General features: G+C 49.0%; 2 protein-coding genes and 1 pseudogene across 3 annotated transcripts; 1 reads left to right on the top strand and 2 right to left on the bottom strand.

The window, feature by feature from the left end:
- The first annotated feature begins 1,674 nt into the window (after positions 1 to 1,674).
- LOC136531727 (actin-97-like) lies at positions 1,675 to 4,726 on the top strand. 2 transcript variants are annotated; one of them, XM_066524381.1, is made up of 5 exons: positions 1,675 to 1,817; positions 2,797 to 2,866; positions 2,956 to 3,349; positions 3,678 to 4,291; positions 4,408 to 4,726. In XM_066524381.1, exons 2-5 carry the CDS (start codon positions 2,807 to 2,809, stop codon positions 4,471 to 4,473), a joined length of 1,134 nt encoding a protein of 377 aa, XP_066380478.1. In that variant the 5' UTR covers positions 1,675 to 1,817; positions 2,797 to 2,806; the 3' UTR covers positions 4,474 to 4,726. The 2 variants fall into 2 exon arrangements, with proteins under 2 accessions (XP_066380478.1, XP_066380477.1); XM_066524380.1 differs by having other exon boundaries at positions 2,794 to 2,866.
- Positions 4,727 to 22,170: 17,444 nt separating this feature from the next.
- Positions 22,171 to 38,411, bottom strand: LOC136531726 (uncharacterized; the record flags this gene model as incomplete). Its single annotated transcript, XM_066524379.1, has 6 exons — positions 22,171 to 22,743; positions 23,239 to 23,293; positions 23,403 to 23,706; positions 24,123 to 24,219; positions 37,779 to 37,865; positions 38,331 to 38,411. Coding segments are annotated over 6 exons (702 nt in total), but the record flags the coding sequence as incomplete, so codon positions are not given.
- LOC136531728 (uncharacterized) lies at positions 32,960 to 34,009 on the bottom strand (annotated as a pseudogene).
- Positions 38,412 to 60,000: the final 21,589 nt, after the last annotated feature.

Below are 60,000 nucleotides of genomic sequence, written 5' to 3'. Positions count from 1 at the left end.
TCCGTCCACTGTTTTGTTTTTATATGAAATTTCGATGACACAAGGAGGGGCTGCCCCTAGGCCCGTATTTACTATATATTAATTATAAAAAAATTAAGAAATACAGAGTTGGTGTTATAAAAGGCTTTTGTAGCCGGTGTTTTATCATGAGAGGAGAAATATGATCTTTTTGCTTGATGGATAAACAAAGAAAGTTGATATCAAGTCCTGTTTTAGTGGCCAGAGCTATAGCTAGCACAACATTTATCATGCTCAAGACCTCTCACGGATATCCATAGTGTGAAGGATCGAAAACTGACGACAAGAGGGGGGGGGGGGGGGGGGGGGGGGGAGGGGGTGTGTGTGAATGGAAGCCGTAAAATTTTTGGCCGCCGTCCCAAAATTACCGCTAAACCCTCAGAGCAACAACCGTGATGCCCACGATCCAAAAGAGTGGGTGGATGTTCCCTACGAAGACAGCGGGACAGCACGAAGCCAACGCAAAAGACAGAACACGAATCGGAGCTTAAACGCGCAAACCGCAGATGAAATAGCGAGCTAGGAAAATAGAGACCGGAAATCCAACCACAGCAGAAAACACCAAAAATCACTAAAGAGACCAGCTAAAAGAGCAAGCAACAATTAGGCACTGTAGCTTGAAAGTGACAACTCAAGAATTTGTAAAAACAAATCACGAACAGGCAATGCACTTGCTGCTGCTCATTGGTCAAGATGGAGTTGCCTGACTGCTGTGCGGACCCAAGGGAAGAGGGAGATGCGACGCGGGCAGGGAAGGAAGTCGGACCGAGCCTGGAGCGGCGGACTGCTTCCTGTTCCTGGAGTTCCACTCAGACACGTCGTCCTTCGCGCAGCCACAGCACATAGACAGTGTTTGGTTCACGCCGCCGCACTTTTTTCTACGCGCTTTTCCGTGGCGAGTGGGGCGGAGATTTTCTTCGCCACAGACTGCGGCGCGGCGGCAGGTGCTGGCCGGTAACCAAGCAGCCCCGTCAAACACCAAGAACCGAGCGGACGCAGAGAGGTGTAAAAGTCCGTTTTTCCGGCTAGAAACTCTAAAATTGGACAAAACACCTTTCTCAACTTTTAAACTCTTTGTGGTTTTGAAAGCAGTTTTCTTTTTTCTTTTTATTATTTCGGTTGAATCTTTGAAAAAACCATAGTAAATCATAGAAAAAATCATAAAATAAAAAATCTAATTTTATTGAACTCCACGTGAGTAAATCTAAACGTGAACATATAATATGGTGGCACACTTCTCATGGTGGCACGACACTTAAGAGGTACGGATAGTAGGTGTTGGTGAGAGGGACGGAAGACAGTGACGATGATGGATGAGTGATTAGGACTGAGAGCAGTGAGCGACACAAAAGTTAGAAAACACATGGGCGGGAAGGAAAAAAGGAGATCCGGTGATCCAATGTAGACGAAAAAAACATATGACGTGGCTCAAAACAACCGGATAAATAAAAAAGATTATATGTGGGACTCGCCTTATAAATTCTGAAAACCACTCTGAACCTCCTTCGGTTCTGAGAGTCAAAATAAAATCACGTGAGGAATTACGGAGTGGCGCAGGACAGTAGCCCAAGCCCATCAGAGCCGAAACAAAAATGGGCCGGGCCTTAAAGGGGTGCGGTTTTGAAGTCAGCGATTAGTCAAGGACGAGGCTTGCGCTTTCTTCTCCCCTTCATCATTCAATTCACACCACACACCCCGAACTCTCTCTCTCGTCGCGACGACTGCTGGAGACCGCCGCCGCCGCCCTTCGCCAGGTGCCCAGGTCTCCACATCCTTCGCCAGCGACGAGAGGTCACCAGGTTCGCCTGCCCCTTCCTCTCCCTCTCCCTCTCCCTACCCGCTGGGCGAAACCGATCTCCCAAACCCTAGCTGAGGCTTCCCATTTGTGTGTGTACTTGCATCCGGATCTGGTCTAGTTACAAGTGTAGCATGCTTGCATCCGGATCTGATCTAGTTACAACCGTAGCGTACTTGCAGCATTCGGATCTGATCTAGTTACGAGCGTAGTACAGTTGCATTCGGATCTGGCGTTAAAAGAGTTTGCTAGTCTTTTACGAAAGCTAACTGGATGCTTGAACCTGGGGTGCCAGTTGAAGTTGTTGTTGGTCTGATTCCAGTGAAGAGCAGTTGGTCTTTCGACCGGGAAGTAGATCACCACACATGTTGCCTTACTGGAATATCATGTTGCAAATTTCAGACGCTATAAGTCATGAAAAATATCTTTTAATGGAAATGGGGATGGCCTTCGCGTGGAAAAAAAAAATCATGAAAAATTGCTGTCTTTGTCTGACCTTTTTTCTGTACAAGAATTGGATTTAGGGGCCGTTTGGATCCTTGGAATTGAATTCATTCTAATAATTACAATTTAGGCATAGATTAATTAAGCTAATATAGTTGTATATGGAATATATTTGTATATTTATTGTTAGGCATTCAAGGGACATACTTATATGTTGCATTTCTATTGTAGGGAAGTGAGTTGAAGAGTGTGCTATAAGTTGGAGAATAGAATATAGCATAATGATCTATAGAATCCATTTCCATCTCCCACCCTATGAATTTGAGATAGGCTTATTTGTGAGCTTGGGAAAGTTATGGAATGTCAAATTCCAAGCCAAATAGCCTTAATCCATTATGTAGATTTCAATTCCTCCAAAATGAAGGGATCCAAATGGCCCCTTAGTGTTTTCAGTTAGCATGCGTGTTCGAATCCAGTGTTCCATTCAATCAAATATTAAAAAAGATAATCACTGATCTTTGTATGCCATGCTGCAGCAGTTCTGTAGAAATGGCTGATGGTGAGGACATCCAGCCTCTTGTCTGCGACAATGGCACGGGAATGGTCAAGGTCAGTCCTTCTCCCCCTTAGCTTGTCCAACCTTTATCTCCTTTCTTTCCAATTACGCCACTAATTATGTCTGTCTATCTATCTTCCAGGCTGGTTTTGCTGGTGATGATGCACCAAGGGCTGTTTTCCCTAGCATCGTGGGCCGTCCTCGTCACACTGGTGTCATGGTAGGGATGGGACAGAAGGACGCATATGTTGGTGATGAGGCACAGTCCAAGAGAGGTATTCTCACACTCAAGTACCCGATTGAGCACGGTATTGTCAGCAACTGGGATGACATGGAGAAAATATGGCATCACACTTTCTACAATGAGCTCCGTGTTGCCCCCGAGGAGCACCCTGTGCTGCTCACTGAAGCTCCTCTGAACCCAAAGGCCAACAGGGAGAAGATGACCCAGATTATGTTCGAGACTTTCAATGTTCCTGCCATGTATGTTGCCATTCAAGCCGTGCTCTCCCTCTATGCTAGTGGGCGTACTACTGGTATGACCTGCTTCTCCCTTTACTTCGGTGTTGATTCAGTTTCCTAGTAATATCTCTCTATGGTTCCATTATGCTGTTATCAAATGTTTATCTGAGGTTACTGTCAAGGTCATATCAAGCCACCGGGTTTCTTTATCTTCTATCTTGCTTATGTGATTTCGACCCAGATATGCCGCATATGTGGTTACCACCTCAGTCTGTACGGTGATATGAATTCCGGGAAAAATAAGTATCTCAACTAATATACCAAGAATAAATAATGGAGGTGAAAATTAATTGTTTACACTCTGGCTGAAGTTTCCTCTCTTTTTTCTGTGTCAATCTACAGGTATTGTTCTTGACTCTGGTGATGGTGTGAGCCACACTGTGCCCATTTACGAAGGATATGCCCTTCCTCATGCCATTCTTCGTTTGGATCTTGCTGGTCGGGACCTCACGGACTCCCTCATGAAAATTCTGACCGAGAGGGGTTACTCCTTCACAACCTCTGCCGAGCGAGAAATTGTAAGGGACATCAAGGAGAAGCTTGCATATATAGCCCTTGACTATGAACAAGAGTTGGAAACTGCCAAGAACAGCTCCTCAGTTGAGAAGAGCTATGAGCTTCCTGATGGTCAAGTAATAACCATCGGTGCAGAGAGATTCAGGTGCCCTGAGGTCCTCTTCCAGCCATCCATGATTGGTATGGAGGCTGCTGGAATCCATGAGACAACATACAATTCAATCATGAAGTGCGATGTGGATATCAGGAAGGACCTCTATGGCAACATTGTGCTCAGTGGAGGTTCAACTATGTTCCCGGGTATCGCTGATCGTATGAGCAAGGAGATCACTTCCCTTGCACCAAGCAGCATGAAGATCAAGGTTGTTGCACCACCTGAGAGGAAGTACAGTGTCTGGATAGGAGGGTCGATCCTAGCCTCGCTAAGCACTTTCCAACAGGTATGTATTGTTTATATTACTTTCAGCTTGTGCACTTTCTTTACTTTAACTCATAATAATATGGCTGAAATGAAAACACTTCTGAATTCTGTTATGATGTGGCATTGATGTACCAGATGTGGATATCGAAGGAGGAGTATGATGAGTCTGGCCCAGCAATTGTTCACCGGAAGTGCTTCTAAGTTTCACCAGTTCCTTGTTACCTAGTCTCAAGTTATGTCCCCTTCATTTCTCGAGATATGTGTGGCAGATTTGCATGCTACGTTTATTTGCATCGGACTTGAGTCTTCTTCTCTGGGATAGACCCTTCTTTGTGTGTTGTGGCTTCATGCGCTGTTTGTGAGATTAGTTGTCAAACGTGCTTGGTTTGATTGGTTGTACCTGTAAGAGCTGATAGTTATATAAATTGCTTGGACTGTGCTGGTGCTATCAATAGTCTTGTATGTATCTGAATTCTGAAAGCATTGTTATCTGAGCATGTTGTTTACTTTTCTCTTACAGCGATGGTATCAACATGAAGCCAAAACTCGAAACTCAAGTTTCTTCTAGCTAGTTGTTTCTGTGTTCCCATGTAAATAGTTCTCGTAAGAAAATCATCAAAAATTTCCTTGCATTCGCATGTTCCCATGTAAATAGTTTGGTGCCAGCCATGTTAACCTGTCAAGTCCCATTGACAAATGCCTTGTTGGCAAGACTTCAAATATAAAGAAAGATGTACAGCACGGTGCAGATACTGAACAATGAACAAACTGGATGTCCGTGTTTTCGCACCAACGACGAGTAAATTTGTATTTACGCGTCTGGTTCGAATGGTGTGCTCGGATGACATAAGGGTTTATATCGGTTCGGGTGGAACGTCTCTATGTTCAGTTTGCTGCTGCTCGTGTTACCGGCACTTGGTTTGCAGTAGAGGTTATAAACAGGCGAGAGGGGGAAAGGATCCCAAGTCTCTGGTGAAAGGAGTGAACGGGTGTTGAGAGTTCGATTGCCGCTCAGTCATGTGCTCGTGTCGTGCTCTTGTATTTTTATCTCGTGGTTCGTCCCCCCTTTCATGAGGCACCCTGCTTTTTCTTTTAAAGGCGAAGGGAAAGCGCGGGTTACAGCAGAGGAAAAAAAGAAGAACAAGAGAGAGAAGAAGGCTTCCAGTATTATCGGGTCCTTCTCCTTCATGCGGGTCCCGCCGATCCTGTAGATGTCAATAGGGACGGCTCCACGTCACGACCCTGTTCGTCACTGACGCCATGTGCGGGCATTATCCGCCGGTCATGGCATTCCACTCCGTCTTGACGGATGTCGTGGTGAACTGACGCGCCTGTCAGCGTCCGTACGCGGATTAGGCAGAACAGTACCGGCACGCCCGACACTGTTCTTGATGTGAATCGCTAGGTATGGCCCGTCATGGCCACGGGTTACATCGAGGCATGCCAGCCTCTTTCCTGGTGTTAGATTTTTGACCCAGGCCCATACGCTTGGACCTGGAGTGGTTGGCGGCGGTATGGGTCCCCATCGGACGAGACGAAACCCGCGTCCTTGGGGTCGGGCGAGACGGAGCCCGCGACCTTGGGGTCGGGCGAGACGGAGCCTGCATACGATGGGTCGGGCGAGATGGAGCACGAACCCAAGGGGGCGGGCGAGACAGAGCCCACAGCCTGGGGGTCGAGCGAGACGGAGCACGCACCCGAGGGGTCGGGCGAGATGGAGCCCGCGTCCTCAGGGTCGGGCGAGACGGAATCCGCACCCGATGGTCGGGCGAGACGGAGTCCGTACCCGAGGGTCGGACGAGACGGAACCCACGACCTTGGACTAGATGGAGCCCGTGGCCTTGGGGTCGCTCGAGACCTCTTAATACGTCTCGAGCCATCCGGGGAGTCAACGTGGGCGCTAACCTCCTTTCTTTGGGTGTCCCTAATAACGATACCCGACAGTAGCCCCCAAGCCTATGGAGGAGTAGAATACTCCTTTGGAGGCTTTTCCGGACGGGAGCACTCTTAAGGGCCTTGGCCTTCTTTTTTAGCCCGCGGCGTGTCCTAGTAGGACGATGATTCACTTTTGTCACGATCGGTCTTCTTAGGGCATGTAACCATAGTGTTCGGGAGCTCAGAAAGGTTGTTCTTGATTTTGGTCCCTTAGGATCCGATCGGTCTGCCGTCGTACTGCGACCGCGCGTTCGGTCCCCTTGCGAGTCCAACTTCCCTCGAACCCCCGTGCGTGGCAGGGGTCCGGTCGAGGGTCGGCTCGTCTTTGTGATCGTCATTCCTCAAGCGTTTTTTTCGATAAAACAGAGGGGCTGAGCCATGGACTGGGAACCGACCAAGACTCGAACGTGGGCCGGGATGCCGTGGCGCTTGTGCGCCCAGGTACTGGCCACTAGTGGGCCCATCCCTTTACACCCCTCATTCTAAGGGAGCCCCGGAGCGGCTGTGAACCCGTTGGAGGGCCAGCCTTTGAACTTATGGGCCTAAATGGGCCGTAGGAGCATTTTCAGCTCTGTATCCCTCCTTACCTGCGACGGTTCTTGGCCCATCGATCGGGCAAACCGTCATCCGGTGTGTTCTTTGAGGGCGCGGCCAGAGATAGCGTGAGCACGATCTTTGGAGGGAGGTGACATGACGCGACGCAGCGGGCGCGTGAATCTAGGCGAACGATTCACCTTCTTGCCCTGCTCTGTCGTATAAATATCGGCCTCCCCCTTCATGTTTTTGCACACCAAAACCACAGCCTTACCTTCTTCGTTTCTCCGCCGCCACTGTTCAGATCTACCGTGCTTGCTAATATGACGTCGGAGCCCTAGATCTATGGCTTTCGCTTCTCCGCCGCCGCCTTTGCTTTTCCACAGCTGCCTCCATCCTCCATGGATTTGTGGTACCGCTCCGATGTTACCCATGCACGCATGGAGGGACTCATCAAGCGTGGTCTTCTCCGTAGGAGGACCCATGCGGCAGAGTGGCTCATGCCGGCTGTGAGGATGCAGCGGCGCCACCCGACGTCTATGTCCTCTCCTTCGCGCCCTTCCATGAGCGTGGACTCGCGGTTCCTCCCCACCCGTTCTTCTGGGGTTTGCTGCACCACTAACAGATCGAGCTGCAACACTTGAACCCCAATGGGATCTAGCACATCACGGCCTTCATCGTGATGTGCGAGGGGTACCTGGGGATCGAGCCCAACTTCGAGCTGTGGAGGTATTTCTTCTCCATCTCCTTGATCAAGAAGGAGAGAGGGCGGGAGACCTTGGTGCCGATGGGATACGCAGGCATCCATTGATCAAGAAGAAGGAGAGAGGGCGGGAGACCCTGGTGCCGATGGGATGTGCGGGCATCCACCTCTAGGGGCAGTGGGCGGGCGACTACATGCCCTGCCAGCTCTCTAGATCCAACAAGGGATGGCACTTGCATTGGTTCTACCTAAAGGATGACCCTGCTACACCGTTGACTGTCTTCTCCGGGCATCTGATCGAAGAGGTTCCGCCGTCATGGCCATGGGGGCCACCCGTTAAGGAGAAGAAGAGGATGCGCGACCTCCTCGAGGCCATCACGTTCTTGAAGACCCACGGCCTCCGCGGGTCCGGCATCATCAGGGGGTATCACACGAGGAGAGTGGCGCCCCTGATGGTGCGCGCCCTCCCGCTATACGGGATGACGCCCAACGCGTAGCTCATCGGGACGACGCTTGCCCTGGGGCTGCTCCGCGACAGCGAGGTCGCGCAGCGCATCATGGTGGCCACGGGGAAGGCTGACGCCGTGTTCCTGATCCTATGGCATCCTATGATACGGCTGGAAGCGGGCTTCATCGAGCTATCGATGAAGTTAGTCTTCCAGGACTTTGTCGCGCCGCTGCCAAAGCACGTGGCTGTGAGGGCGACGAACCGTGCCATGGATGAACAAAGGAAGAAGAAGGACGACGAGGAGAAGAAACGACGGTTGAAGCAGTGAGCGAAGCTACAACGAGAGAAGCGACGTCAAGGTTCATCTTTAGAAGAGGGGGAAGATGACAGCTCCATGTTGCCCATCCCATGGGATGATCTAGCCACCGGGGATAAGGACCCACCTTCATCGTAGGCGAGGCCCTTCCTGTGGCATGCCACGGGGCAGGAGGTGAAGGACGCGCCCTCGGAGCTGGCGGAATCAAACCGCCCTACCTCGTCTAAACCTTCGACGGTGGCCTCGGAGCTAGTGGAATCAGGCCGCCTTGCCTTGTTTGGGCCTTCAACAGCAGCTTAGGAGCTAGTGGAAACGGGTCGCTCCGCTCCATCCGAGCCCTCGGTGGCGCCTTCAGAGTTGGTGGGAGGTGGCCGTTCTAATTTGTCTGAGCCCTTCGAGCCGAGGGAGGGCTCGAAGCGGCAACGTGCCGATGAGGAGCAGCCGGGGTCGGGCAAGCCAGTCCCAAAATGTCCTCGTATGATGGCATCAGGGTGAGTCAAGAGTTTTTTTGTCCTTTTGTCTTGATAGATTTTTGCCGCAAATTGACCGCCATGTCCCTCACAGCGTTGGAGGACGTGGGACTCTCCTGTGGCTCGCTCTGAAAAAGATCCTCCTTCGGCAAACATGCTAGGAGTCGACTAGCGCCACGCCAATGGCGAGCGTGAGTGGCGTTGGGGTGGCCGCGACATCAACCGGGGAGGCACAACCGATGGCTGCGTCCATAGGAGAGCAGGTGGAGGAGGGCACATCTAGGATGCCCGTGGCGGGCGTGGTGCGGTCGGTTGTGTCCTCAACGTCGTAGGCAGAGGCAGCACGGCCGGAGCCATCGTTCGTGCAGGTGATCATGTCCATGGTGGGGCAAACAGAAGGGGCGCACCCGAGGCATCCTTCGTAGATGTGGCAATAGGGCTAGCCTTCGTGTCCATGTCACCCACTCCCTCTATCGCTAAAGGAGCCGCTCTAGAGGAGTTGTCGATACAAGAGAGGTTGGCGTCGCTTGAGGTCGGTGCGGGGACGTCCCGGACTCTAGTCCGGGTGGTTGCCCTCGATGAAGCAACAGAGGAGAGGGAATAGGGGAGCATCCACATGGAGGTTGGGGACGCGGTTCGCGCCCTAACCACCATGCTAAGCTCGATGCACGACATTATCATCCCGGTTGGCCAGGTATGATATGACCATGCTTCCGACCCTCATGTTCTCTTTCCTCACCTCTAAGTCTTGTCTTCTTCATAGATCCTTATGGCCTACAGCCAGGAGAGGTCCCAGTTCCTTGCTGAGAAGACACAGCGGAGTAAGGGGCTGGCTGCACAGCTCGTTGCCGCCTGTCAGGAGGTGGCTGAGCTTGCCCCAGCCACTCAGGACATGGCTGAGCTTGCCCTAGCCACTCAGGATGTGGCCAACCTCTGAGTTAGGGAGAAGGACACTTGTGACGATGCCCGTAAGGCCGAGGAGAAGCTCACGGCCCTGATTGAGAGGGCACGCATGGACATCATGGAGACTAAGCAGCTACGAAAGGAGCGGGACAATTTGCTCCGGGCCATAGAGGAGCTCCGCACGGGGATTGACCTAGCTCGCTAGGAGCATGTTGATGCTCAGCAGCAGATCGACCACCTCGAGGATGAGCTTTAGATGGAGAGGGAGCTAAAGGTTATGGCCGAGGGCATGTCCACCAAGCTCGCCGTAGAGGTCGGTCAGTGCCAAGAAGAGGTCTGACACCTGGAGGCTGAGGTGACCCAGCAACGCGATGACGTGCGCAAGCTTTGGGTGGACGTGGACGGTAAGTCTCCAGTTTCCCTTGTTGTCTTTCTCCCTAAAATCCATGGTAAGCCTTTTGACACAGTCGGTATGTGACTTGGGTAGGTCTCGATGATAAGCTCGGGGCAGAGGTGGTGAAGAGCCATGGCCTGGAGAAGGAGCTCAGCGAGGTGAAGGACACCCTCTAGAAGGAGAGCGATGAACATTACAACCTGCGCGTCGCCATCTAGCTGGTCTGCGATGAGCTGGCCTCGGAGCAGGAGAGAAGCTCACTCGTAGTTCGCGCCACCCAGATCATGGATCGGGCACGTGATATGGCAAGGGGCGTGCTTTGCTATGGCATTCACCGATTGTTCACGATCGCCCATTCTCATTACGAGAACATCGATCTGGCGACGATGAACCAAGACTTCGTGCCCGTCTATACTGATGTCGAGCTGGACGACATCGAGAAGGAGCTGGCCCCTGGTGCATGACCTTTCTGCCAAGATAGAAGATGAGACCACCCCTCACTCTAAGGGCGCCCCGGAGCGGTTGTGAACCCATTGGAGGGCTAGCCTTCGAACTCTTGGGCCTGAATGGGCCGTAGGAGCATTTTCAGCTCCGTATACCACCTTACCTATGGCGGTTCTCGTGCCAAGCTAGACGGCATCGAGAAGGAGGTGGCCCCTCTAGCACAGGACTTACCTACGGAGATAAGGACGAGATCACCCTCCAAGAAATTAGTTAGGCAGATAAGCCAGGCGGCGAACTCGTAATAAGTGGACAAGCTTTTAAATTTTGTTATGGCTAAACAGATTTTTAGCCCTTCTCCCCTTTTTGTATAAAAAGGTTAATGTGTTCTGACCCTTTTTGTCATTAAGGCTGTAAAGCTTGGGGTGCGAGTGAACAAACTCTGATCACACTGGTGAGCAAAAATGTCGTAGCCGCTAGGGCGTAGGTTTCTTGCACTCCAACCAGTTTTACTCCGCGTTCATTTCCGTAACCCTTGCTTCTAGATCTTAACATGAAAGAGTGTCGAGCACAGAGAATGTTTGCTAGGTGGATATACCCTTAAATGCGTTTTGACTCTTTCCATAGTTAAGGCTAAAAAGCTTGGAGTGTGGGGAAAAAACTCTGATCACGCTGGTGAGCAAAAACGTCGTAGCCACTGGGGGGTAGGTTTCTTACGGTCCGACCAGTTTTACTCAACGTTTGTTTCTACAAGCCCTCGCTTCTAGGTCTTAACATGAGAAAGGGTCGAGCATAGAGAATGTCTACAGGATAGATATGCTCTTATCATCCCCCGAGTGAGGCTCGACCCCCTATCGTTGCTGGGGTCGGATGTCACTAAAGATCAAGGAGTTGATAGCAAAACTGATAAGAGAAAGCATGCATAAATTAAGGGTAAAAGTGATGTAGCTGTTTGAATGTTCTAGGCATTGATGAAGACTTCGTCATCTATGGTCCTAAGCCCCTTGTCATTGCTGGGGTCGGGTGTCACTAAAAATCGAGGAGTCGATGGCAAAACCGATAAGAGAAAGCATGCGTAGATTTAAGGGTAAAAGCGACGTAGCTGTTTAATATTCCAAGCGTTGTGGAAGACTTCACCGTCGATGGTCCTGAGCTTATAGGTGCCTGGTCAGAGCACCTCCGCGATGACGTACCATCCCTCCCATGGCAGACAGAGCTTGTGGCGGTTCTTATTGCTCTGGACATGGCGAAGTACTAGGTCCCCGACGTTGAAGGCCCGACCCCACACTCGACGATTGTGGTATCGACACAACGCTTGCTGGTACTTGGTCGAGCAGAGGAGGGCAACGTCACGTGCTTCATCTAGCTGGTCCATGGCATCCTCGAGGGACGCCTCGTCTCCCTATTCATCATACGCCCTGACTCTCGACGCTCCATAATCGAGGTCGGTCGGGAGGATAGCCTCGAAACCGTAGACCATGAAGAATGGCATGTAGCTGGTGGCCCAGCTGGGGGTCGTCCTCAGGCTCCAGAGCACCATGGGAAGCTCCGTGACCCATCGTCTACCAAACTTGTTCAACCGGTTGAAGATCCTAGGCTTGAGGCCTTGTAGGACCATGCTGTTCACACACTTGACCTGCCCGTTCGTGCGGGGGTGTGCCACGGCGGTCCGATCGATGTGGATGTGGTATTCATCACAGAATTAAAGGAACTTTGTCCTAGTGAACTACGTGTCGTTGTCTGTTATAATGGAGTTTGGGACTCCAAAGCGATGGATGATATCAAGGAAGAATAGCACGTCTTGCTCGGACTTGATCGCGGAGATCGGTCGAGCCTCTATTCACTTTGTAAACTTGTCTACGGTGACAAACAAGTGCGTGTAGCCCCCGGGCGCCCTCTTGAGATGTCCGACCAGATCGAGCCCCCAGACCGTGAACGGCCACATGATGGGGATCGTCTGGAGTGCTTGGGCCAGCAGGTGGGTCTGCCGAGCGTAGTATTGACACCCTTCATAGGTGCGCACAATCTGTTCAGCATCGGCTACTGCGGTCGGCCAGTAGAAGCCTTGTCAAAACATGTTTTCGACTAGGGTCCTAGGCGCAGCATGGTGCTCACAGACCCTATTGTGGATATCACCCAGCAACTTCTTTCCTTGTTCGATGGGGATGCAGCGCTGTAGGATCCTGGTGTGGATTCGCCTGTAGAGCTCGCCCTCAATAACTATAAAGGACTTGGCACTGACGCGCGAGCCATCGAGCCTCCGTTTTGTCCTGTCGACAGCACCTCACTGGAGGAGGTAGTCGAGGTAAGTGCATCCTCTAGTCAATCCAAAGGGTCAGGCTCTAGTCGCTGGATCCTCTGTCAAGCTCCATGACTTTAGGGGTCGAATGGAGCCACCGGCTGGTTAGCCCCCAAGCCCAGGGCAGGCGGCCCATCACCAGTCTATTCTAGATCCTCATAGTGGATTCCCTAAAGGTGACAGGGAAGATCGATCTACCCAAGTGGCACTGACCTGCTTTCTAGGTACTGATGCCATGGAAAGGCGCCCAGGTCGGCCGAATGCGCGATCGGATCGATGCCCATGGCAGTCGAGCATTTCAGCACTACATGATGTTGAGGACCGCTGCCTACATCCATCAGCACCTTGGTGAGCCACTTCGTGCTGATGATCGAGTCAACCACGAGCGGATATCTTCTCGGCAGCGGGATGCTTTCCGGGTGGTTGGTCCGATCAAAGGTTATGGCTGACTCCGACCATCGGAGGAAGGTAGGCGCGGCCGGCTTGGCCGTATAGACCTCACGACGCACAAGCTTCTAGCAGCGCTTGGAGTCATAGGCCACCGACCCTCCGAAGATCATGAGGCAGCCATCCAGCATCGAAAATCCACCATCCTTCCCCTTGGCATTGTCTGTGGCCTGCTTGGGCTCCTTCCTATGCTCTGCCTTGTTGGAGCCTTCAGACAAGAACCACTTCAAGAGAACGTAGTCGTTGTATAGGTGCTTGTTGGGGAAAGCATCGTTCGGGCATGGCCCTTCGAGCAACTTCTCGAAGTGGTCTGGGGTACCCTCGGTGGGCTTCTGACCCCCCTTGCGATCGACGGTGGCCATGAGCGAGCCCTCGCGCCACTACTTGTTCTTCTTCTTGTTGGGACGGTTGGAGGTGCCTTCATCGTCGTTGTAAGGAAAATGGACCCTTGGCCCATTTACTTTGGATTTTGGTGTTTGATGACCAACACAACCAAATTGGACTAATGAATTTGCAAGTGTTTATTTTGTAGTTCAATAGGGTGCAAGACATGACTTGGACGAAGGCGACGTGATGATCCGATGATCAACATCTTAAGAAAGACCTTAGGAGCACAAGAAAAGACCCAAGATATCAAGCAAAGTCCAAGCATGAAGACAGGAACCAAGCCGTACGCAAGATCGCGAAGAAACGAGCTCGCAGAGGCGACCGGACGCTGGACCGGACGCTGGAAGCACGACCGGACGCTGGACCGGTGGCTCGGCAGATAGGCGACCGGACGCGAGGACCGGACGCTGGCGGCAACCGACCGGACGCAGAAACGCAGCGTCCGATCGAGTACAGAGAGGTTCCAGGCGCGTGAAACTGCGACCAGACGCGTCCGGTGGCAGGCGACCGGACGCGTCCGGTGGCAGGCGACCGGACGCTGGCAGCGTCCGATCGGTGGTTCGCGGCTGCAACGGTCGGGACAAACCGGACGCGTCCGGTCAGGACGATTCAGCGTCCGGTCAGTAGCAGATTTGCGGGAGTTCGACCCCAACGGCTACTTTCTCAGTGGGGCTTATAAATACAACCCCCAACCGGCCATTTGGTAAGTATGGAGCTGAGGAAACATACCAAGGGTGTTGATACACCATTTTAGTGATCTCCACTTGTATAGTGCTTAGTGTTTCATCAGGTGATTAGCGTAAGTGCTTTGCGAAGTGCTTAGGTTGATTAGACCACCGCTTATGCGCTTGCTCTAGGTATATGCCTAGTATTTAGTGAGGTTTGCATACCTCTTGCCACCCCGTGCTTGCGAGCACAAGAGTTGTACATCGGAGGGGCTTGAAGTCTTGCGAGATCGCACCAACCGCGTTTGTGGTGCGGCCGCCACCGTGTACCGAAGGGAACAAGGCCCGCGGCGTTTCGGCCAAAAGCTTGATAGTGAAGACGGCGGGGAGCATCCGGGAGAGGCTTGCCGGAAGGCACATCGGAGACCCACTTGCGCGTGGGGAAGGCCCGAGGCTATCCACGGAGTTACCCGACCGGGAGCTTGGCCCTTGCGAGGGATTCCTTGTGAGGGGCTCCAACGAGGACTAGGGGGAAGCTTGCGCGCTTCTCGATACCTCGGTAAAAATATCGGAGTCGTCGACGGGAGTTTGCATATCTCTACCTTGCTCTTTAAGCTTCCGCATTTACATTGATCATATTATTATCATTTACGGTAGAGATAGCAACACACTAGCAAAACCATAGTTGCACATCTAGATAGATTATCCTTTGCATAGGTTTTGCTAGAGGTAGAAAAAGAGGCAATAGCTTAGAGTTAGATTTTTAAGTTGCCTAATTCACCCCCCCCTCTTAGGCGTCCACGTGTCCTTCAAGTGGTATCAGAGCCGGTTGGCTCATATTTGGACATTTGGCTTAACCGCCGTTGAGCCGACGCTATTGTAGAGTGGTTGGGATGGATACCGCTAGGCCTCCATAATTTGATGGCACTAACTTCCTTTACTATAAAGTAAGAATGGCTTGCCACCTTGAGGCGGTTGATTTAGGTGTATGGAGAGTCACTCGTGACGGGATGAAACCCATTAAGAATCCCGAAAAGCCCACAAAGAGTGACGAAAAAGAAATGCATTTTAATGCTAGAGCTAAGAATTGCTTGTTTGAATCTTTTAGCATGGATGTGTTTAACCAAGTGTTCACATTAAATACGGCACATGAAATTTGGTTAAAACTCCAAGAGCTCCATGATGGTACAAGTAATGTTCGTGAACAAAAACATTGTCTAGCTAAGTAAAATTATGATTCCTTTGCTATGAATGATGATGAGCTTGTTCGTGATATGTATTCTCGATTGAATCTAATTATCAATGAGCTCCATTCAATAGGATTATTAAAGCTAGATGATGCCGACATCGTGAGGAAGATCATCTCTGTTCTACCACAAAAGAAATATGCAAGCATCATCACCATCCTTCACAACATGGAGAACTTGAGCACCATGACCCCGGGCATTGTCATTGGCAAGCTAGTGGCATTTGAAATGTCACGTAAGATGGGGCAAGAAGAAGCTTCTTCATCAAGCAAAGGCAAAGCTCTCGCTTGTAGCGAGAAGAAAAAGATGAAGAGCAAGAAAGTTGAGTCAAGCTCAAGCTCAAGCTCCTCAAGTGAAGAAGAAGAAGATGAGGATGATGATGATGATGAATATTCAAGTGATGATGATCAATCTTCCTCCTTCACCTCCGATCTTGATGAAGAATCAATCAAATTAATCAACAAGGTAGAGAAGATGATCCAAAGGCTCAATGTCAAGGGTGTGCCCATCCAAATTCAAGATCTCATTTTCACCAATCAAAGAAATGAGCAAAGAAAGAAGGGATGCTATGGATGCGGCGAGTTGGGGCACTTTCTTGAAGTTTGTCCAAACAAGCCCACACCCAAGACAAAGAAGAAGGCATGCAAGAACAAAGCCCTCACAACAATAAGGTCATGGGATGATTCTTCAAGTGAAGAAGAAAACCATCACAAGAGGCGAGGTCACAAGCACTCATCATCAAGCTCTTCTCGTGTGTGCCTTATGGCACGAGGTAACGAAAGCTCATCCTCTAGTGAGAGTGATAGTGATGATGATTTGCCTTCTTACAATACAATTGTGCAACAAAATCTTAAATATGCTAAAGTTTGCACTAGTCAACAAAAGAAGCTCAAAAATTTAAAAGAAGAGCTAGGTAGTTCACAAGAAGCATACAAGAATTTGCTTGAACAATATGAAAACTTTGCAAATCTCAATGTTGAACTATCCACTAAAATTGAGCAACTTGAGGCTAGTGCAACAACAAGTGCATGTACAATTAATGATAAGCAACTTGAAAAGAAAAATGAAAAATTAAAAGAAAAGTTAGCTAGCTCACAAAATGATTATCAAAGTTTGCTTGCTAAAATGGAAATCATGTGCAAACATTGTGATGAGCTAACTAATAAAGTTGCTAATCTTGAAGCCGTCAAAAATACCCCCACCAAGGCATCTAAAAAGAAAAGTTCTATCATTAAAAAGGATGCCTCTACTTCTTGCAATGATTTATGTTTAGACTCACCTTTGTGCAACTAAGTTTGTGTTGAGAAAGTTATTGTAGATACATGCACACAAGAGGTTGCAAAAGAGAATGAGCAACTCAAGCAAGAAGTAGCTCGCCTCACCAAGGACTTGACTCAAGTGAAAGGCAAGGCAAAGCAAACCCAACTTCATCAAGATAACACCATTAAGGGAGTGAAGAAGCTTGATGAAGGACAAACCGTGGTTTGCTACGTGTGCCACAAAGAAGGCCACAAGTCCTATGAGTGCAAGGTGAAGAATGGGGGAGGAGCAAAGAAGAAGGAGAAAAAGCAAACAAGCAAGCTCTCCAACACCTACACCAACAAGGTGGACAAGAAGGTCTCCACACCTTATCTCTTGAAGAAGAAGAAAAATGACAAGGTAGTGGCCATCAAGGTGAACAAGCAAGCTAACAATGGAGTCAAACGCTTTTGGGTGCCAAAGGAAATCATTTCAAACATGAAGAGCACCAAGAAGGTTTGGATCCCGAAAGGGAAGTGAGAAGTCCGTCGGACTTCGGGGAATTTGGAGACTTGGCAAAGTATGGGTGCATTTCATGGGGTGCATCATGTTGGACAAAGTTATTGCCAAGTGGGTTAGTGAATACTATGGACCCAAATTCCCCTTCCCATGTTAGGTAACTAGATTCAATTTACTTCAATTGATATTAGATTTAAAATTTTCCTACAATTGGTATCTTTTAGCATCTAGTTACTCTTCATGCCTATGTTTGCATTTGAATTCTTATATCTTTTGTCATGCATACACTAGGTATATCATATGGTAGGCTTGCTCGGTTTCATTCTTAACCCTTGGAGCAAACCTACATGGTTCACAATTGTTTAAAAGCACGGCACATAGCTTGTTTTACTATTGTTCATCTAATATGTGCCAAAGTCCAAATTGTAGATAATCTCTCCTGAATATCTATTTTGAAAATGATTCTCACATTCATGAGATGTCATCTTTCAAGTGGTATTTTTTTTATTCCAAAATCAATGTGCATGATTTCTACAAAGTATTCTACATTTGTGTGCACATATTTAGGGGGAGTAATTCTACAACTTGGATGCATTGAGACTAACACTTTTACAAATGGTATTAATTTTTCAAACCTATCACATGTGTAGTAGTCTCATTGTAAGGAAACTGGAGTCCCCGGAGTTAAGCATCATTCTTCAATTAGCATCATCATGTTGATTTCATTTCATATTTATATGCTTTCTCCATGCATTATATAGATTAAACTCTCTTGTGCAACAAATTGCTAATTATGCATATGCTTTGCTTTCTACCATATGTATGCATATATTTAGGGGGAGCTTAGTCTATATAATGCGAGAGTCAAATTTTGTGATCCATTTCACTCTATACACAAAGGATCATGAAATTTGACCCTCCCTTGTGCTACTAATGTCTTCCTTTTTAGTGTTTGATGCCAAAGGGGGAGAATTTGAAGGACCAAAGGCAAGCATCAAGTTGATGTCTACAAGTGGTAAGGGAGGAAAGTGGATTATGGATTAGTCTAAGTAATGGTAAAATTGGTAGGAATCCATAATGCCACATGGGGACATTTGCAAGGGCAAGATAACCTTTCATTTAGTCTCAATTGGTATCTTTAAGTATCAAATAAACTTGCCCTTTGCATTGCATCCTAGCAAGTAGGTAGTTTTTAACTTCCAAATTCTAATTAATTGCTTGCTTTGGTCGTGTTGGCATCAATCACCAAAAAGGGGGAGATTGTAAGGAAAATGGACCCTTGGCCCATTTACTTTGGATTTTGGTGTTTGATGACCAACACAACCAAATTGGACTAATGAATTTGCAAGTGTTTATTTTGTAGTTCAATAGGGTGCAAGACATGACTTGGACGAAGGCGACGTGATGATCCGATGATCAACATCTTAAGAAAGACCTTAGGAGCACAAGAAAAGACCCAAGATATCAAGCAAAGTCCAAGCATGAAGACAGGAACCAAGCCGTACGCAAGATCGCGAAGAAACGAGCTCGCAGAGGCGACCGGACGCTGGACCGGACGCTGGAAGCACGACCGGACGCTGGACCGGTGGCTCGGCAGATAGGCGACCGGACGCGAGGACCGGACGCTGGCGGCAACCGACCGGACGCAGAAACGCAGCGTCCGATCGAGTACAGAGAGGTTCCAGGCGCGCGAAACTGCGACCAGACGCGTCCGGTGGCAGGCGACCGGACGCTGGCAGCGTCCGATCGATGGTTCGTGGCTGCAACGGTCGGGACGACCGGACGCGTCCGGTCAGGACGATTCAGCGTCCGGTCAGTAGCAGATTTGCGGGAGTTCGACCCCAACGGCTACTTTCTCAGTGGGGCTTATAAATACAACCCCCAACCGGCCATTTGGTAAGTGTGGAGCTGAGGAAACATACCAAGGGTGTTGATACACCATTTTAGTGATCTCCACTTGCATAGTGCTTAGTGTTTCATCAGGTGATTAGCGTAAGTGCTTTGCGAAGTGCTTAGGTTGATTAGACCACCGCTTATGCGCTTGCTCTAGGTATATGCCTAGTGTTTAGTGAGGTTTGCATACCTCTTGCCACCCCGTGCTTGCGAGCACAAGAGTTGTACATCGGAGGGGCTTGAAGTCTTGCGAGATCGCACCAACCGCGTTTGTGGTGCGGCCGCCACCGTGTACCGAAGGGAACAAGGCCCGCGGCGTTTCGGCCGAAAGCTTGATAGTGAAGACGGCGGGGAGCATCCGGGAGAGGCTTGCCGGAAGGCACATCGGAGACCCACTTGCGCGTGGGGAAGGCCCGAGGCTATCCACGGAGTTACCCGACCGGGAGCTTGGCCCTTGCGAGGGATTCCTTGTGAGGGGCTCCAACGAGGACTAGGGGGAAGCTTGCGCGCTTCTCGATACCTCGGTAAAAATACCAGAGTCGTCGACGGGAGTTTGCATATCTCTACCTTGCTCTTTAAGCTTCCGCATTTACATTGATCATATTATTATCATTTACGGTAGAGATAGCAACACACTAGCAAAACCGTAGTTGCACATCTAGATAGATTATCCTTTGCATAGGTTTTGCTAGAGGTAGAAAAAGAGGCAATAGCTTAGAGTTAGATTTTTAAGTTGCCTAATTCACCCCCCCTCTTAGGCGTCCACGTGTCCTTCAGTCGTCCTCATCCTGCTTTGCCTTGCCTTTGAGGCGGTCAAAAATCACCCCGACTGCCTCCTCGCCTGAGGCGTGGTTGTTGGCGATGTCGAGGAGCTTCTTGGTGGTTCGCGGGCCATTATGTCCTAGCTTGTGAACCCGTGACTCGCAGGTGGTCCTAGATAGGAAAGCTCCTATGACATCGGCATCGGCGACGTTGGGCAGCTTGTTGCACTGCTGGGAGAAGCACCGGATGTAACCACGAAGAGTTTCCCTAGACTTCTATCAGCAGTTTTTGAGATCCCATGGGTTCCCAGGATGCGCATATCAACAGACGTCGTGGTGAATTGACGCGCCTGTTCTTGATGTGAATCGCTAGGTCATGGCGTTCCACTTCGTACGAGGATTAGGCAGAACAGTACCGGCACGCTCGACACTGTTCTTGATGTGAATCGCTAGGTATGGCCCGTCATGGCCATAGGTTACATCGAGGCGTGCCAGCTTCTTTCCTGGTGTTAGAGTTTTGATCCAGGCCCATACGCTTGGACCTGGAGTGGTTGGCGGCGGTATGGGTCCCCGTCGGACGAGACAAAACCCGCGTCCTTGGGATTGGGCAAGACGGAGCACAAACCCAAGGGGTCGGGCGAGACGAAGCCCACAGCCCTAGGGTCGGGCGAGACGGAGCTCGCACCCGAGGGGTCGAGCGAGATGGAGCCCGCAGCCTGGGTGTCGGGCGAGACAGAACACGCACCCGAGGGGTCGGGCGAGACGGAGCCCACGTCCTCGGGGTCGGGCGAGACGAAATCCGCAGCCAAGGGTCGGGCGAGACGGAGCCTGTGACCTTGGGCGAGACGGAGCACATAGCCTTGGGGTCGCTCGAGACCTTTTAATATGTCTCAAGCCATCTAGGGGAGTCAACGTGGGCGTTAACCTCCTTACTTTGGGTATCCCTAATAACGATACCCGACACTAGAGATTATACAGCAATGGTAGCCTGGTTTGGATCCAACAGTTCTAAAGGTAGACAGTGACGTCTAAGAGGGGGGGTGAATTAGGCAACTTAAAATTCTAACTCTAAACTATGGCCTCTTTTTCTAACCCTAGCAAAACCTATGTAAAAGATAAACTATCTAAGTGTGCAACTACGGTTTTGCTAGTGTGCTGCTATCTCTACCGCAAAAGGAGTAATACAATCAATATAAATGCGGAAGCTAAAGAGCAAGGTAGAGATATGCAAACTTCCATTGACGACTTCGATATTTTTACCGAGGTATCGAGAAGCGCGCAAGCTTCCCCCTAATCCTCGTTGGATCCCCTCGCAAGGAATCCCTCGCAAGGGCCAAGCTCATGGTCGGGTAACTCTGTGGATAGACTCGGACCTTCCCCACGCCCAAGTGGGTCTCCGACGTGCCTTCTGACAAGCCTCTCCCGGATGCTCCCCGCCGTCTTCACTATCAAGCTTCCGGCCAAAACGCCGTGGGCCTTGTTCCCTCCGGTACATGGTGGCGACCACACCACAAACGTGGTTGGTGTGATCTCGCAAGACTATAAGCCCCTTCGATGTACAACAATGGTGCGCGCAAGCACTGAGTGGTAAGAGGTATGCAAACCTCACTAAACACTAGGCCTAAACCTAGAGCAAACGCATAAGCGATGGTCTAATCAACCTAAGCACTTCACAAAGCACCTATGCTAATCACCTAATGAAACACCAAGCACTATGCAAGTAAAGATCACTAAAATAGTATATCAACACCCTTGGTATGTTTTCTCAGCTCCACACTCTCATTTGGTCGGTTGTGGGTTGTATTTATAAGCCTCACTGAGAAAGTAGCCGTTGAGGACGAAATCCTGCTTTTCTGCTACTGACCGAACGCTGATCACGTCCTGACCGGACGCGTCCGGTCGTCTCGACCGTTGGAGACGCGAACTACTGATCGGACGCTGCCAGCATCCGGTCACATGCCACCGGACGCGTCCGGTCACATTTTCGCCACTCTGGAATCTCTATACTAGACCGGACTTTGTTGTCCTACGTCCGGTCGATTTTGCCGCCAGCGTCCGTTCGTTGTTGCTGACGCCTGTTTGCCGAGCCTCTTGATCGGAGCGTCCGGTCACTTTCCTCCAGCGTCTGGTCCAGCGTCTGGTCACTTCTGTGAGCTCGTTTCTTCGCGATCTTGCGTACGGCGTGGTGCCTATCTTCATGCTTGGACTTTGCTTGATATCTTGGGTCTTCTATGATCTTGCTTATGGTGTTGATCATCGGATCATCACGTTGCCTTCGTCCAAGTCACGTCTTGCATCCTATTGAACTACAAAACAATCACTTGCAAATTTATTAGTCCAATTTGGTTGTGTTGATCATCAAACACTAAAATCCAAAGTAAATGGGCCAAGGGTCCATTTTCCTTACAAGTTCATTCATCACAAAACAAATTTTACAGAAGTTGCCTCTACCCCCATTTTATATCAAATGAAGTATTTGCTGACAGTGCAAGAGTTTTGAGATTTTCGCAAGTCTCGAGGATGCATTTTGCAGTGTCAAATTTGACAAAAAAAATCATCATACAAATGAGCCTGGAATTTGTTCTCATAAGATTTGGCAGGACTGACCTAAACTATGCTTTTTGGTACAGATTATGCTTTTTATATTTCGTTATTATCAACATGAAGCTAAAACTCTAAAGTTTACTTTTTCTACTAGTTTCTGTGTCCTGAAGACCAGCAGCTCCACGCATCATTAGAAGTCATAAGAAAATCATCAAAAATTTCCTTGCATTCGCATGTCCCCATGGTAGTTAGCCACTTGACTTGAAGGCACAGGTCAATGCGTTGTACGCTTCCACGCATCGTCTGAATTTTTCTTCTGCTTCAGCCTGGAGAATACAGATGTGTTCAGAATTAACATCTTTGATATGGTTAAATAAATCAACAAAACAGAACCAAGCTATTGATTTTGGCTATTTTTACGTTCAATCCACAGTTTCAACAAATCAATTCATTCTATTTGGTATGTTGTGCATTTTGATTTGGCAATGTTAGAATACGAAGGTGCGGGAGCCTATTTGGACTATCCCGCTAGCGCCCTATTGGGCCTTGCGCCCACATGGCTAGGATTGATATGATTGATCTATTATAGGCAAGGATCACCATTGATTGGTTCTGTTTCTATAAGCCAAACCCTACGCCATCCTTGCCTATATAAGTGTACCTTGACACCCTCCATCAATCAATTATATTAACCCCACTTGTTTACAGGCAATGCATGCAAAACAGCTCCTTGAAGATAGCTATTGAAATAGCCACTAAACTTCAGCACCAATCACCAGAATCACACAATGCAAGGATAACACACATACTATGGCACCAACCTGTGAAGGCCCTTGATGTTTGTCGGGGTGCCACTTGAGAGCAGATGCACGAAAACTGCAGAAACACCATGTTGAGAAAGAACCAATTAGCAACCTTGTGACAATGTCACAATGAAGCCCTGCAAGTGCAATGTGTTGTTGTAGGAAATGTTTAGATGACTCACGCAGCCTTAATATGATCCAGCTTTAAGGGGCCTAAAACTGGCAACCCGAGAGAGATCCTATAGCTTCGCAGATCATCATGGTCCGACTCCTCTTCCTCGTCTACATCACTTTCGTTCCAGAATTTTTCCTTTGATTTGTAAGACTGAGATTCCTCCCTCCATTGAAAACCACTAGGATTACTACCAAGGCCATCATTCTCCCCAGGCCAGTACCATGTAAAAGATTTCTTACCACCATAGGTACCATATGGTGTGTCTGTGCATTCATCATCATCATCATCATAGCTTTTCCAGTTCTGCCCACCTAGGTTAATCATCAATGCGCACTTCTTGTCATCCAAATATACAGAAAATAATTTGGAGGTAACAGCAGATCATGAAATGTAAACTTATCCATAATAATAAAAGGTACACAACAAATATGCTAGGGATGGCCATCCGGATGTATTAATGTCACTATGACATATAGAATCCACATTTTAAGTAAATAGTGGAGAAAAAAATCATTAGAAGCCAATGTTCACATGGAAATGTTAATGCAGAAAAATGAAACCAGTGCATATGTAAAAGGTTGGCGGAGCACTCATGTTTTTATATTTTAGTATCCAATCGTCAGTCTAGTATTCTAGATGATTGAAAACATATAATAGTGTTGTACAAAAGAGCACAGGCATTTAAAATTCAAAAATCATTCAAGGTAAACGATTTGAAAGAGCTTACGCTTATTTTTTCCATAGGGATTTTTTCCTGGAGTAGAGCGCTGGACCTTTGATCTGCTACTACCTTTCTGCTTTCTCATTTGTTTGCTACTGATTTCCTGTAGAGAACATCGATGCGTATTTGATGTCATCCATTTTCACAGGGGAGAATATTATCGGTGTTTTGGAACCGGGGGTCCCTCAACCAACGAGTGAATTTGTGCTGCGTGCCCCTAATCCCGGATGGTGATGCAAAGAGACACAAGGTTTATACTGGTTCGGGCAATCGAGGCCCTACGTCCAGTCTGAGAGATCGATCTTGTATTCCTTGCACCTGAGTGCTCGTAGTAGGGGTTACAAGCTAGGTGAGAGAGGGAGCTAGCCCCAGGTCTCGGCGAGGGTGGTGCGGACTGCTTGAGACGTTGTTCCCAAGCAGCGTGGAAGCGTGTGGTTCTATCGGGGCGTTCGTCTTCTTGTTCTCTCCCTTAGAAATGGCCCCAGTCCCTCCCTTTTATACTCTAAGGGAGGATCGGGACCGTACATAGGTTGCTACATAGCGCCTCTGTAAATGGGGTGGCGTGTCCGAGCCCTGTAGCCGGCCACTGTTGTGGTATGGTCGATGGAGTGGCCCCGTCCTTGTCGTGCGGAAGTGACATGCTGGTCATACTCGATCTTGTGCGTCGTGGGGCTCCAGTACGGCTTGATGCAGGACATGGCAGGCGACGTGCTGGTCACCGTGTAATGACGTCGTAGGGAACAGCGGCTCTGCAGATGCCGAGGCCGAGCCATCGTGGGGGGCTCGGTGGTCATGAACCCTCAGGCTGCCGAGCCCGTGAGGCAAACTGTCGAGGCCTTGGGGGAGTTATTGGCCCTGGGTACTGATTCCGAGGCCACAGTAGCCCAGACGTGGCTCCCCATGTTGCGTTGTCCTCGGAGCAGGAGTTGGCAGCACAGTGAGGCATGGGTGTCAACCATGTGCATGGTGGATAGCATAGTGATGGGTAACCCCTGCCCAGTCCGGGGGACGTGCAGGCCATCGCGTGATGACGTCGTAGGGGGTTGTGGCTCTGTAGGTGCCGAGGCCAAGCCATCGCGGGGGGCTTTGGCGGACATGGGTCCCCAGGCTGTCGAGCCCCTGAAGTAAACTGCTGAGGCCTTGGGGGGAGTTATTGGCCCTGGGTACTGATTCCGAGGCCACAGTAGCCCAGACGTGGCTCCCCATGCCGCGTTGTCCTCGGTGTAGGAGTTGGCAGCACAGTGAGGCATGGGCGTCAACCCATGTGCACGGTGGTTAGTACAGTGGCGGGTAACCCCTGCCCAGTCCTGCCTCCTGTCCCATCGGCCATTCTGCTGTACTGTGCCGGGCACGCGGCTGTTGTCAGGGGCAGCAGTTGGCTGAGTTGATGCGACACGACGTTTTGCCAGAGGAACGGGAGAAGGAAGAGGTAGCGGAGTGCTGCCGAGCCCGCCTTGCGCGAGACGGAGGGTCGGTGGCCCGGCCGAGGCTTTTGGCGGGGGATCGGCCGAGACCCGCGGTGAGGGGGCCTCGGGCGAGTCGGAGAATCGGCCGAGGCCCGCGGTGATGGGCCTCGGGCGAGTCGGAGAATCGGCCGAGGCCAGCAGCGTTTAGCTGGTTTCGATCTTTACGAAGTCTAAGCAATCGTTTTTTGGATCTTGCTTAGGGTACCCCTTCTCACGGTATCCGACAGTAGCCCCCGAGCCTTGGGGGGAGTGGAGGCATTCCCCCTGAGGTTCTGACAAGAATTGACTCTTGATAGTTCCTGTCGGGATGGTGTTTTGTTTTCGAGGCTTCGGTGGGTGCGCGCGAGCGCACCCGCCGGGTGTAGCCCCCGAGGCCCTGGAGGAGTGATTTCACTTCTTCAGGGGCTTTTTTCTTTTTCGAGTGAGGCGTTTTCATCGTGTTTGCCGGGCCCGTGGGTGCGAGTTCGGATCGCGGGGCCTCGACGATGTTGCGGAAAGAGCCCCTTAGCCTCCGCCTGGGGCAAGAGGTCCGTCGGGGGTTCCCCCGGCTTTTTGCACGACCCTCGTGTTTCCTTTTCGCTCGGAAGGAGGGGTGGAAGATGCCGTGCTACCCTCGGTGGGTGCGTGCGACGGTATTTCCGGTGAGCTGTTATCGGGTAAGTCCGAGTGGAGGCCCGTACCCCGTTCGCTGGGGGTCGGCTAGCGGTCCGGAGACGCGCTCCAAGAATACCGGAGGGTTTCTCTAGTGGGTGCCGAGGCCGTTCGCTGGGCCTCGGTGGCTCGGTGCCTCCCTACGGTGGGATCCCATTCGGAGACCTCCCTGTCGATCTCGGACACGACACGGGGCGCGCTCGTACAGGCTTGCCCGTAGTCGTCCCTGACTCTTTTGCCCTGGGGCAGCTGTCGAAAACCCCTGGGGGCCCAACCTTCGAACCCCTGGACCGTAACGGGCTCGGTCGCTTGTTTTTATCTTGGGTGCAGGAAGAGCCCCCGAGCCTCCGCACGGAGCGAGAGGGTGGTCAGGGGCCCTCCCGACTTTTTTGTCCGTCTCCCGCACGTCCTTTTCGCTCGGACGGGGGGGCTGTTTGCCGAGCCCACTCGTGTGCGAGCCTGAGCCACTGGGTCTCGGCAAAGTTGCAGGAGGAGCCCCCGAGTCTCTCGCACGGAGCGAGAGAGCGGTCAGAGGTCCCCTGGCTTTCGGTTCGCCCCTCGTGCGTGAGGGTCTGTCCGCCGAGCCCCCCTCGGGTGCGAGCCTAGGTCGCGGGGTCTCGGCGTCCTTTGCAGAAGGAGCTCCCTAGCCTCTGCACGGAGCATGAGGGCCGTCAGGAGTTCTTCCGGCTTTTTGAACGACCCTCGCGCTTCCTTTTCGCTCGGAAGGAGGGTTTGTTTTGCCGAGCCCCCTCGTGTGCGAGCCCAAGTCGCTGGGCCTCGGCAATGTTCTGCAGAAAGAGTCCCTTAGCCTCTGCGCGGAGCAGGAGGGCCGTCAGGGGTTCTCCTGACTTTTTATTCGACCCTCGCGCTTCCTTTTCGCTCGGAAGGAGGGGTGGAAGATGCCATGCTACCCTCGGTGGGCGCGAGCAACGGCATTTCCGGTGAGCTGTTATCGGGTAAGTCCGAGTGGAGGCCCGTACCCCGTTCGCTGGGGGTCGGCTAGCGGTCCGGAGACGCGCTCCAAGAATACCGGAGGGTTTCTCTAGTGGGTGCCGAGGCCGTTTGCTGGGCCTCGGTGGCTCGGTGCCTCCCTACGGTGGGATCCCATTCGGAGACCTCCCTGCCGGTCTCGGACGCAACACAGGGCGTCCCAAGCGTTTCGCTTGCTTGGGGCTCGGCCTCGCGTAGGCTCGCCCGTAGTCGCCCCTGACTCTGTTGCCCTGGGGCGGCTGTCGAAACCCCTAGGGGCCCAGCCTTCGAACCCCTGGACCGTAGCGGGCTCGGTGCCCAGTTCCTTTACCTGAAAGGAATCGGGTGGGGGCTATCCCTCTCCTTACGGCCAATAGCGGCAGGCGCGCCTTTTGAGGCGGCTTTTTCGGGGAGGTGAAACGGCGCCTGTTGTTGCTGCGGTTGGACGCGACGTGGCTTCAGCCGACGGGACGTAACTGCACCCGCAATTAATGAGGGAGTGGGCGCGTGCGGTAAGATCGGATCTGGGTAACCGCAGCGGATTTTCTGGGGGAAACTTCCCCGATTTCGTCGCCCGGTGGTTTCGACTCGTCCCTGCATAAATACGCAAACAGCCTCGCCCTCCCCCTCCTTACCTTTTCCGCGTTCGCTTTTGCTGCCTCCGTGCCGTTGCTGAGAGCATAGAGCGCCGGGGAAGAGAAGGGCGAGGGCGAGAGACCGAAAGAGAGAGGGAGAGAGATTACCGCTGTAGCAGCGTCCTCCGCCGCGCAATGGCTGGTGGTCCCGTCATCCTCCCGGCGGATCCCTGGGAGCGGTCCGACGTCACCGAGGAGAAGCTGCAGTCGCTCGTGGAGGCCGGTCTTCTTCGCCCGATCACCGACCCCGACGAGCCGGAGTGGATTGCTCCGGGGAACGAGTCGGAGCCGAGGCCGCGCGACGGTTACGTGGTGAGCTTCGTCGTCTTCCACGAGCGAGGCTTCGGGTCGCCGGTGGATAGCTTCATGCGGGCACTCCCGCACTACTATGGCGTGGAGCTGCACAATTTCAGCCCCAACTCCATCGCGCAGGCGGCCATCTTCGTCGCCGTCTGTGAGGGGTACCTGGGGATCGCTCCCCACTGGGAGTTGTGGCTCCATTTGTTCCGAGCGACGTTCACCACCAAGCCGGGGGGAACGAGGGGGGCTCGGAAGGCGCAGAGGGCCGGCGGCTGCACCCTTCACGTGCGCTAAGACCGGCAGTCCCTCTACATCCCGGCCCAGCTGTCAACGTCCAACCGCCGTTGGTATGACGGCTGGTTCTACCTCCGCAACGACGGCGGAGGACTTCCCCCTTATACCGGGCGGGTTGTAGAGAGTCAACCAGAGAAATGGGGGTACGGCGTCATCAAGGCCGATCAGCCTAGGCTGGAACCGCTCTTGAGGGCCTTGGGGAAGCTGCGTGACCACGGCCTTTCGGCGGCCGTGGTCGTGGCGGCTTTTCACCGCCGGAGGGTGTTGCCGCTGATGGCCCGGCGGCGGCGGCTGTTCGAGATGACCCCGGGCGATTCGATCGTCGGTGTCAAGATGTCCGCCTTCGCCCTTACCGACGACGAGACCCTACGTCGGGTGAGAGAAGCGGTGGACGGGAAGCCAAGGCTCAATGACTTGATGCCGTTCCCGATGCGCCCGTCGCGGTGGCACATTTCACTGGTAAGTCGGATGTTGCCGAGGCTTTCGCGGCCTTCTTGTCTGTTGTCTTACTTTGTCGTTCCCGCAGGGGATGAGAGACGTGCGAGGCTCCCCGCCGCCCGTTCCCGAGCACGCCCGGCGGCGATCCGTGAACAGGGCGCGTGCCGAGGAGGAGAAGAAGAAGAAAGATGCCAAGGAGGCGAAGCGCACGAAGAAGATCCTCGTGTGCGAAAAGCTGGACGCCCGTCGCCGGCGTCAGAAGCTCGACGGTCTCCCGTTGGAACCGTCTCCCTCGTCGTCGGTGTCGGATTCTTCGAGCGACGGCGGCGGGCGCGAGGTGGGGACGGCCTGCCTGGAGCACCTCCCCGACATCAGGGAGATGGTTCCTAGGGCGCCGGCAAGGAGCCTGACGCCCCTAGGAGGAGGAGGAGGTGTCCCGGGGCCAGTGGCGGCCCGTCCCGGGGCCGAGGCCGACACACCCGAGGCGCGGGTGTCGGAGGAGCGTGCCGTCAGCCCGATGGGTTCGACGGTGGAGGTGGAGCGGGTGACGGTGGGGGCGACCCCATTATCTCCGCGAAGGGTCGAGGAGGTGCCGGGGTCCGACGGAGGCCAGCTGGCACTGGTGGACACCGAGGCCGCGCTGCTGCCACCACCGCCGCCGTTGCAGAGGAGGCTGGCGGTGTCGAAGCGGCTGCATCCCCGTTCGCGGTAAGCGTCTTCTCTGGTGGAGTCCGTAGTACTTCTTGTTTGCCCCTTGGTTGCATGCTGACCTTGGGAGTGTCTTTTCTTCCAGCCAGATGCTTCTGGTGGGAGATCCTCCCTTGGCGCCCCGTAAGGCGCTCAAGGTGAACGTTAGCTCCTCCGCCCATCAGGCAGCGGAGGCGCAGGCTGGCGTGCGACGCGGCGCGGCGTCGGGCGAAGCTGTTTCGGAGGAGGCGGCTGCCCAGGAAAAGGGGGCCGAGGCGGCCGCGGAGCGAGTGGAGGAGGAGGAGCCCATGCCTCGCGATGTTGTGGGTCTTGGGGCGAAGGAGGCTGGGGCGTCTGCTATTGCCGAGGCCATTGAGGGTGAGGCCGGAGCCCCCAAGACCTCCGACGCCCGGGCGGTGGACGCCGGGGCCATCGAGGTAGAGATGGCGGAGGCCAGAGCCCCCGGGTCCGTCGAGACCGAGGCGATGGAGATGGAGACGGAGCAAGTTTTGGCGCCGCCCCTGGTTCAGGCAATCTCGTCTGATGATTCCTCCCATGGGAAGGAGGCGGCGGACGTCGAGGCGGCTAGTACCGTGGAGCAGCCAGTCCCAGATCCCGCCGAGGGGAGTTCGGCTCTTGTCCGGCTACGGCCCGAGCCTCGTGGGTGGAACTTCCCGCGTGTTTTCTGGTGGAACCGGGCTGACCCCGAGGGGGAGCCCGTGTTCGCCCTTGAAGATACCGCAGAGGGGGGGCATTGGGGCACCCTCGAGCAGTACCGCCAACTGGCAGTGCGGTCGCTGCAGACAGCGATGACTATTATGGGTCAGGACTTGCCCGGTGTCACGCGGGTAAGTACTTTCCTCTCTCGTGCCGCATTGTTTTCTCTCCGAGCCCCCTCGCAGTGTTTGACGTGCGTTTTTTGTTTTGCCTTCTTAGGAGCTCGAGACCCGATCCCTTGGGAAATCGGTGTTCCTGCGAAATGAGAGGGATATCTGGGACCAGCTCCGGCGCCAAAAGGGCCTGCTTGCCGATGCCCAGGGGCTATTGTCGGCGTGGAGTGCGGAAGTGGAGGACCTCCGCCTTCGTTGTGCTGACATTCAGGCCGAGTTGGCCGCGGCTAAGGAGCAGTCCGCCCCTCTGGTGGCCAAGATCAAGGAACTGGAGGAGGAGCGAGACTCCTTCAGGCTTCGGGCCCAAGAAGCGACGGCCTCTGCTAAGGAAACAGCCGGGCAGCTGGGTGCGGAGCAGAGCGAGCATCAGGCGACGAAAGTCGCCTTAGCAGAGGCTACCAAGGCGGCCGAGGCCTCTCGGGTCGAGGTCTCAGCCTGGAAGAGCAAGGCCGAGGGTAAGTTCCGCTGGACCATGTTCCTCGCTCCATTTGCTCTGGTTCGCGTTTGACTCCTGACCCCTCGTCGCGACGTAGATCTGGAGAAAGAGGCCTCCCAGGCGGCTGAGGCCTCCGTCGCAGCGCAAGCAGCGCTGGATGTCGAGGTCCGGGAGCACGAGGCGCTGCGCAGCGCTGTCCGGACCGCCTGCGAGGCTCTGGACGTTGAGGAGGTCCAATCAGCTAGCTCCCTTGGGAGCCGCCTGATTGCGTTGAGCGGCCACGTCCGCGAGAGACTCCGAGGGGCGTTGCACACGGGTGTCAAGCGCGCCCTGGCCGTTGTCTCCTCGCACTACGCCATCAACCTCGAGGCTGTCAGCGACGGCTATGTGTTGCCAAAAGATGACGAGGAGGCTGATGCAGAGGTCGTGAGGCTGTTGGAGGCGGCCGAGGCACCTGGCACAGCGTTGGCTGGTCTGTTTGAAGAAGAGGTGGTCCTTCCCGCGCCAGCCGCCGATCCTTGAGCTTTGACCTGGCCCAAAAGGGGTCATGTAACCGGATCGAGTTAGTTGCCGTATCGTGACGTTTTTGTGGCCGTCGAGGCCCTTAAAGTATTTGCGTATGTGGGTCTTTTAACCGTTTCTGTTCTACTTCGAGCCTGTGCCCTCTGTCTCGATCTTGGGAACCCGTAAAGAATTTCCTCGGAACCTTATGCCGTCCTTTGGCGAAGGGTGGTGAGGGAGCTGCCGTAGCCCAGAGGCGTAGGCCGTTCTCACGACTCGACCGGCCCTTTGGACTCGAGACAAGCTTTTGGTCTTTGGGTTTCTTGTGAAGGTCCCGTCGGAGTGCGAGAGAGTTTGGCGTAGAAATTTTTTGAAAGACCATTAACAAATGGTGTTCGGGACTTAGGGGGTTCCCCCTTTCTAGCCCCCGAGGGAGGCCCGGCTTTGCAGAGGCAGAGCCGAGTCTCCCTTATAGCGCTATTGTGACGTCGAGCCCCTATTGATAGACAAGCTCTCTGTACAGAACTTCCTCGGAGCCTACGCTGTCCTTTGGGTGAAAAGGTGGTGAGGGAGTTGCCGTAGCCCGGAGGCGTAGGCCGTTCTCACGGCTCAGCCGGCCTTTTCACCTTTGAGACGATCGTACGGTCCTTGGGTTCTATACAATCGGCTTGCCTATAAGGGGGGTTTCTCGAAAAATTATAACAACTAAGAACGCTTCTTTATTGCATTTCGAGAAACAATGTAAACAACGTTTGGAATTTTAAGGGTAGAAACGACGTAGCTGTTCTATGTTCCAAGCGTTGGTGAAGATTTCGCCCTTCTCGTTGGCTAACTTGTAGGTCCCGGGCTTCAGCACTTGAGCGACGATGTACGGCCCTTCCCAGGGTGGGGTCAGCTTGTGGCGGCCCTTGTTGCTCTGCCTCAGTCTCAGCACTAGGTCGCCCACCTTCAGGTCTCGGCTTCGGACGCGCCGGGCTTGGTAGCGTCGTAGGGCTTGCTGGTACCTGGCCGAGTGTAGCAGCGCGACGTCTCGGGCTTCCTCCAGTTGGTCGAGGGCGTCTTCGCGGGCAGTGCGGTTGCTTTGCTCGTTGTACGCCTGTAGCCTCGGGGAACCGTATTCTAAGTCAGTGGGGAGGATGGCCTCGGCTCCATAGACCAGGAAGAACGGTGTGAATCCCGTGGCTCGGCTCGGGGTATTTCTTAGGCTCCAGATGACTGACGGGAGTTCGGCAAGCCATTTCTTGCCAAACTTCTTCAACTGGTTGAATATCCTTGGCTTAAGGCCTTGTAGGATCATGCCGTTGGCACGCTCTACTTGGCCATTCGTCCTTGGGTGTCCTACGGCCGACCAGGCCACCCGGATGTGGTGGTCGTCGCAGAACGTTAGGAACTTGCGACCGGTGAATTGTGTCCCATTGTCAGTGATGATGGTGTTAGGAACCCCGAACCTGTGGATGATATCCGTAAAGAACAGCACCGTTTGCTCGGATTTGATCTGAGTGATCGGACGAGCCTCGATCCATTTGGAGAATTTGTCGACGGCTATCAGCAGATGGGTATAGCCCCCGGGTGCCTTCTGCAGAGGCCCAACCATGTCCAGCCCCCACACAGCGAATGGCCATGTGATGGGGATGGTTTGGAGGGCTTGGGCCGGGAGGTGCATCTGTCGAGCGTAGTACTGGCATCCCTCGCAGGAGCGTACTAGCTTTGTGGCGTCGGCCACCGCGGTTGCCAATAGAAACCTTGGCGGAAGGCGTTACCCACGAGCGTCCGAGGCGCCGCGTGGTGCCCGCAGACTCCCGCGTGCAAGTCCCAAAGTAAGGATTGGCCTGCCTCGGTGGTGATGCATCGTTGGAGAATACCAGATGGGCTACGCCTATACAACTCGCCGTCGCAGAGGACGTAAGTCTTGGCGCGTCGCGCAAGCCGTCGGGCCTCCGATCTGTCCGCAGGAAGCTCTCCCCGAACGAGGCGATCAAGGAAAGGGACTCGCCAGTCCGTTCCTTGGTCGACCTTGGGAGGCTCTGCGTCAATCGCCATGGCCTCGGGCTTGGCTGGCGAGGTCTCGGTGGTAGAGGGGGCCTCGAGCCCTGCGGTGGGCTCGGTCGATGGGCCTTCTTCTATCGCCGAGGCGTAGTCGACGGATGGCTTGTGGAGGTCTCTGGCGAAGACGTTTGGGGGGACCGGGGTCCGTGCCGACGCCATCTTTGCTAGTTCGTCTGCGGCCTCGTTGAACTTTCGCGCGACGTGGTTGAGTTCGAGGCCGTCGAACTTGTCCTCCAGGCGACGTACTATCGTGCAGTACGCCTTCATTTTGGGGTCATGGCAGCTTGACTCTTTCATCACCTGATCGACGACGAGCTGCGAATCACCCCGTACTTCGAGACGCCGCACTCCAAGTTCAATGGCGATTTGTAGGCCGTTGACAAGGGCCTCGTATTCGGCCACATTGTTGGAGGCGGCGAAGTGAAGCCGGATCATGTAGCGCATGTGTACTCCAAGGGGCGAGACCAGGAGCAGGCCCGCGCCAGCCCCAGTCTTCATCAGAGACCCGTCGAAGTACATGGTCCAGCATTCTGATTGGATTTGAACGGGTGGCAGCTGTGTGTCGGTCCACTCGGCTACAAAGTCGGCCAGGACCTGTGATTTGATTGCTTTCCGAGGCGCAAAAGACAAGGTTTCCCCCATGAGTTCAACAGCCCACTTGGCTATTCTACCCGAGGCCTCCCGGTTTTGGATTATCTCTCCCAGAGGAAAAGACGACACCATAGTCACCGGGTGGGACTCGAAGTAGTGACGCAACTTGCGTCGAGCCAAGACTACGGTGTAAACCAGCTTCTGGATGTGGGGGTAACGCGTCTTAGTCTCGGAGAGCACCTCGCTGATGAAGTAGACAGGTCGCTGGACGGGTAGAGCATGTCCCTTCTCCTGCCTCTCGACTACTACGGCCGCGCTGACCACTTGGGTTGTCGCGGTGACGTAGAGTAAGAGGTGCTCGCCCTCGGTGGGCGGAACCAGGACGGGGGGGTTGGTGAGCAGTGCTTTGAGCCTGGCGAGGTGGCTCGGGAGAAGGACTGCGGTCCTCTTCACTGTCGTAGCGACCGCCTCGGTGTGGGTGGTATCCCCGGGCGGCTCCGTCGTCGTGGCGCCGTCGCCTGCCAACTACCTCGTGGTCGCCTTGTACCTCGCGTTGGTGTCCAGGTCGGTCGCGCACCGAGGGGGCCCTGTTGACCGTCGGCGCGCGAGCGGGCTCGGGACGGACCGAGGCATCCTGGCCTTGGCGAGGTCGTGCCGTGGGTTGCTCCGAAGTGCCTCCGCGCCGGCGGGAGGCGGAACTTTCGGCCTGCTGCACTGCTGCGGTCTCGAGGAGGTCGCGGAGCTCTCCGCGGACCCGTCGCCCCTCGGTGGTGGAGGGCTCGGGCATTGCTCGGACCAGCATCGCAGCCGCTGCGACATTCTGGCTAGCGCGGTTAAAGATTGGGGGCGGCTCATCCCCCTCGTTGTCGTCGATACGGTGATAGACGTTGCGGGCCCTCCGTCGGGCTCCTCCGCCCTCTCCGCGCTCTTGCTGCTCCTGCTCGAGAGTGTCCCGTAGCTGTTGCAGAAGGAGTCGGTCTTGTTCAACCTTGGCTTGGAGCTCGCGGAGCTGCTCCAAGTCTGGGCGTCGATGCTCCATGCGGACGGGATTCTCGTTCCGTGCTGTCGGGGCTTCGGGACGCGGAGGTGTGGCATCGCCCGCCCCTGCTCGGGGCGGGGAATGGTTGCCTGTCCTCTCCTCCTCTTCGCCCGCCCTTGGCATCCCGAGCCCGACGTGGAAGCACTCACGGGATGGATCGTGAGTCCCCTCACCGTCGGAGTCGGAATAGCCGAGGCAGTAGTCGCTTGCGGCCAAGAATTGGCGCAAAGCCCCAGGGTTGTGGAATTCGGAGAAATCCACCCCGGGCCATGCCTCGTCCTCGTCCGAGGGGTCGGAGTGGGTGCTCAGGTCGAGAGCGAAGCGCTGGCGGCGTTCCGAGGGGTGCTCGTGAGCGGCAGCGTAAGCGTAGGCATAAGAGGTGGCGGCATTTCTCAACCCAAAGGGGTATGGGGACGGGGCCGTCTCCAGATTCTGCCCCGCCGGGGTCGGCTCTTCAGGGAGTGGCGGAGAGGGGTTGGACGACTGGGCATCGCCGTAAGCCACCGGCGATTTTCCTTTGTCCAGGCTCAGGTCAGACAGGTCCCCAGCCAGGGACCCCGTACCAACAGCTGGTCGTAGGATATCGGCGGGGAGTGGCGTGCCGCCCCGGGCTCGCGTAGCGTCGGGGTGGCCTTGCTCGCGCCGTGCCTGGCGAGCGTGGCGAGAGCGGCCGCCCGGGCGCCGCCTGCGCCTGGGCTGTCGGGGCGCGACTTCGTCGTCGGACGGTGGGGTTCGAGGAGTGAGGAGCACCATGTCGTACTCATGCCCTAGAGACATGAACTCTAGGCTCCCGAACCAAACTATGGTGCCGAGACGCAATGGTCGTATGTGGTCTGCCATCCGGAACTTGCTAGGATGACGAAGCTGACACGCAGACGCCCCTACCTGGCGCGCCAACTGTCGGTGTTTTGGAACCGGGGGTCCCTCAACCAACGAGTGAATTTGTGCTGCGTGTCCCTAATCCCGGATGGTGATGCAAAGAGACACAAGGTTTATACTGGTTCGGGCAATCGAGGCCCTACGTCCAGTCTGAGAGATCGATCTTGTATTCCTTGCACCTGAGTGCTCGTAGTAGGGGTTACAAGCTAGGTGAGAGAGGGAGCTAGCCCCAGGTCTCGGCGAGGGTGGTGCGGACTGCTTGAGACGTTGTTCCCAAGCAGCGTGGAAGCGTGTGGTTCTATCGGGGCGTTCGTCTTCTTGTTCTCTCCCTTAGAAATGGCCCCAGTCCCTCCCTTTTATACTCTAAGGGAGGATCGGGACCGTACATAGGTTGCTACATAGCGCCTCTGTAAATGGGGTGGCGTGTCCGAGCCCTGTAGCCGGCCACTGTTGTGGTATGGTCGATGGAGTGGCCCCGTCCTTGTCGTGCGGAAGTGACATGCTGGTCATACTCGATCTTGTGCGTCGTGGGGCTCCAGTACGGCTTGATGCAGGACATGGCGGGCGACGTGCTGGTCACCGTGTAATGACGTCGTAGGGAACAGCGGCTCTGCAGATGCCGAGGCCGAGCCATCGTGGGGGGCTCGGTGGTCATGAACCCTCAGGCTGCCGAGCCCGTGAGGCAAACTGTCGAGGCCTTGGGGGAGTTATTGGCCCTGGGTACTGATTCCGAGGCCACAGTAGCCCAGACGTGGCTCCCCATGCTGCGTTGTCCTCGGAGCAGGAGTTGGCAGCACAGTGAGGCATGGGTGTCAACCATGTGCATGGTGGATAGCATAGTGACGGGTAACCCCTGCCCAGTCCGGGGGACGTGCAGGCCATCGCGTGATGACGTCGTAGGGGGTTGTGGCTCTGTAGGTGCCGAGGCCAAGCCATCGCGGGGGGGCTTTGGCGGACATGGGTCCCCAGGCTGTCGAGCCCCTGAAGTAAACTGCTGAGGCCTTGGGGGAGTTATTGGCCCTGGGTACTGATTCCGAGGCCACAGTAGCCCAGACGTGGCTCCCCATGCCGCGTTGTCCTCGGTGTAGGAGTTGGCAGCACAGTGAGGCATGGGCGTCAACCCATGTGCACGGTGGTTAGTACAGTGGCGGGTAACCCCTGCCCAGTGCTGCCTCCTGTCCCATCGGCCATTCTGCTGTACTGTGCCGGGCACGCGGCTGTTGTCAGGGGCAAGCAGTTGGCTGAGTTGATGCGACACGACGTTTTGCCAGAGGAACGGGAGAAGGAAGAGGTAGCGGAGTGCTGCCGAGCCCGCCTTGCGCGAGACGGAGGGTCGGTGGCCCGGCCGAGGCTTTTGGCGGGGGATCGGCCGAGACCCGCGGTGAGGGGGCCTCGGGCGAGTCGGAGAATTGGCCGAGGCCCGCGGTGATGGGCCTCGGGCGAGTCGGAGAATCGGCCGAGGCCAGCAGCGTTTAGCTGGTTTCGATCTTTACGAAGTCTAAGCAATCGTTTTTTGGATCTTGCTTAGGGTACCCCTTCTCACGGTATCCGACAAATATGTTTCCGAAGAAATAAAAGAGTAAGAAGAATTCACATGTCAACCACGTGTATGAGCTGGACTGTGGTACAACTAGAGTCAGAAGAATTCACATGTCCAGGACTGGTACACCTAGAGTCAGAAGAATCCACATGTACAGTTATACCGGGACAAAGCATTGAAACAGGGTGGAGAATACAGGTCCAGAAGCTAAGTCCATTAGTGGAATTGCTTAGAGACAAGCTCACAAGTCTGCAAGTAGAAAGAAATCCACGAGTAGGAAAATGGTCACCAAGACAGTACCTGACATGGGCCGCCATTGAGCAGAAGCTTCTTGAGGGCGCTCTTTGCATCCCCACGCTTTTCACGGACAGCGAAACGGATACGAGGCTGCCCAAAATAACCGTTAGGTTCCAAACGATTCAAGAAAAGCTGATGCCACGGTGGATTGCATGTGGTTCAGGAGCAATGATTGTAGCTTTGGGTCGCATTGGGCGGGTCTTGCAAGTCAAAAACTTATAGTTCCATACACAAGACAAGAAACTTATAGTTCCTTTATTCAACTGCTTGTTAAGAATTCCAAATATATGTGAACTAACAGCTCGCGGAGTGATAGCGTGCAACATTTACACTTGCAAACGCACATCTTGTTTAGAAGGAAATGCAAGTTAAGTTGTTCCCATTGTCTACTGAAACTGAAACCTGAAATTCCAGGGATGGTGTGCTGACACTGAAGGTTTTTGCGTCGCAGCTTCCTAGACTTAAATCCCCCTTGCATCTACTACTATAAGGAGCCAAATCGAGTAAGTAAATATGCATGCATGGTGGGGATGAGGTTACTAGGTAGGGGCTTACCGTGGATTTGGAGAGCGCTGGAGCGGAGGAGTGGAAGGCCGGTGCCGCCCACGCCGCCGCCGCGCCCCTCCGTGCGGGCCGCTGCTGTCAGCATCCCCTCCAGCCCTCCTCCCTTGCCTACGGCGGCGGCGCACGGCGACAGGGAAGAAAAGAGACCGATCCCCTCTCTAACCTTTCTTCTTCTGTAATACAAATCGATCGGGCCGCACACTTTTGATCCAACGGCTGACTGGGGGCAAGTGTTTGCAGAAAGGCCCCTCACGATCAATTATTTTGCGAAGAAGCTCTGAAGCACGCAGGGCGTTTCTCTTCCCTGGAGGAAAAAAAGAGCTTGAGCGCCCGGACGTCCGGACATGCCTACAGCGTGTTTCTTCTATGTCCACGTGGGATTCGCGCCGCCTTGAACGTCACGATCATCGAGAAAGACAGGGAGGGGTGGCAGATGCCCAACCAGCGTTAGGAGGAGGAGACGACATCGAGGCGAGGCAACGGAAAGTAAAGAGGGACATGTAACACCTAATCTACTTTTAAAACATCCAGATGCAACACTTGCGACATACGTCTGAAAGCAAATGAAACACTTGAAAAATGTATCTGAAACACTTGCAAAAACATAAGAAAAACACTTGAAAACAATTATAAACATACGCAACATCCAGATAAACACTTGCAACATATATGTAAAACATATGCAACATCCAAATAAACACACTTGCAATATACGTCTGAAAAAACAGATGAAACATTGGGGATAGAAGCTTGCAACATACGTGTACAAACCATTGCAACATGTACAACATCCCGATCAACTTTTGCAACATCCGCATGAAACATTTGAAACATACTTGTAAAACATCTAAAACACTTCAAACATACGCTTGCAACCTGCGCTTTCAGCGCAATGTCACCTTGCTGCTTGAACGAATGGAGACTCGTCGCTGCGGAGCTCAACGCCGGCGCGGAGGTCGGTGATGGCGCATGGAGCTCGTGGCGACGCGGCCACTCGCCGGCAGGTGGAGTGCGGTTGTGGCAGGAGGCGCGAGTCCGGGGAGGAGGCGCGCGCAGATCTCACATAGCCCGCCGCGTGGAGCTCTGCCCTATCTAGATCTGACCCCGGTAGCGACCTCTCGGCACTAGCTAGCGGCTCACTCAGGCGGTGGTGGGACAGAAGGGTGGGAAGCGAAGGGGTGCCTGTGTCGCCGGCGGGGGAGCGCCGCGACACGCCACATTGGACTGGGCGGTCTGGTCCGTCTGTCTAGACGGACGCCCTATAGGAAGCATTACCGGAAAATTATGACAAACTCGAAAAGAGTAACAACAGGCCAAATGGGTTGTTTGGATCCCATGATGAAAACTAGACTTTTTTATATAGAACAAGTTTGAGCCCAACAACCAGCAGCAATACAATGTTTGGATGCCCTAACTAACTTGGGATTATCTAAAACAAAGTTCTCCACAACCTAGAAAAGTGAGGCTTAACAAAAAAAAACAAATTCTGTTTTTATGATTTCGTAGAGAATTGGCTTACGCAAAATATCTCAATTGTCAACATCCAACAAATCTAGCAATCATTCTACATCTTGGGTACAAAGCCGGCAATGGTGTATATAAATTAACTATTAAATAAATTAAAGATTTAGATCAGAGAAAGTGCTATCCCTGCTCCGGTCACATGTTGCCTCCTCTATACCCAAACAAAGAAATATTCAAACACGGAGTAACAAACTAGCCAACCACGATTTGTTTTTTTTTTCCCGAAATTTCAAATAAGGGATTTGCTAAACTTTATGTGCCTAAAATTTAGTTTTCTTTCGGGTGATGGTTATTAAATATATTTTAAACTAAAATTACAGTTTTAGTTCGTTGTAATTTCTGTAGACACAATATGCAATATTTGGTTTCGAGAATAAAAAACCCTGTTATACAAAACCACCAACATGACAAAATCTGATATGTGTTTGCACAAAAACAATTTAACAATTTACAATTATTTATATAGTCAGGCAAGAACAAAATTTTGATATGTTATGACACAGACAAATAGTAAATCACAAAGTGACTGTTAACACTGGATTTTGGTCGATTCTGGAGGATGACAGGTGGACACGCATGCGGGAAGAAGGGTATTCGGCAAACAAAACAAGCGGTCGGCTAAATGCTTGTGTGGTCGGTTACTCCAGAAGGCAGTGACTCCATTCGGGAAAATAGAAGATGGCAGGCGAGGCCGATCGAAAAGATGAAAGTTGTAATAATAAAGGACTCTAGGAGTTTAGGGTAAGGAATCGTAAGTTTCCAAGTTTGTTTAGAAGTTCCTTTGTAAATCGTAGTCTTCTAGGACTCGTGTTTTGTCTAGGGTATAAATATTGACCCTCGACCATTGTAATAGGGGTTCACAACCAAATCAATACAACCGGCCCCGTGCCAACTTTCGAGTCCTTTTGTCGTGTCGTCGAGTTCTTCGAGAGGAGTCATCGATCCGTCGACCTCCGTAAGTTCCGACAACCTTGTTATCATGTTTAGTATCATGCGGTGGATTTAGACGTGATGCAAGTAGTCTTGTTTGTTTTCAATGATCGTGCGGCAGATCTTTGCTTGACAATCAAGAAGTCTTTGCTTATGCTTTGTTATTGAGTAGATACCGTGCGGCAGGCGTTTGCTCAATATGCTTAGTGAAAGCAAGACAGTTATCGGCTCTATTAGATACGGCAAAATCTAAATAGATTCATTAAGTTACCCTGTGTTGCATGTTTTAAATATTTCATATATTTGTAACACACTTTCTGCCCAATCTAGATTGATATTATTCGGCCCTCTCTTGTGGTTTTATTCGTGCTTCAATGATCATTACTGTCATATTACCTCTGCAAATAGATAACATGCTCATAATGGCTAAATTATTTTAATCTAGATTGTTACATGTTGTGGGTTCATGCATGATAATTACGTTTAAGCTTTGACGGCACTAGGTGTCGTGCGGCAGATGCAGGTTTTAGATTAGTTTAATCGTGTTTATTTGCACGTTCCTTCTTCATGGATCCCAATTCGGCTGGATTGCTGAGCTTGGTTATGCATTAATTCGCAATTAATTTCACTTGTTCAAACATGTCTTCCCATGCACATGCATTCGGCAATCGGATCTTTACGTGTGTTCATCTTACGATTAGCTGAATGGTTTATAAACTTGTTGGCAGACAGCTTCCTATAGTTGTATGTCGTTGTAAGTGGCTTCAGGGCCGTATATATGGAACTGTCTGGTCTCACCTGACATGTTCCGGTCTGGCATTTAACTGTTTATCCCTTGTTAGTTCTTTCAGGTCAAACTGACTGGCACGCTTCCGGGTCACGAAGCACCCGGGAACCCGATTGAAGCCACGCTTTCCGGCTTGCTGTGTGTGAGGCACAGTGCATCACATTTTGTGTCAACACATGTCATGTTGAACACAACCTAACACTTAGTAGGCCAGATAAGTCGTTCTGACCATGAAGCCTAGTAGTTCGACTCAGGCTGGGAACCGGGGGGTCGTGCGCATTCTGGAGGAAGTAAAGATGTGCTTGGGGACATTGGCGTGAGTCCAAGGGGTCATGTGCTTAAAATTCCTACACTTCCAGGCAGAGTGTCACCCTTGAGGATGCGGCGCTGTCCGGACCCATGACTCTGGAGTTGTACCAAAGGTGACTTGATTGCGACCCTGACGGGGGAAGCATGGTTTGTGTTAGGAATACCCTTCCAGCTAGATAAGAAATGATTCGAGTCGCCATCTCTCCCGGATAGTGAGAACTTGACTGAGCAGCGGCAACGTAGATTCACTTAATTTAACGATATGGTTAAATGGAGGATGATGATAATGTTGCCACAGTTTATACCTGCTATGGTTAATAATGTTTGCATCTTAATCAAGTGATTGCTTAGTACATGTGCTAATATAGATGACAGGTTAATGGCTAAAAGTCACTGCTAGCTCTGGTTAAGAGTTGATCATTATTACTTATTGTTTTCCGCAAAAAGAAAGTGTCAGCCAGATCCACTAAATTAAGCTATGCATGATCCTTGGTGTCATTTATTTTTGGTTTCCGACGGGTAAGTCTAGCTGAGTACATTCTTGTACTCAGGGTTTATTCCCTCTTGTTGCAGATGACCTGCTTTATCAGGGCTTCTGTAAGTACTGTCTCCATTCGACGGGTGACGAAGACTAGATCACGGGCATGATCTCTATTTATCTTATCCGAATGCTTTTGTGAGATGTGATCGGCATGCTGGTACTTGTATTTGAATCATGTGTGTGAGTTAAACTATTTGCTTCCGCTACTTTACAAGACTGAGTTTGTAATAACTGACTCCGATGTGTTGTAATCTATCTGCGAACTATTTGTGAAATATTGTAACGTGTGATGTGTTATGTTGAATCACTACGATCTTGGTTGTATGCAAGTTGGTTTGAAATCCTTCGTGGTTTCAGTTTACTACCAGGTTTATATGGGCTCAAGTGCGAGAATTTGATCATTTTGGTGATCATTTTTGTACTTGTGCTCTTATAAATTGGTCGGTTCTGTTACATTAAGGGGATAGAATTGTAACACCCAAAAATTTGCTCTTTCTGAAATAGGGTTAAAAAGAGTTAAGTTTGGATTTTTATGCTCATAAAAATGTAGGAAATAAAACTTTTTGTTAAATTAAAATTCATCATAAGGTAGCAACATGTTTGAGTATACATGCTCTTGCATTTGATTTATTTGGTTGAGTGTTTTTGATTGAAAATTTAAAATGGTTTAAAATTGCTTTTGCAAATGAAATTAAAAATGGCTTTGAAGTAAAAGAAAAAATTAGAAAATAAAAGAATTTAAAAAGGTTGTAAAATTTATTTTTGAGAACTTACCAAAATTTCTTATCTTTAATTAAGTTGAAAAGTGTATTTGAAATTCTATTCAAATTTGGTTTGGTTCGTAGTTGAAGTAGGGTTTGAAATAAAAGAAAAGGAAATTTTCTCCTTCCCTCTCTTTCTTGGGCTGCAACTCAGTGAACCAGCCGACCCATTCCCACTCTCCTCCTCTTCTGGCCGAAGCAGCCCGAGGCCTAGCTCCTCTAGCTCCCTTCCTGCGCGCATCGGCCCATCTCGCGTTCTAGCCTAGCTGCACGCCGCAAGCCCAGCGTGGCCATTGCCGTTTCCCCTCTCCTCTCTCACTGCCAGGCTAGGTCCACATGTCAGTCATTTCCTCTTCCTCATGTCGTCGCCGCTCCAAACTCCACCGCTGCTAGGAGTTCACGCTACCCCCGCCCTGGGTCGTTGTCATGCACGCCAAGCAGCCCGGTCTCTTAAATACCAAGCCCCCCCATGCACCCCGCCGCCTCCCTACCAAATCCTAGCTCATGCTGCCTCATTTTTGAGCTGCACCGCTGCCGTCGAATCTTTGCCACCAACGAGCCGCTCGCCTCATCAAGCACAGCGCCGCCTCCACTTGCTCCATGCCGCTAAAGTCCCCCTTGGTAAGTTCGCCTCGCCACTCTCTCTCTCTCTCTTCCCGTGTTTTCCCTATTGAAAACCGTGGCCTCTAAGGCTGTTTTCCTGTTTTGCCCATAAGCTCCGTTGCCAGCCATGGCTTCCACCGAGCCGATCTTACTGTTTTGACCAGCCGCACCCCTCCTTCCTTCCCTCCTCTAATCCCCGCCGTCCACTCTCCATCCGATGGTCCAGATCAACCGGTACCCCTTCGCTGGTTTCTTTTACAAAAGAGCCCCTGCCCTTTTACAGATTCTAACCCATGGTCCATTGTGTATTTGATAGATTATGCCTTGTTCTTTTAAAAGCGTATTTTGTTTGGTTGACTTCCAAAATATGTTTTCACTTATTTATAGTTCTGCCACTAATCTTGTTTTAGCCATAAAATCTTCTTTTTAACTCCGATTTGACCCATTCAACTTATGTTAGGATCATAATTTCATGATCTACAAGTTCATCTACTGTTAGATATGTTTTCAACTTTTAAAATTCAAGGATAGATTTAATCTATTATTTTATTAAAGAAAATCTTGTTTAAATTCTATCTTCTACGTTTTAGCTCTAATTTGACCTGTTCAAGTTGTGTTAGATTCATAGCGATGAGATCTACACGTTAGTAATAGTGTTTACCATATTACTATTTCTGAAATTTCATGGTTCAAATCATATCTTGATTAATAATTATGCAACTGGATTTTATAAGTAAAATATAATTTGTTTTACTTTAGCTCTATAATTCAAATCTAAATTTGGATTTAAAACTATTTAGATAATTCTATGGAGAATCCTATATATGTTTTATAATTAAAATAAATAAAGCTTATAGCTTTCTTTTTAATCTTTCAGTAGATGTATCTTTTTTCCATAGCCCCAATTAGAGTGCTTTTCGCGTGTGTGTTCGTAGCAAGACGTAGATTCGTTTTGCAAACTTTTCATCTTGATTTTGTGCTTGGTGTACTGCTCTAATTTAGATCTATTGTTTGCTTTGTGTATGATTTCATCTTGATTTTTTGCTTGTGTGGTGCTTTATGATCCTGTCTAGTCGGTGAGTTATACGTGGTGAATCAAGAAGCAGATCTTTGAAGTTTTGGACTTGAAGAAGGATCTAAGATTAAGGCAAGTATAGCATGGGATCTGCCTTGTTGTCCTATACACCTTTAATCATTGAATTCATACTGCATGTGTCTACCTTGACTACCACTAAGGATTTCCTAGTACTTTGTTACCCTGTACCTTGATACCTTTGGGTTATTGCATTGGGTAGTATGATGCTAGTGCTCAACTGCAACCATGATCTTGTAACTTGACTAATGGTATATTCGATAAACATTAAAAGATGCTTTTTAGCAACATGGAACAAGGGGGCTAGAGCATTGGGCTATTTTATGGTGCTCTAGATTCCTCTCCCTAAGGACTTATCTATAAGTGATCATCCGGGACTTATAGTACAGCTATGATGGCTACATGGCTCTGGCTTTAGCTCAGTGGACTTTTTTAGCTTGTTAGTGGTTACCTTTATTGGCGTAAGAATGGCTTGCCGAATCAGGTATAAGACAGCCTCTACTCTTATGGTATAGCCACGATGGAATTGTGGCATTCGACATTAGGGTTCCTATATTTGTTTGCCAAGTGAATTTAATGGCCCTAACTTGTTAGATGAACCTTTGAAAGGCTTCATAGTGAGCCCTGCTAACCTTCCTTGGTAGTGGGTCAAGAGGTTGATCACCTCGGGCGAAAGGGTAAATCATGACTCATAGAGAAACTGTACAACCTCTACATAGTGTAAAACTGGTATATCAGTCATGCTCACAGTCATGAAAGGCCTTGGAACATTTATAGAATAGATGATGAACACTGATGATACTAATGATAAAGATGCTCACTAATGATTATTGTTTATGCTATTCATTATTCATGTTTACCTGATCATGTGTTTATATGGGCTTGTGGATAAATTTGTTGCTACTCAATTGCTAAAATCATGACTCATTAAAAGCTAATCATAGTTAAACCAGCAACTTTTAGCAAGTTAAATCATGACTCATGGGTTTGTTCTTAAAACTAGGTGCGACAGCTCATGATCATCCAATTAGCAAGTTTTAACTCAATTCTTTGCAAGCCACCAAATATTCCAATAAATCACCAACAACTTGACACAATGCACTTGTATATTGATAGCTCTTGGACTTCACTATCTTGTCATGGCATTGGGGTAATAATTGTCATTTGTCAACACTTGGCTTAATCACATGATCAACACAATGAATACTACTTGAACCAAGCCTCCAATGCCCATGGTACCTACAAAAATCATCCACTTTTTGATGGTACCCAAACTAGTTTGGGTCCTCTCAAGTTAGGAGCAACATACTTAGGCAAAGCCTTAGTATGAGTAGTGGGATGTTTTGCAATTGCAACCAATGAGGTACCATTGCCATCCTTCCTAAGCATAGAATCATCATCAATTGAAATGGGCTTAGGAGTATTACCTATGGGACATGACTGTGCCATGTATCCCCTTTCCCAGTATGAGTAGCACTTTCTCTTTGATTGAGCCTTCTCTTCATTGCTCATGTGGTGCTTCACATTGCCTTGTCTCTCATGAATTACTTGATTCTTCTTCTCAAGCTTGGTAGGACACTTTGAGGCAAATTGTCCCATATCTTCACACTTGAAACACTTGATGTGAGCATATACCTTCTTCTCATCTTCATCCTTGCTCATCATCATGGCATCTTGAATTTGCATTGGATGTCTTGCCTTTCCACCTCTTCTTGTCCTCCTCTTCTTCTTCATCATCAAGTCACCACCATCTTCGTGGTTGATCTTGATTTGCCCTTGGGGTGTCTTCTCTTGCTCATCTTGTGGCTTTGGTTGAGGCTCTTCTTATTGCTTCACCAATTGCTTGGTTGGGCATATTGAGGTAAGGTGACCCCAAGTGCGGCACTTGAAGCACTTCACATGCTTGAGCCTCTCTTCTTCCTTTATCTTCTTGAGCCTATCAATGTTAGGGCATCCATTTGCTAGGTGTCCTGCTTCATGACACCGGTAGCACATGGAGTGAGACAACTTCAATTGTAGCTACTTTTTCATCTTCTTTGCCCTTTTTCTTTTGCCCTTTGTCATCTTCTTATTAAAGCCAAGGCCACCTTTGTCACCATAGTTTCTTTGAGTTTTCAACATGTGCTCATAGGTGACTTTTGAGTTGTAGCACCTCTCTAACTTGTTGCTCAATTTCTTCACTTCATTCTTGAGCTCATTGTTCTCCTTCAAAAGGTTAGTCTCACAAGACATAGAAGTAGAACAAGTATCTATATGTGAAGAGCATGGCATTTCTAATAAATCAACACAAGAGGTGGATACATGCTTCTTCCCTACATCACAAGAGTTAGTCACATGTTGCAATTGATTACTTGACTCATGTAATGAGCTTTCATTCTTTTTAAGTCTCTTTGAAAACATTTTAATGAGAGAAGCATGGTGTTTTGATAATTCTTCATGAGATGCAAGTAGTGTCTCATGAGTCAATTTTAGCTCACCATGTGAAGATTTAAGAACATCAAGTAAGTTCTTATGTTCTTCACATGAGTTCTATAGAAATGAGTTTTTATTTTCCAATTTCAATGTTTTAGCTTTCTCATTTTCTAAAGACATGGCCATGCTATCAAGTCTACTAACAAGGTCATCATATGAATCAACACGATCAACCACATTAGCATTTTGTACCTTTGTGTCACTGTTGATATTTCTTAGCATCACTCTTAACTAAGTGTCATCCCTAGCATGATGTCGGAAATGCGTTGTTGGTAATTACGAGAACACTTGTAAACTATATATATAAGGCATCCGCAAGCACATACATAATATACCATTGTAGCATTTCACCCGGGAGTATACCAAGTATTGTTACTTATATTTTATCCATAGGGAGGAGCTATAGGGTTGTGTTGGCATACAGATATTGACAAATATGTATACTTATGATAAAATCACTCTCATGCTATGGTAGGGGTAAGTCAAGTGATAAATAAATGATAAGTGTAAGGTAATAATGGTGTTCCAGAGATAGAAATAGATACTCATAAAATGTAGTAAGGCTAAGTAGGAGATTCATTAAGAGCAAAAGATTCCTAAATCATTACTTATCTACTAAGTCTTTTGTACACCCAAGTATATACACTCTCATCTATAGTATAACTAACTTTGGATCTATGCATGAGGAACATTACTAAGGAAGATTAAGAACAGAGCTTGTCTTCCTTCGCAATCATGTTCTATGTGCTCTACAAACAGGGAGTAGACTACAAAAGGACTCAATGGGAGTGTCACATCCACGATCTACCACATGACCCAGAGTGTAGAATGCATCCGTAGGCAAACAATATCTAAGCACCATGCTTACGTAATGTCGACCACTTAACTCTCTCGAGAACTAAGCTAAGAGCTTTGCGAACATATGCATAATCATCAATCATAACTATATCAAGCATATTACTAGAGCAAACTAGGAACATAATAAATAGCAACATAATATTGAAGTAGCACAAAGTCATAAATAAAGAGATACAATGGATGTACTAGTCTCTAGATGGTAGATCCAGAATCCTGAGCAATAGCCCACACTCGACTTGAACCTTGTTAGCTAGCCTATACTAGAAACTTGAAGAATTGGATCTCTAATCTCTTCTCTCTAGAAACCCTAATTTTTGGTCTGATCTTGACTTATGGCAGCCTCACCTAGAGGGGGGGGGCAGGGGCTTGTTATATAGGCTAGAGCGTCCAATGTGAGCCCTTAGATCAAACCGACTTAAAGGATGTCATAGATGCATCCTAGGAGGTGGGTTTCCCAGGGGCCAGGCAACTAGCCGGCCCCACCTAACAGTGGCTTGGCCCCCACTTTGGTATGGAGTCCTCTCGAGTCTTCTAGAACCTTCTGGAGTTGATTTCGCTGCGGATAAGCGTGATTTTATTTGATGTTTTGATCCTCCTTGTCGGTTTTCTGGATAAGCCCTGTTGAAAACATAGATTCACCAAAACTTATGGAAATTGTCAGTTTAAACCCCTAAGTCTATGTTGTTGATCCTTTTTATGCATTTATTCATATTATATTGACAATTCATTATGGACGATAACTACCGTCAACAGTCACCTTGTGACATGAAGCAATGTGGTGATGGAGAGCTTGTAGAAGCAATGTCATCTGAGCATGATCTATCATCATTACCATCAAGTGTGCATGAGATAGCATCATCATTTGCAACACTTGTGGCAACATCAATCTTGTCAAGTGAACTTGTAGTGGATCGATCATCATCATCATCACTTGACCATGAGGTGGAGCAATCTTCCACAATCACCGAATTGTGGTCACGCTCAACACACCCATGCACCTCCTCCTTGGGCTCATCATCAGAGACCCTCCCATATATCAAATTGAGGTACAACCAAATATTATGGGCGGTCTTCATGTACATGATCTCCCCAAATATATTGTCACTCATAGATTGATAGAAAATGTTAGTAGCTTGGCAATTGAGATGTAGGCATTTCTTTTGCGCTTGAGTTGCATTCTTTTCTTCCAACGCTTGAGAAAAGCCCACATCTATGATCCATCACATTTGAGGTGAAATAAACTTAAAATTGCATGTCATCCAATTTTTCCACCGTGCAAAGTGTGTGCCATCAAAAGTGTATGGACAGTCAACATCTACCCCATAAGCCGCCATCCTCTCAGGTCCGTGAAGACCATAAATGAGAGACATAGCTCTGATACCACATGTAGGGTCGAGATGACAGACTAGAGGGGGTGAATAGTCCTTTCTAAAATTAATCATGTCAGCTAACCAAAACAAATGTAGAAATAAAACTATCGGTCTAGCTAAGACTATGCCCCTTTATCTAAGTTCACAAGCACCTTATAAAGATCTTAGAGAGGCAACAAATGCATCAGGCTACCTAGTGCTCTCCTATCCAATTCTAGCTTGCAAGGTCACACAAACCTATGCAACTAGTACTTCAAGCAAACCGGGGAGCACTTACACAAACTAGTAAGCAAAAGCACAAAGCCACCTAAGCTCACTAGCAATGCTCAATAACAAGGCTACACAGCCAAATTAGAGAGCACAAATTATTTAGCTACACAAACTAAGCAATGTGACTAACATTGTTACTAAAACCAAATTAGCCACGCAAGGGAGCTACTTCTATGCTACACAAGCCAGAAGGTAACTAGCAAGCTACACAAGCAAACTAATTACATGAGCAACTACACAAGCACAATGTTTGAAATGTAAATACAAGCTTGTGTTGCGCTGAATGCAAACCATCGAGAAGATCATGAAGACAATGTTGACATGGTAATTTCCTCCTAAGGTTCACTTGCTTGCCACCAAGCTACGTCCCTATTGTGTTGACCGCTCACTTGGTGGTTCGGCGGCTAATTGGAATTACTCGCCAAGCCCACATGTTGAGCACTGCAAGAACCTACCCTAAAAGTGAGGGTAGCTCAATGGCATGCTCAACTAGAGTTGCTCTTTGCGATCCCCGCGCGGTGAGCACAATCCCCCTCATAAATCCTCCACCGGAGCACTGCATAATCTTCTCGCCTGCTTCAACAAAGTCTCAAGCCACCAACCTGTCTAGGAGGTGGCAACCTCCAAGAGTAACAATCACCACCGGCTTGCAACACGATCACCTAGTGCCACTTGATGAAACCCCACAATGCAATCGCACTAGAATCGCTCACTCACTCGATCGGATGATCACTATCAAGCTCAAGTGAGTTAGAGTGCTCCTAAGCACACCTACACAAGCAATCAAGGCTCAAGGGTGCTCAGCAACCAACCAAAGGCCGGCCAAAAGGCTATTTATAAGCCCTAACACAAAAAGAGTCATTGTACCCCTTCACTGGGCACAACTTGGGGTGACCAGACATGTAGGTCCAAGTGACCAAACGAGCCGGTCCCTACGTCCGGTCGCTACCGTGCGTCCACGTGTCCCAACCGTTTGAAAGTAGCTGTGGGCACCCAACTGCTAACTTCACGCGCTCCTTCAGCTGATGACCGGACGCACCACTATGAGATAACCTAACGCTCGAACCACTAAGTCCGATCATGAACAGAGAGCTCCTAGAGCCTCAAATCCACGAGTGGACGCAGCAGGTCGAACCTGACCGAGGTCCTTCTCCCGCCGCACCATGTCATAGCCACACCTCATGCCACCACATCAGCGATCGTCAGCATTGACCAAATGTGGCTACTACACATCAGGTCACTTTTTCACCAACAGTGATCGGACGCGCCGGGTGCAGAGAGGGCCAGCATCCAGTCCTACAACCTCGCTCTTGGTCAGAACTTCACACCACTAGCTAAAAATGACCGGACGCATAGGTCCCTCCGAGGCCAGCGTCCGGTCACCTCTAGTGACCTCTTTTTGCCTCCTTTTCTTCATCAAGTTGATCCACTACAACTCTAACTTCACCTCCTTTATAAATGTGCCAACACCACTAAGTGTACACCACCATGTGTATGTGTGTTAGCATTTTTACAATCATTTTTCAAAGGATTAGCCACTCAGCTTGCCACGCCACTCGATCATAGAAATGATGCAAAGTTAGATCACTTGAGTGGCACTAGATGACCAATATGCAAATAAGTTTGCCCCTCTTGATAGTATGGCCATCTATCCTAAACCCGGTCATCAACTTCTCTACACACCTATGACTGGTGAAATGAAATGCCCTAGGTTATACCTTTGCCTTGTGCATTCCATTCCATCTCCTTCATTGTTGATGCAACACATGCACCAACAAATCACCAAATGATATGATCCACTTCATATCATCACATGACCGTATTGGTTCATTGATCTTGACTTTAATTGCTCTTCGCCATTGACTTGGTCCATCGGCGCCAAGTTATCACTCAACTTGCCCTTCACACTTGCAACCGGTCCATCGAGCCAAGTCTTGTCTTGATCTTCTCCACCTTGATCACACAACTCCATGTCATGTCTCATATGTAGGGATGAAAATGGATCGGATACAGACAGATATCACCGATATTACATTTGTTTTCATATTTCTGTCCAGATTTGGATTTGAATATGGATAGTGTCAGCTATGTTGGATAGGATACAATTGGATATCGACATCATAAATATGCGATTTGAGTATTCAGATACGGATACGGTATCGGATGTTGGATATCTGGACTCGGATATGGATAGATCTCAACCCCTCTAAATGGATTCGGTTTCGAATACGGTCGGAAAATATCTGTACCATTTTCATCCCTACTCATATGCAATGAGATCCTTCATTACATGTTTGAGCTTTGCACCATGTTCAAGTCATCTAGCCTCCATGACATGTATTTCTCACATACATGTACCTATGGACTAATCACCTATGTATCTCACTCAAACACATATTAGTCCACCTAAGGTTGTCACTCAATTACCAAAACCCAATAAGGACCTTTCAATCTCACCCTTTTTGGTAATTGATGACAACTCTACAAAGATATGAAATTAAGCACTTTTGGATTCATGTTGCTTGCCTATGCAATTTTACCATGTGTAGATGATTTTGGACAAGTACCACAAACCTGAATTGGTAGTATTAGCACCCTCTACATATATGCTAGAATGTATGGTTGGAAGCTTGCACATATGCATAAATTGGAATTGCGGGAGAGTAATTACTACGAATAATGCTAAGTTGTAAAGAATTAACCTTTGATGTGTGATACCAATCGGAGTGCACATTTTAACACAATCCTTAGCACCATGAGTATCTAGACAACAAAAACACTAGAAATCCCGTGAGATCAACATTATAAGCAAGGTTCTAGTACCACGTGTAGAAATACAAGTCTAGCTACCATCCTATGCATGCTAGTTATCAAATCATCATTCAAGTTCTACAACTAGCATACACCACACAAGCATGCATATCAAATTTAAAACTTATGCAATGCAAGCAAGCACATGACTATGCACATATCAAATGCAATCAATCAAATGTTCATGAGCTTGCTCCCCCTACTTGAGTGCTTCTCTTGTCCAAGAATTTTGATCCATCTTAATTTCTCAATGTTGCTCCCTCTTTGTCCATGTCCGTATCCAACCTGTACTTCTTTGTCTCAATCTGTCCCAAGGCTTTCATATCTTTGTATAATCTCTCTCCCTTTGTCATCAATTTCCATAAAAGATGTGTTTCTTATTGATGCAAAGGCTTGCATTGGGGTAGATGGTTGACACTTGAATCTTCATTTTTGATGGACACCACTTGTATAGCTCTTTAGATACCATGTGTAGGATCTTGTAACCTTTATACCAATTGTAGTGGGGCTCCTCCCCCTATGTCCAAACATGGGTCATAGCACTTGAGAGTCTTGAGCTTGTGTACCACTCGTTGATGAAGGATGCATTCTTCACTTGATGATCACTTAAAGTTGAGGATCACTTGTGGAACCACCATCTTGTATGAAAGATACCATGTGTAGAGATGTGATACCACATGTATGATTGATTTGTCAATAAAATCATTTCTTGAACATTTTGCTATCTTCATGAGTACCACTTGTAGGATATCACTTGTAAGTTGATCTAGACACTTGTGAATTCTTCTTGTTTGAGTCTAGATAACACTTGAAACAATCAAACTAGATATCCATTTGCATTGTTGTCTTGTTCTTGTTCTTGTACTCTTATTACTATCATGAGCTTCTATTGTTGACTTGAACTAAATTGATTTGCCTAAGCATCCAAGTCTAGTTTGAACCAATGACAAGCTTCTTCACACATCATACAAGGGTTATCTTGCCAATGTTGTACTTATCACTTGTTAGCAATCCAAATTAAATCAACTTCTCTTGAGTGGCACTAGATGACCGATATGCAAACAAATTTGCCCATCTTGATAGTACGGCCATCTATCCTAAACTCGGTCATCAACTTCTCTACACACCTATGACCGATGAAATGAAATGCCCCAGGTTATACCTTTGCCTTGTGCATTCCATTCCATCTCCTCCATTGTTGATGCAACACATGCACCAACAAATCACCAAATGATATGATCCACTTCATATCATCATGTGACAATATTGGTTCATCGATCTTGACTTCACTTGCTCTTCACTGTTGCCTCAGTCTATCAATACCAAGTCATCACTCAACTTGCCCTTCACACTTGCAACCGGTCCATCAAGCCAAGTCTTATCTTGATCTTCTCCACCTTGATCACATGACTCCATGTCATGTCTCATATGCAATGAGCTCCTTCATCACATGTGTGAGCTTTGCCCCAAGTTCAAGTCATCTAACCTCCATGACATGTATTGCTCACACACATGTACCTGTGGACTAGTCACCTGTGTATCTCACTCAAACACATATTAGTCCACCTAAGGTTGTCACTCAATTACCAAAACCAAACAAGGACCTTTCATTAGTGCTTCAATATTTTTATGATGGATTAACAATCATGTCTAGGGGGCACATCAATGCTGCTACTAGAGGTGCCTTTCTTTCCCTCACCATTGATGGAGCCATGGCTCTCATCAATAAAATGGTGTCAAATCAAAGCTAGGGGAAGAAAGAAAAACACAAAAAGGTATGCATACCATGAAGGAGACATATATGCTAGTTCACCTAATGATAACAAGAAGGATAGCCGGGGTAGTGAGGTTTTCTAGGGATAGAGATCCTAAGCTAAGATAGCTTTGCCACTATAGATTTGCTTCGGGCACCAGATAACACTTGGTCTACCAATCGTTGCCGGCCTATGGCTCTACGCCATACCTAGATGTGGGGGATTTCAAGGGACGGACATGGCTATCACCACCTATTGCCTACCCCTCAACCGTGGAGTACGAGGCAAACGAAGATAGACTCTAGCCTAGACACCACATCTACACTATCGACTACTTCTCTAGCATCAATTAGGGTTATCTATCTTTATTAGGGCCCTTTACTAGAGTATTCATCACAAGGACAAATGACGAACTCGCAAGTAAATAAAGAACAAGACTAACTTAAAGTAGGACTCACCACCAAAGATAAACACAAACCTTATACTCCAAGTAGTATTCAGATCATAGAGGTACAAGTAGAGAGGAGCCGATGATTCTTGGCATTCCTTCCGCTAAGTGTACAAGGGGCCCCAAGTACACAAGTGGAGGTAGCCGACAACTCCGGTACTTCCCCACTCTTAATTACTCACTCCCTACACTAAAACTAGCTAGAGAGCTAAGATATGAATGGAGTTCTTCTCTTCTTATCACATTGTGTCTCTCTTGTGTTGTGCGTGTGAGTGGGGGGTTGCCCCTCTATTTATACAAGGCTTGAGGTGTTGTTGGAGGCTATTATTGTCATGAAGTTCAGTCTGCACCGCCTCTGCCTGCCCTCATGCTGCCGCCAAACGAAGGGGCAATAGAGAGGCACTGGTAGGGGGTCGCCCGCCCCCATGGGTCAGCCACCCCCTGACCTGGCCCCCTCACCACCGCATCCACATGGTGGGCCATGGACTGGTCCTAGGCCGCTCCTTGGTTGGTATTTCGCTCGGATGAATTGAGTTACTAGGTGTTTCTATTTATTCCTTTGCACAAATCAGCGTTGGAAAGCGCCTTTTGGTGTATTCTCCCATGCATTTGTACTTGTGGCCTGCAAAAATAATAATCTCCAAATACATGTGGAACTTTGTCAATAGTAAATGCATATGTGTTTAAGTTTGTTAATTTATTCTCTTTTTATGTCTTAATTGGTGGTCGGATTTTATCTTTAAGGACCGCCAACAAGCACCCTCACTCTTAGTCCTTTGCTCATCCTCGAGTAAAGTTCTAAGGACTAAGCTGGTTCACCTCCTTGATTTGAAATCTACAAACAAGCTATTCCAAACCTCACCTGAACCTATGAACTTTTGAGTGTCTACCATAGAATCTTGAATGATTGGATAATGGAACAGTAAGGATTCAAATCTTCCTACTCTACTCTTGCTTAGAAACTTGGGTTTTGTTTGATTTTCAAAGTGTAAATGTTGGCTTTTGCTCCTCAAAATGATTCACTTGGGTCACTCATATGTGTATAACTAGTTCCTCACTTAGGAAAAAGATGTTGCCTTTACTTCCTACCTCTAGAAAAGCTTATGTGGAGCTCAAGGTAGGGTAAATTGTGGCATACTTACCTTGCACACGTTGCGAAGTCAAAATCCAGATCTAAGGAGAAATAAGTCATACAATCTGATCAAGAGGTGCAAGTGTGTGGTATTTTGTGTTTTTTTGTGGAAGAAATACCCCGTTAATGTTTTTTATCTTTCTTTCTTCACCATAGGTTTCTTTTGTAGAGGTCATGGCAATCTTTTGATTCTATCTTTTTCTTTCTTTTTCTCTTGGACTTTTTGAGTCCATTTTCTTTGGACTTCTTTTGTCCATTTTTTTCTCTCTCTCTCTTTTTCATTGCCATGCCTCTCTTTTTTTATGAAACCTTGGTGAAGCGAGATCGAGAATTTTCATGGAGCTTTCTTTTTGGGGTGGATGGATGGGATTTTTGTGCTAACTTCTAGTGTGGAAGCTTAGCTTTATTTTCTGGGTGGCGTGTATGAGCTCTTGAATCATGAAAGCATGAAATATTTCTTCACAAAGTATCACAACATTTTGACAAAGCTCAGTACAAGAATAGGTAGCATGGAAACCTTGAGGTTGTTGCAACGGTGGCTTGATTACATGAAGTCCAGGAAGGCAAACAACAAGGCTAGGCCACACACACAACTAGTGTGTATACACCATGTGCCTTGATGTCTACAGCAAAGGTCAAGAAGAGGAGAATCCTCCTTCTCTCTCTTCCCTTTTTTATATATATCATTTTCTTCTATATCTCCCTTTTCTTTCTTCTTTTTTCCTTTTTTATCATATATACTTTTTTCTCTCTTCTTAGCTTTTTTCTCTTTTTTATCCTTGTTTTTGTTAGCTCTTTTTTTGGCAAGGTAGAGCTGACATCATTTTTTCCCTTTTTAACCAAGATAGCCTTTGGTGTGTATGGAACTTGTGGTGAGACTCGCCATTCTCCCCCACACTTGGACTTTTGTGTAAAAGTCAAGTGTGCCATGTCGGGGTCTCCTTTGGAGTGTGTTCCATCACCAACGGTTATCAAGGTGTATGGTTGATGTAGCTCCCATGTTCTCTAGCATCATATATACCCTTGTTCTTAATCTCAACCTAAAATGGTCAGTGACCAAGAATACCCAAAGGTGCATACTAACTTGATGGCATGTTCTTGTTTTTATTAATAAGAAAGTTGTTTTGTTTTTATCATAATCCCGGGTATCTCTCGGCAGTGCTTAGTTTATGGTCATAAGCTTGACCGCGACAACTTGATCTTGCAGCTATCAGTGGTGGTATAGTTCCCAGCTTCACCACAAACATTTAGCATTAATGTTCAAGATGCAAGGTTAGTGCCACAATACAACTATGGGATTTGCAATATTTATGATAAACGAAAGTATTCACAACCATTCTCCAAAAAGCTTGTAAATAAGGGGCGAGAGATGGTTGTGGTCCTCGTAAAAGCATGTGGCATTAAGCAAGGTGTCCATGGCACTGAAATGTTTATTTTGAAGAGATATGTCGTGAAGGATCAGCGTTGAATCTTGGCCATTATCGAGAACAACGTTTTGATGGCTAGAGGGACACGGTTTTTGTTCGGGTGAGGGTGGTGATGATCGTTCTATTTCACAAGCAAGCTTAGGTGAAATGAACGGGGATATGAATTTCACCTCATCGAAAGATTCATGGTTGGGATGATGCTTCACCATTGGATTTTGGGGCAAGAGATAGGTGTGGCGAAGGTAGTTTTCCCAACCTCTTCATCAAGGCTTTCATAGGATGTCTTCTTTTTTCAAGGGGTAGCCTATGAGAAGACAAAATCAAGGCTAGATGTTGAAGTCAGAATGAACCTTGGTTATGTTCATTGATTTGAGGTATTTCCAAGATATTCAGAAAAGTTGTCCTTGAAAAATGGAAAGTCCGAAGGTTGGAAACCTTCCTCCAGAGTTTCCATTGGGGTGAGGGTCTCTGCATGGGAGGTATTGGTTCAGCCTCAGCCAACAAGACTTTCTCATGGCTTGATTCAGGTTCTACACGGAGGGGTTCGATGGAAAGAGTGCTTTCTAGGATGTGATCTAGAAGCGCTTCTCCTTCTACTATGGTTTTGTGGTTAAAGGACCCTCTGGTAGTGATATCAATCTATAGGGCATATTTATTGCTAAAACCTAACCAGAAGTGTTGTAATAACACATGGTCTGGTATAGACAAGGCTGGCCAGAGTGTGCTAAGATTAAAAATCTAGCCTAGGTGTCGCACCCAGTTTTAAGGACAAAACCAGATACACACCATAGTGAGCCTAGGGAGTCAAATCTCACATATAGCTACAAATAAAGGTAATATCAATAGACAATGCTTAATATATAATATACTTAGTATAGAGAATATAACCATAGATATCAAACAGCGAAAAGATAACTTTGATCTTTGGGTGAAGACTCCAATTCCATAGGAACAACTGACTGGTTGATCAAAAGCCTAATTCCTCCAAACTCTAGCAATCTGGTACCCATCTAGGATTTTTATCCAAATAATTGAAAAATAAAGCAAGCATAAGTACATGTCGTACTCAATAAATATATCATGGGGTTCATGAGGCTCAAAAGGCTAACACTGGTTTAACTACGATTAGCTTTTAATTGTCATAATTTTAGCAATTGAGTAGCAACAAGTTTATCCACAAGCCCATAAACACATGATCCGGTAAACATGAATAATGAATAGCATAAATAGTAATCATTAGTGAACATCTTTATCATCCGTATCTTCAGTGTTCATCATCTATTACGTAAATGTTCCAAGGCTGCTTGTGACTATGAGCACGACTGATATACTAGTTTTACACTGCAGAGGTTGTACACTTTCACTGTGGGTCGTGATTTACCCTTTCGCCCAAGGTCGCGAGCCTCTTAACCCACTACCAAGGAAGGTCGGCATGGTTCACTATGAAGCCTTTCAAAGGTTCGTCTAACAAGTTAGGGCTGCTAGGTTTCTATGGCCTGTGAATGTAGGGCTCCCCTTCCGATAGGCACAATAACACATAGCCTATAAACTAACGGATAGAGGCCGCACTATATCCAACCCGGAACACACTGCTCTTGTGCCATAAAGGTAACCGCTAACAAGCTAGGAAAGGTCCTCATACTTTGCTAAAGCTAGAGCCATGTAGCCCTCACAGCTATATTGTAAGTCTCGGATGATGACTTATAGATAAGTCCTTAGGGAGAGGAATCTAGAGCACCATAAAAACAACCCAATGCTCTAGCCCCTGATTCCATGTTGCTAAAAAGCATGTTTTAATGTTTATTGCATATTCCATTAATCAAGTTACAAGATCATGGTTGTAGTTGAGCACTAGCATCATACTACCCAATGTAATAACCCAAAGGTGTCAAGGAACAAGGTACAAGGTACTAGGAAATCCTTAGTGGCAGTCAAGGTAGACACATGCAGTATGTATTAAATGATCAAAGGTATATAGGACAATAAGGAAGATCCCATGCTATAATTGCCTTAAACTCATATCCTTCTTCTAGTCTAAACCTTCAAAGGAACTCCTTAATCAACATGTAAAGCTCACCGACTGGACATGCTCATAAAGCACCACACAAACATCCATGCAATCATACACGAAGCAAACAATAGAACTAAATTAGAACAATACACTAAACATAATAAATAGCAAGTAAAAAGGTTTTAAAGATATTTTAGATGTCGCTACGAACACACAGACAAAGCATGCTAATCAGAACTACGGTTGTAAAGAAACGGCTATAGGGTTTTATATTATAAAAGAAAAGAGAAAACTATAAGTTTGATTTATGTTAATTAAGAAAAACTATGTGAGTAGCATTAATTTAGATTAAACAAATCATATTTACAATTAAAAACTGAGTTGAAGCTAATCATATTTTATTTATAAATATTTTGATATCATTTGTACCGATTAAACTTTAACTTGCAAAATACAAATTGATATGTGAGAGCATCTAATCAAATTTAATATAAGTATCTAGACTAAGCAAATTTATAATTTAGAAGCATATTAATATTAGCAATTAATCATATTAATAT

Source organism: Miscanthus floridulus, unplaced genomic scaffold, assembly GCF_019320115.1.
Source record: "Miscanthus floridulus cultivar M001 unplaced genomic scaffold, ASM1932011v1 fs_422_6_7, whole genome shotgun sequence".
Taxonomy (NCBI): Eukaryota; Viridiplantae; Streptophyta; class Magnoliopsida; order Poales; family Poaceae; genus Miscanthus; species Miscanthus floridulus.
This window is presented reverse-complemented; position numbering and strand designations above follow the sequence as displayed.

Coding starts and splice junctions, on each gene's coding strand:
- LOC136531727 (XM_066524381.1), top strand. CDS start 2,807: ATGGCTGATGGTGAGGACATCCAGCCTCTTGTCTGCGACAATGGCACG. Junction 3,350..3,677: donor TGCTAGTGGGCGTACTACTG/GTATGACCTGCT, acceptor GTCAATCTACAG/GTATTGTTCTTGACTCTGGT. Junction 4,292..4,407: donor CGCTAAGCACTTTCCAACAG/GTATGTATTGTT, acceptor TTGATGTACCAG/ATGTGGATATCGAAGGAGGA.